This window comes from Podarcis liolepis (genome assembly GCF_965112155.1).
Source record: "Podarcis liolepis genome assembly, chromosome: 7".
Classification (NCBI taxonomy): Eukaryota; Metazoa; Chordata; class Lepidosauria; order Squamata; family Lacertidae; genus Podarcis; species Podarcis liolepis.
Window position 1 is genome coordinate 41,552,377 of NC_139561.1, and position 70,335 is coordinate 41,622,711.

General features: G+C 45.6%; 4 protein-coding genes across 9 annotated transcripts in view; 1 reads left to right on the plus strand and 3 right to left on the minus strand.

Moving 5' to 3' along the window:
- Positions 1 to 1,466: 1,466 nt before the first annotated feature.
- FOXL1 (forkhead box L1) lies at positions 1,467 to 33,371 on the minus strand. The gene is made up of 2 exons (XM_083513778.1): positions 33,289 to 33,371; positions 1,467 to 3,225 (listed from the first exon to the last, which is right to left on the minus strand). Exon 2 carries the CDS (start codon positions 3,067 to 3,069, stop codon positions 1,897 to 1,899), a length of 1,173 nt encoding a protein of 390 aa, XP_083369904.1. The 5' UTR covers positions 3,070 to 3,225; positions 33,289 to 33,371; the 3' UTR covers positions 1,467 to 1,896.
- On the minus strand, positions 25,122 to 30,625 carry FOXC2 (forkhead box C2). Its single transcript, XM_083513693.1, has 2 exons — positions 28,363 to 30,625; positions 25,122 to 25,275 (listed from the first exon to the last, which is right to left on the minus strand). The coding sequence occupies exons 1-2, from the start codon at positions 29,839 to 29,841 to the stop codon at positions 25,171 to 25,173; spliced, it is 1,584 nt and encodes a 527-aa protein (XP_083369819.1). The 5' UTR covers positions 29,842 to 30,625; the 3' UTR covers positions 25,122 to 25,170.
- A 1,118-nt stretch (positions 33,372 to 34,489) lies between the features above and the next one.
- On the plus strand, positions 34,490 to 49,977 carry MTHFSD (methenyltetrahydrofolate synthetase domain containing). 6 transcript variants are annotated; one of them, XM_083513763.1, is made up of 8 exons: positions 34,490 to 34,588; positions 36,348 to 36,451; positions 37,754 to 37,867; positions 38,099 to 38,212; positions 40,051 to 40,141; positions 42,846 to 42,958; positions 43,713 to 43,838; positions 48,304 to 49,977. In XM_083513763.1, the coding sequence occupies exons 1-8, from the start codon at positions 34,558 to 34,560 to the stop codon at positions 48,799 to 48,801; spliced, it is 1,191 nt and encodes a 396-aa protein (XP_083369889.1). In that variant the 5' UTR covers positions 34,490 to 34,557; the 3' UTR covers positions 48,802 to 49,977. The 6 variants fall into 6 exon arrangements, with proteins under 6 accessions (XP_083369889.1, XP_083369891.1, XP_083369892.1 ...); XM_083513766.1 differs by lacking the exon at positions 37,754 to 37,867 and adding an exon at positions 37,906 to 38,019 and having other exon boundaries at positions 34,496 to 34,588; XM_083513762.1 differs by having other exon boundaries at positions 34,521 to 34,695.
- An 11,587-nt stretch (positions 49,978 to 61,564) lies between these two features.
- Positions 61,565 to 70,335, minus strand: part of FOXF1 (forkhead box F1) — a 9,428-nt gene continuing 657 nt past the window's right edge. Inside the window, exons 1-2 of the mRNA XM_083513892.1 lie at positions 69,723 to 70,335; positions 61,565 to 62,763 (exon numbers count right to left, since the gene is read on the minus strand). The exon at positions 69,723 to 70,335 is cut by the window's right edge and continues 657 nt beyond it. Of these exons, the coding sequence (XP_083370018.1) occupies positions 62,606 to 62,763; positions 69,723 to 70,335 (771 nt within the window). The 3' untranslated portion in view covers positions 61,565 to 62,605. The remainder of the gene's footprint in view (positions 62,764 to 69,722) is intronic.

Consider the following 70,335-nt stretch of genomic DNA (forward strand, 5'->3'; position numbering starts at 1 on the left):
CCTCTCAATTGGCAGCAGTGAAAAGCAATGGAGTAGAAGTCCCCACCCCCTCCGTCGCTCTGTTACAGGTGAGCAATCCCCCCCAAAAAAAAAGCTCAACAATTCTGGGTCTCCCCCAAGAAAGGTCAACAGCTAAACTAAATTTGGGGGCGCATAAAACCTGTTGTTTGTGGTGGGCAGGATTCCCCACTTGGGTAGCATTGGGCAGTCTAGCTCAGTATTGTCTACACTGACTGCCAGAAGCTCTCAAAGTTTCAGGCAGGATACACTCTTAGCCCCACTTGGAGATGCCAGGGATTGAACCTGGGACCTTCTGCATGCAAAGCAGATGCTCTGCCACTGAGCTATGGTCCTCCCCAAAGCCTCTGCACATTTATTGGGGAATGAATCCTACTGAAAACAATGTGATACATTTACTTGTCAGCTGCCATGCATAGGTTCTTGGCCTTCTGAGCATGTTGTCATCATCAAATACACACACATCCCACCCTGCATAGGAAGTAATGGTCAAAAACGACAAAATGAATAATTAAGCCTTGTTTTGACAAAATATTTTATTGAATATAGGTTTTTGTTTCATAATGAAAATTCAAAAAATAGGCTTTTTATGACAAAAAAAATCATAAAGATATTTTATGACTAATATACAAAAGAGAGCCTTGTTTATTTATAGCAAGAATAAAAGATTGTCTATGATGTAACTTTAGATTTTTTTAAAAAATAATATTATTATTAAAAGCTAGGAGAAAGTGTTAATTCATATTTCTGGAGGGTTTCCCTAGCTTTCCTTTAAGCAGGGCTTCAGGTGGGGGTTCTTTAGAGTGATCAGTTGTTTTGTTTGTGACTCTAACGAGGTCCAGTTTGAGATGCAGACAGCTCACCCCCCGCCCCCCAAAAAGCACCATGTGCTATGTTTTCTGTCTAAACAAAGACACGCTATTGAAAAGCAAACCGTCTGAAATGACCCCCACCTAGAGCTGCGCGCCTGTGTGCGTGTGTGTGTGTGTGTAGGGGGGAAAGCCAATTCAGCATGGATTATTATTGTTATTATTATTATTATTTAGAAAACAGCTGTATTCGTATTCATTCAGAATTCTACGGCACTTTATTTCCCATTTCAGAAAACGTCGACGGTCACTTTGAACGAAACGATTAGGTGCCATTTCTTCGGAGGCCAGAGACTATCAAATCAGACATGCAAAAACGACTGGAATAAAAGAATGAGAGAGGCACAGAACCGGGGAGGGAAAGAGATGAAGAGAAAACTGAAATTCCGCTGCCCAGAACGTGATTTGCATGTTCTGTTTACTCAGAAGTAAATCCCACGCAGCGTTTTCGTGAGATGGACTGCTGAGCCCGGTTTGCTTAAGGTCTCAGCCTCGCAACGCAATCCTAGGCACGCTTTAATCGAAAGGAAAGTTTCCCCAGGAAAGTGGGCACCGGGTCGTACCACCTAGCAAGTTCATACATTATCTATCAAACAAGCAAGTGGGTGGGTGGGTGCGTGGGGGACGCCCCAAGTCCAGGAATGAACTCATTCCCTTTGGAGGTGCGATCCGCAAAGCAGTTAAGCAAGCCGCGGCGCTTCCCGAAGATCGTCTTCGAGCTCGAAAGTGAAAATGACTCGAAGTGAAAGCAATCAGCTGAGCCGACTTCGAAGTAAAGGAGTAGCGTAACAGGCGTTTACATTCCAGAGATCAAGACAGACGATTTCCGCTGTTTTTTGGAGGGTGGGGAGGAAGACTTGAGAGGGCTGACCCGGGTTAGACACTGCATGTGAGAATCCCATCCCAGTCTCCCTCGGCAGGCATACCGAGCCACCCACCTGTCCGACGTCTCCTTGGTTTGCAGCGTCTTCGGAACCGACTCAGAAGCGAGCGGCCGTCGAGGGCGGGTTTACTGGAAGTGAAACACCGTCTCAGGGAAGCGGAGAGGCACGTAAGACAGGAAAGGGATTCCCAGCTGGTAAAATCTCCCTTGAATCTGGGAATCTAGCACCAGCGAAGCGTTGAAAGCCGTGCGCGTCTCGACGCCGGCGAGGAGGCAATCGCCGGCGAGGCCGTCCAGTTTGGAGATGCCTTTGGCCGGCCTGTGGAGGGCTTTCTTGGAGAGGATGCTGTCTATGCTGAAACTCTGAGGCTTAGCGGAACTCCTCGGGGCGTCGGGGTCCGCCGGGTTGGCTGCGGGTGCCCCTGAAGGTGCCGATTCCTGGGGGAACCTCGCCCCAGCATCCCCCAAGGCGCCCTCTCCCTCGACGAGCGCGTGATCCTTCAGGGAAGACTCGGGGCGCGCCGAGTGGCTCCTAATAGTCGCGCATCCGGACGGGGTCACCTGGAGGTGATGGCGGAGTCCGCTTGGGCCTGATCCAGGGCCGTTCCCTCCTCCTTTCTCCCCTCCCTTCGTGAGGTCCAGCCTGACCCTGGAGTCTTCATCCTTGCCCAAAGTTGGCGCCAGGTCTTCCTCGACGGCGGAGCTAGTGGTGAGGAGATGGTGGTGGTGATGGTAATGGCGGTGGCTCTCCCGAGACTTCTTGCCTTGCTCCTCAGGCGCCTCTGCACCACCACCAGAAGAGGCTTCTCCGTCCCTCTCCATCCCCTCGGCATCCTCTCCACCGACGGCGCTCCCCGCTGCTTTGGGCTTCCTCTTCCTCCGCCGGTAGTTCCCGTGCTCGAACATGTCGAGGCACCGGGGGTCCAGCGTCCAGTAGCTCCCTTTGCCCGGCCGCCCCTTCTCCCGGGGGACTTTGACGAAGCAGTCGTTGAGCGAGAGGTTGTGCCGGATGGAGTTCTGCCAGCCCTGCTTGTTGTCGTGGTAGAACGGGAATCTCTCCATGATGAACTGGTAGATCCCGTTGAGCGTCACCTTCTGCTCCGGCGCTTCCTTGATCGCCATGGCGATCAGCGCGATGTAGCTGTACGGAGGCTTCTGCGGAGGCTCCTGCCGCGACAGCACCCCCGTCGAGGCGAAGCCCAGAGCCCCGGGGAGCCCTCCCCGCTCTGTCCCGTACAGGTATACCATGGGGGAGCTGCCCAGGGCAGCGGGGAGGGAGCCTCTGTACAGCTGGCTCATGGCAGATCCGAAGTGACTCGGGCTTGCCAGGGCTAAGGGAAAGTGGGGCTCCCTCTAGGACTCCCCCAGATCTGCCTGCGCTGCGAGGATCGTGGTGGCGCCCGTCCCTGCTCGCCTCGCTTTGGGCTCTTCCCCTCCTGTCGCTGCTTCATAGCGCTTTTTTTCCCCCAAGGGGGGTGGATGGGGGAGAGAGAGAAAGGAGAAGAAGAAGGGGGGGCGGGAGGAAATGTGAAATAATTGTTGTAAGTTTGCGATTATATGTTGACTTAGCGCTGGAAAATAAATTGTCTCCGATAAACAGCCGTTTGTGCGCCCTCGGCCCACCCACATTAATTAGAACTCTGCGCGGCGACTGCAGCCGTTCCACGTGGCTCGGCCGTACCAGCCAATGGGTCTCCCCCGCGCTCCCTTCATTTGTTTATAGCATTAGTCTGTTGATAAGTCTGCCCACCCAAGACGAATCAAGCTGTGTTTATTTGGAAAAATTTCCGGGCACCCAATATATAAACGCACTGATCTGATGTTTGAAATCTCACGTCCACCCACCCCCACCCCACCCCGCTCCTTCCTCCCACCCACCCCAACCCCTGGAAGCACACACAAAAGCAAGAGATCTTATTCGCTGCTGCAGCTTAGAAGGGAAAAGACGGGGAGCCAGCGGGGAGCTCGTTATCCTGGCTTTCTGGCTCTCTTTCCATTCCGGGGATGGGGAAGGGCCGTGGCTCAGTGGCAGAGCATGTGCTCTGCATGCAGAAGGTCCCAGGCCCAATCTGCGGCGTCCCCAGGTAGGGCTGGGATTTCCCCTGCCAGAATTGCAGGAGAACTGCTGCCAGTCAGTGTAGACAATACTGGGCTAGATGGACCAACAATTTGACTCTGTATAAGGTAGCTTCCTGTACCTTCTTGCTATATTTCAGTGAGAGAGCATCTGGTCTGCATGCAGAAGGTCCCAGGTTCAGGCCCCAGCATCTTCAGGGAGCTCAGTGTAGACAATACTGGACTTGGTGGACCAATGGACTGACTCAGTAGAAGGTCGCTTTCTCTATCCCTATACTAAACTCCTATCTGTGGCCCTTCAAATGTTGTTGGAACTCCAACTCCCATCAGCCCCAGCCAGCATGGCCAACAGTTAGAGATAATGGGAATTGTAATCAGCAGCATCTGGAGGGCCACAGATTCTCCATCCCTACCCTACTACAAGGACAGGGCTATGTGTGCTGTGGCCCTCCAGATGTTGGGAGATTTCAGGAAAGAAATAGTTGTGGAATTGGGGACTCCAAGATAATGGTGGGAAGCTCCAGGGCACTTTAAAAGAGAGACAAATGCATGGGAGAAGCAATCAATGGCTACTAGTCATGTTGCATCTTGTGTACTTCTGAGCATCAGGTTCTGCAGATCAGGAGCAGAAGAAACCCATTGTGCTTGTCTACCACATCTGGGCTTTCCAGAGACATCTGCTGTCACTGTTGGAGCAGCTTGCTGGACTGGATGGGCCTGGCAACTGATTCAACAGGGCTCTTATTATCTTCTTATCTCTCTGGACTCCAGTGCCTTTCATTTTCAGCCAGCATGGTCAAAGATTGTGGGAACTGGCATCCATCAATATCTGGAAAACCACTGGTTGCCCACCCCAGCCCATCTGGATCAGCCCATCTGGATCAGGCCAGAACAGCTTTCTGTTTCAGCAGTGGGTTGCCAGATGCGTTTTTGAGAAGAAACCCACAAGCAGGGTACAAAAGCAACCCCCTCCCCCCGCGCCAATTTATTATGAGTCCTTGGTATATGGATTTCTTCCAATCCAATAACTGGTCTAATGAGATGTCCCTTTGGAGAATCTATTCTGGTAGCCAGCAGCAGCACATCTTCTGAATGAATTCCATAGCTTAATTCTGCCTGGTTTGTGAAGATGGACTTTCTTTTGTCCTGTAGTCAGTGCCACTGAACAATCCCAGCTCTGGAGTTACTCTTTTTGTAAACTGCTTTTATGCTTTACTACAATCAAGCAGTATATAAATCTTGTGAAATAAGAAAGGGAGAAAAACGATTCTACGGCCCTCTTTCCACACACCATGTAATTCTTTAAATGTTGTTTCATGTGCCTCCCTCCCACTAAAACCCAGCCCTACGCGTATTTATTGGGGGGGGATTCCACTGAATTCAGAGCAGCTTACTCCCCAATAACTGTGCATTGTATTGCAGCCTCGGGGCTCATTTATGCTTGCCCTGTATATCAATCAGATTGTATACCAATTAATTCTCCCAGGTCTGAGAGTGCTTGGAAAAACTTCCCAAAATTTATTAGAGAAGAAGGGAATGAGTATGTGCACGAAGGACCAAAGCCTCTACCATGACATATTCTTTCCCCTGCTATAAGTGACCCCAAGAAAGATGCTTGACAATGGAGGCTGGTTCATTAGGGCACATGGGGCACTGCTCCACCAATCTTGGTCTGCCCTTAGCTACACCCTCACTTCCTGCTTCTTTACAACCAGTCTAGGCTGTCAGCTTCCTACTTACTCTCTGTGTTGTCCCTTATAGAGAGCAGCAGCGATGATGGCAAAACTAAAATTAGTTGGCTGCACCTGTGATTGGCTCTGGCTCCACCTTCTGCTGGTCTCTTTGCCTTCTGCCCCACCAGTTCCAACAGACACCAGCCATCTCTGATGCCTAAGCCCCTCTCCCACAACTTATCCTATGTGCAACTGCAGTTAATACAAGAGATGACATGTGATGGTGTTGAACGTTTTGGTGCCTGTGGCAGAAACCCAACATGGGGACTGGAGAAAGTAAAGAACTTGACCATTTGCTGTCCTTTCATGATTCCACCCCCCCAGACCAGCTGCCTCTTGGCAGGTCCATCCACCCCTGGAGAGAACTCAGCAGAACAATCTCATGTGTGTGTTGCATCTCAGCCAATAGGTTACATTGACATCCGGAGCTGATTTAAAACTAAGCCAATTGAAGCCTTGTAGAAAAGAAAAAAAGAAAAACCAGGCTGCCTCTTGTGTCTGCTTTTCCTTAAATCAGCCTGTCAGTACCAATGTAAAACCTGTGTGGTATATGGCGCTTGTGAGTGTGCAATTTCTCTCCCACGCTCAACCTTGCACTGGCAGCATTCACACGTGTTGCAAAGAACACAAGAGAGTAAAGGCACCACAACACTTCTCCCTTTTTTTCTAGGGTTTCTTCTTCTTCTTTTACTTCCTAGTGTGAAAACAGGCTGGCATTTGGATTGTGTCAGCTGTAAACATTGCAAATGTAGGAAATAAAAGCATGAAAATAAACTTGTTTTAAACAAAATGTTCATTCTGGTAGCTCACAGATGGGGAACCTGCGGCCCTCCAGATGTTGCTGGACTCCTATCCTCCATGGCTCCCATCATAAAATATTGGGGGGTAAGCCCCCCCTTAATGGATCACATGACACAATGCACACACACCATTTGAATGGGAATGTGCATCGACTTTGTGGGGGCCTGCCCTCTTGAATATTTTATTGTGGGGGCCAAAGCCCCCACGACCCCTAGGAGTTGGCTCCTATGGCTCCTATCCTCCATTTGCCTTGCTGTCTGAGGCTGATGGGAGTTGAAGTCCAACAACATCTGGAAGGCCACAGTTCTGTGTGTTGGTTCTGCAACACGCCCTGTTGTCCATGTGGTCTGGTGACCAACCACAACAAACTGACAATAGAGAAACAAAACAAAAAAAATCCTTCCAGTAGTACCTTAGAGACCAAGTAAGTTTGTTATTGGTATGAGCTTTCATGTGCATGCACACTTCTTCAGATAGTCTCTCCTGATTTGTCTTGAGAAGTGAGCCTGCAATGCATTTGAAACCTCACATGAAGCAGCATGGGAAGGTGGCTCAAAGATCACGAGAAGAACAGGATTTTATGCATGTGGCAGGGCTGGCGTGGGTAAGCATTGACAGCCTGCTGATGAAACCCCCACTCCAACAGAGTGGGGAGGGCACTGCCAACTCCCAGAGCTGTCTACTGTTTGCTGTTGTTGACCTATCCTTTCCTGATGTGTGAGTAGTGACAGCAGCATGGAACAGCAGCCTTCAGCAGCCTTGCCCTCTCCCTCTGAGGTAGTGATGTGCATTAGACCCAGAGACAGAGGCAGTGGAGAATGGACTATTACAGTCAATGGTACACTGCTCCACCAACTTCCACCAGGTGTCACCTGTCTGCCTTCAAGCAACCAGCACTGGCTGTCAGCTTCTTCCTCAGTCCCTGCATTGCCCATGCAGAACTCAGCAGAGAGAAGAAGGTGGTGGGGGGACTAGAAAGAATTAGCTTCCCCTCTCATTGGCTCTGACTCTGCCTACTATGGACCTCCCCACCCTCTGCCCTATCAGTCCCAACGTCCAGCACCAACCACCACTGGACAGTGGGCAAGCAAGTTCAAACCAAAGTGATTAGGAGGAGTTGGGGCCATTTGGGGTGGAACCCTTGCCATGTCCAAGTCCCTGCCACACCCCACCACCACAAAAGCAAACCTAGAAAGAACCAGTACCATTTTGTTTGTGGGCAAAGAACATCAGTGCTGGAGCAAATCCATAAACATGGGTTTCTGTTTGAATGCACAATTATAAATCTTTCAGCGCAACTTGTTAAAAACACACATCGTCTCAAAAGTATCTTTTCAATATCCTTTATTTGCTTTGAAGAAGGAAAGCAGGCCAATTTACATGGGTGCTCTGGAAAAGAACAATATAACCAATCAGAACATGTACAAGCTCAGGAACACAGCCTTTCAATGTGCTGGTGTGCTTCAGGTTCTATAAAGAAAAGGATGTGTTAGGAAGCCATACTCCAGAGGTGACTAGCCCCCAATTTGAGGGCCTGATCTCCCACCACCATCACCAATCAATTTTGTATTTCCCTACCCCCAAGACCCCACTGGGTTTGGCTTAGGTTATTATATTATGGTTATGATTTTATGACCTCTGTTTTGAGGTCACACTGAAATGGCAATCCCCAAAACGTCACGAAGAGGGGAATACTTGGCAAAGTCCCAGGGGAGCCTGAGTCTCCGTGTGCTCAGGCCTGTTGCTTTATATTATGTACTTTCCTGTTTATAACAAAGAAAGGGATTTATAACAACTTTAGAAGTGCACACAGCTGCTTGGTGCTTACATTAGGCATTTGGGATGCTTGGGTTTTGTGTAAACGTTCAGTGGGCTTGATATTTATCTCTATTTTTATTTACTGGCGTCATGGGTTGCATCAAAGGTGGTTGCAATTCAGAAAAAAAGGTATGTGTGGGGGCAGAGTAAGTATGGCAAAATAGAGGATCCCGCACACTCACGCACATGCACACAAACTTTGCTTCCTTATGCCCTCCCCTTTTCTGTCCCACAAGCTCCACCCCCCTTTCCTGCAACTCAGATAAGGGGGTAAATTTATCACCCTGTGAACCATCTGTTTCCGTTTTCCAAAAAAAATCAAGTTACTAGTTCCTATCACTTTGGAAATTGGCTTGATTGAGAGTGCACGGGCAAAATCACACAGCTAAATCACACAATCTGAGATGGGGGAAAGGAGACTGGTTGAAGATATTTTCAGAGAAGAGGGGCAGCACTTCAGTGTTGGGCAGAGGTCTTCACTCTTTGCCTTGAATCAAGACATGTTCATATGTCCTTATACATAAATCACTACAAGTGGGGTTAAGCAAATCTAGGTGGTTTGCGGGGGGGGGGGGCGGGTATGATTGACTTAGCCATGATATCAAAATGGAACCTCCATATATAAGAGCAGCATGTAGCAACTATGAAAAGGCAAGTACTATGCTAGGGATTTATTACTGAAAATAATATTGTACTGCATTTTATATCAGGGTGGATGTGGGGGGTATTTTTCAGTCTGAGTTCTGTGTGGGGTGGGGTGGGGTGAGGGTGGGAAGCTATAGCTGAGGTGAATAGTGTGGAGAAAATGAATGTGGAAAGATTTTGTTTTTCCTTCTCAGTGCTAGAAATCATGGATGTCTACCTCCAGTGTGGGAGGCAGTGTGCTTCTGAATACCAGTTGCTAGGAATCCCAAGTGCAGAGAATGCTCTTGCTCTCAGATCCTGTTTGTGGGCATCCTATAAACATTTGCTTGGCCACTGTAAGAACAGGATGCTGGACTAGATGGGCCACTTGCCTGCTCCAGCAAGCTTGGACTTCTTATGAGTTGGAGGGTTCCTTGTAGACTTAGTCTACTGGTCCAACAAAATTCTGGTTGCTCCACAATGTGTGGATGGTCACTACTTTAGATAGCTTTCAATTGGAAGTGGATAAATTTGGAGAAGAGAGCTCTATCAATGACTGCTAGCTATGATATAGATGGAGTGTTGGTCTAGGCCGGACCAGGGTTCAAATCCACACTCAGCCGAGGAGCTCACAGGGTGACATAACATTGATCCATCACTGTGCCTCTCAACAGCGTTGTTTTGGGGACTGGTTGAGAAGGGGAAGGACCATGTATGCCACCTTGAGATCCTTGGAGGAAAAGGTGTGATATAAATGCAATAAGTAAATTCAATGTGTGTGTGTAAAAAAATAACAAAGTGCAGAACTTTATACGCCCAAATGGCACCATCCATATAAAGGAAGTATCAGAAAGCTTGGAAGAACTCCAGCATTTGCAGAAATATTTATGGGGCAAACCAAAAAGGGAAGGGCAAAGGTAGAGGAAAGAAAAGGTCACAGATGAGAGCTGGCAGGGCCTGTCGTTTTCTTTGGAGGCCAGGATTAAGAGCTAGCTTTGGATAGGGAGGAGATTCTGTATCAGTTCACAGTTTTTGCATTTTAGATACTTTGCTGCTGATTTTCCCCTCTTTTATTTTTTATGCTGCTGCTGCTGCTGCTGTTACAAGAATCTGCATTTTATTATGCATTCCCCATTATTATAATTGTATCTACATAACTGTTTTGATTTTTATCTTGTCTAGATGTTATTGTTATGTTATGTTATGTTTTGCTGTGTTGTGTTATGTTATGTTTTATGTTACATAATGTATATAAATGTATTTAGTTTTCCTATCATTTGAGAAACAGAAAGTGTGTGTTCATGAGATACACAAACACACACGCTTGAGACTGTGTGTGCAGGTACTTAATTATATGTTTATCAGCCCTGTCCTATGCACATTTACTTAGAAGAAAACTCATTAATTTCAATGGGTCTTACTCCCCATCTGATGTGCTATCAATGGGATTTACTCCCAAAGATCTGTGCATAGAATTGCAACTTGTATGTATGTGTTTACACACACAGAGAGAGAGAGAGCAGCAGCACATTTAATATTTGAGTATTCATTATGATTTATGTATGATGCAAGCTCTTATATTTGCGAATCCATTTACTTGCATCATTACTGAAATAGTTTTAAGCTTGAGAGGGGTGCTTTGAAAGCCGGGCCAAAGCTGTGAACATCAAAAGCTGATTGAAAGTCAAAACCCCTTGTGCTTTATTAAATATTTGAAGGATAAATAAAAACAGAATGACTACTAGATGGGTATGAAATAAATAATACCTATTAAGAACACAGGTAAACATACATCCATAATGTAACATGCCCGTTGCAGAGCTTGAACGTGAAGAGGGGAAACACGTGGTTTTAAGATCCAAATTCATGGAAGAAAAAAGGGAGAAGAAAAACATTCCACCCGCAGTGCCAAGCACACTTACCCGGAAATAAATTCTGTTAAAATAAATGGGGTTACTTTTTGAGGAAAGAATGCCAAAATTAAAAACCAGGAGAGAAAGAGTGGATCGAATGGGTGCGGTTGCCTCCTCTTCAGTCTTCCTGAAGCCACCAGATCCCGACTCCTGAACATATTAAGCAATTAAGTCCACTCAATGATTTCGGTGGGGTTTCCATGACTGAGGACCGGAGAGCATCTGCTGTGTAAGGACAATGGGCAGCCGGGGCGTGGGGCGAGGTTGATGAAAATAGAATCTTGACTCAGGAGCCAGTCGTTCGAAGTATCCCCGCCCGCTCCCCCCTGAACATCAATTCGGATCATAAAAGTGAGTGCGGATCAAAGTTCCGGGTGGTTCTGGCTCATCAGCTGGCTCCGGAGCTCAAATCGCGGGGAAACCGAAGTGAAGTCCCCAAGGAAGTTACCATCTCTCTCTCTTTTTTTCCTCTGCCTAACCCTTTCGTGGGAAAGACGGCTGGAATATCGGCGCGCTCTCCGCGACAAAAGGGTAGTGGGAGGATTTAAAAAGGGCCATAATAAATAATACTCCTTTAGAGCGCAGGGTAGTCGGATTTAGGAGCAGGTTTGCACGCGACTCCAGAAAGAACTGACGCTGGCCACGTTTGTAAGGGTGGGGTGGATGGGACACTTAAAAAGGAAAAAAAAATGCGGCAGTTTCCTAGAATGAGGAGAAATACGGTAACACACTAGAGACGCTCAGGCCACCAATCAAAGGCCCCCGAGCTTGTGATTGGCTAATTTAATGTCTCTTCTCCATTGCCGAAAATGAATGAAATTGACTAGAACGCCTCGTGGCTGGAGAGAGAGGGAATTTACATTTATTTAAAAAAACACAATAAGAAGAAAGGCGTGGGTAAATGGTTTCTGAGCATATGCAAAGAGCTTTCCCTTTGAGCATCAGTAGCAGCCACCGCACTTAGGAGCAAAAAGAGTTTCCAAAGCTTCCACTGAAGCCGGCTTCATTCCTTGGAAATGATCAGAGGGCAGAGAAATAGGAAAAGGTCGTCGCTCGACGGTCAGTCACTTGCTTTGCACGCAAAAGTTCCCAGGTTAAATCCCTGATATATCCAGTTAAGAAAGGATCAGGTAGACGCATGGGCGTAGCCAGCCAAAGTTGTGAGCTTTTCTTGGGAAATCAGGGGTAATACCCCATAAATGGGGGGGGAGGCTTCTGCTGGGGGGGGGACAGAACCTTAGATAATTGAGTACTTTGAATGCTTTACAATAATATTTGTGGATCTAGGGGGGCGGCTGCCCCCCCCCTTGGCTACGCCCACGGGTAGACGACGATATGGGAAATAGCTACGGGGGTGAAGCTAGCCGGTTTTTTGCTGCGGGCCTCCAGGGGCGTCCCAATGCGTGTCACTTAGGCTCCCAGTCTGTGTTGGTATGCCCGCAGATGTGAGTGGAGGGATGCCAAGCTGAATCTTTGACCCGGGTGAAATAAAGCCTAGTTTTGCCCCTGCCCTCTGGCTGATACCTGGGAGGAGGGTTGTGAGTTGGATGGAGTTGGACATTAAAGTTTTACTGAGTCAAAGCACTGGTCCATCTAGCTCACTGGCCTATACAGAGAGCCGCACTATTAGGATTCAAGCAGCGGGAGATTGAACCCCAAAACTTCTGCATGCAAAGCAGATGCTCTACCACTGAACTACTGCCCTTCCACTTCACTTAATGAATGGAAATGTTTTGGAGAGCCCCATAGCAGCCAAGTCACTGAGGGGTCTTCGCCCCCCCCAAAAAAAAAATATTTGAGAAAATCAGTCACCCCCTAAGTTCATGGGCATTGCCATTCAAATTGTGTTTGTACCATGTCATGTGATCTATTATGTGGGGCGGGGCTTACCTGGGCCCCCCAATAGTTTATTCAAGTTGCCACCCCTGGAGAGCCCAAAGAAACTTCCCCTAGACCAGCCTGCTGTCCTCTGCCAGGAGTACAGCCTTACCACTTTCCATTCAGTTTCTCCCAGAGAGGAGGATAATTCTATAGTGGGGGTGCACAGATAGGTAGTCTTAATTACAAAGAAGTGTATAATGAATTTCATTGCTCCAATACCTTTTATTTCCAGCTAGCAAGAGTTCGAGAAACACTGTGCTTCTCATTAACTGTATTAATTGAATTATTACTTTTATTTAATATATTTTTGATTGATTTTCCAATATCATTCCAATAGCAGCCTCATTATGACAATACCAATTGTGCCCAATTAATACAATTATTAATGCCAGTTATTCAAATGTCAAATGATACGATTTAATTAAACTGGCCCCCTCACATGCTAGAGGGGGCTAGTTTAATCTAACTGAATTAATATTAGTACTAGTTTGGCACCATCCACACTTTGGAACTCCCTGCCTATTGATATCATGCAGATGCCTTTACTGCACTCTTTTCGGTGCCTGCTAAAAACATCTCCATTTAGGCAAGCCTGCCCAGATATGTAGAAAGTTTATGTATATTTTCATCTGTTCTAAACTTGTAATTGATTTTAATTTTTAAAAATGTTTTAAATAGTTGTTTTCAACTGTTTTTCCTGTTAATTAAAAAAAAGCAGATTGCTTTGAGAGGTTTTTTTACTAAAAAATCAAGTGGTATAGGATTGTTATGAAATCAGTTAAAATCAATTAATATATTACTATCATATCATAATCAGCAATAATTCAAGATTGTAGTGCTCCTGTACAAAGCCCTAAATGGCACAGGGACCAAGTACTTGCAGGTTCACCTCCCCCAATTCCTGCCTGCCAGTGCTTTGAGATCTGCAGCAAAGTCCTCTTCAGCACAGCCAGTGAGTATGGCTTGGGACAGGTCCTTCTCCATGGTGGCACCGTTTCTGGAACTGCCTCCTGGGGAAGCGCACCTGCTTCCTACATTGTACACATTTATTTGTGAGCTAAAGACATGTTTTTCTTGCGGGCTTTTGAAACACAAATGTTTGTAGCATGAGTTGCTAACCTTTTGCCCTCCATATGTTTTCCTGAACTACAAGTCCCATCATCCCTCACTACTGGCCATAGGAGTCAATTTATAGGGAATGAAGGCCTCGCCCCCCCTAAAATATTTGAGGGGGCCATGCCCCCCAAAGTTGCTGGGCATTGCCACTCAAATGGTGTGAGTGCACTGCATCATGTGATGGATTGTGTGGGGTGGGGAGAAGAAGAAGAAGAGGAGGAGGAGGAGGAGTTTGGATTTAATATCCCACTTTATCACTACCCTAAGGAGTCTCAAAGCAGCTAACAATCTCCGTTCCCTTCCTCCCCCACAACAAACACTCTGTGAGGTGAGTGAGGCTGAGAGACTTCAGAGAAGTGTGACTAGCCCAAGGTCACCCAGCAGCTGCATGTGGAAGAGTGGGGAATCGAACCCAGTTCACCAGATTACGAGTCCACCGCTCTTAAGTTCGCACCTCTGATACTGCCGGGGCCTGATAGCAATTGGAATCCAGCAAAATCTGGAGGACTACTAGCCCCCCCCCCAGCTCACCCCCAGTATATTGCAGTCTTGACATTACAGTCGTACCTTGGTTCTCAAACAGAATCCATTCCAGAAGTCCGTTTGACTTCTGAAAACTTTCGGAAACCAAGGCGCTGCTTCGGATTGGCTGCAGGAGCTTCCTGCACTCAATCAGAAGCTACAGAAGCCACGTTGGACATTTGGCTGCCCAAAAAAGTTCGCACACCAGAACACTTCTGGGTTTGCGGCGTTCGCGAGCCAAAATTTTTGAGTCACAAGGCGCTTAAGAACCAAGGTACGACTGGACTTGGATTTAGTGTTGAATAATGTGTTTTCAGAAATGATGTATAGATTGTGTTTTGATGTCATTTCATCACTCTGAACTCCCATGAGAGAAAGTGGGGGGTATAAAAATGAAACAAATAAATAGCAAGAACCTGGAGTGTACGAGCAGAATAAAATAGTATGGCATTTTGAGCCTTCAAAAAATGCTCGAATTGCCCATCATCTTTTTAATGTGGCTTCTAATCATCATAAAATTAACATGAAATTAGTACATATGTATTTGGCACCTTTCCCTTCAAGGAACTCGAGGCAGCTGGCATTTTTCTCCTCACACCAACCCTGTGAGGTAGGTGAAAGAAAAAGAGGGAGGGAGAGAGAAGAGGAAGTAACTGGTCCAATGTTGCCCAGTGGCTTTCATGGCTAAGTGTGGAGCTCAGCTGAACCTCCCTCAATGGGCATCCTTAACTGCTACACCACACTGGTGGTGTGAGAGAGCTGATATAGCTCGGTGGCTCAGAAACCTGAGCTATAAATTCCCTGGTTTAAAGGCTGCCTTAGCCACAAAATAGGCAAACCACCTTCTCACAGCCTCAGTCCTCTCCCACATCTTCAATATAGGGGTGAATAGTAACATAGGACTTGCCGATCAGAAGGTTGGTGGTTCGAATCCCCGTGATGGGGTGAGCTCCTGTTGCTCAATGCCTGCTCCTGCCAACCTAGCAGTTCGAAAGCACACCAAAATGTGCAAGTAGATGAATAGGTACCGCTCCAGCGGGAAGGTAAATGGCATTTCCGTGAGCTGCTCTGGTTGCATCAGAAGCGGCTTAGTCATGCTGGCCACACGACCCAGAAGCTGTACGCCGGCTCCCTCGGCCAATAAAGTTAGATGAGCGCCGCAACCCCAGAGTCGGTCATGACTGGACCTAAATGGTCAGGGGTCCCTTTACCTTTACCTTTACCTTTACATGCATGTGAAGAACTTTAGAGCAGGGGGTGGGCAGACATCAAGTTTATCTTATATGCTTTGGGGCTGCTTTGTTACTAAAAATCCAATATCTGCACACGGGAACCATGTGCAAAAGACATATATTTAGATTTGGTTTTTTTAAGAGAGGGTCCTTCTGAGCACATTCTGAACCCCAGGAATTTGTTTATCAGGACTGAGTTGAGTGCATGGCCTTTCACACCCAAAATTGCTGCTTTCTTCATTTCAGCAACCTTATTTAGGTAGGAAACATCCTCTCAGTACTGCTATCCCTAGACAATTAAGAAACGGAAATGCTTGGTGATCTATTGCAAATCATTGGAATCGACCAGAAAATCCTTTCTGCTCAGCCTTGCTTTGAAATATTCTGAACTACTCTATAATTGTTTCTGTGGTTGTAGCAACTGAAGAAGCTGCCATTAAATAATTGTTGCAGCTGTGGTAACAAGCACTGGATTTGCAGGACCTGGGTGCAAATCTCATAAACTGAGGCAAGGCATATGCCCCCAACCTCGGTTTTCTACAGTTTGTAAAAATGCAAGCACTAGTGAAGCTTCTCACATGGTGGTTGTGAAGGAAAACTGTCAAAAGGCATTTTTTTCTGGCTACAATGCTGTGTAAATAGTCATGTTTATTATCAGTAGTAATAACAACAGTAATTGTGTTAATAGATTGCTGAATAAAGCACTGAATAAGAATAGCACCAACTACCCTAACTGGAACTACTACCTGGTTAAAGCAATGTTAAATCTTATGATTTTTAGTCCATTTGGTTGGTGCTGACCTTTAAAGCCCTAAACGGCCTCGGTCCAGTATACCTGAAGGAGAGTCTCCACCTCCATCGTTCTACCCGGACACTGAGGTCCAGCACCGAGGGCCTTCTGGCGGTTCCCTCACTGCGAGAAGCCAAGTTACAGGGAACCAGGCAGAGGGCCTTCTCGGTAGTGGCGCCCTCCCTGTGGAACGCCCTCCCACCAGATGTCAAAGAGAACAACAACTACCAGACTTTTAGAAGACATCTGAAGGCAGCCCTGTTTAGGGAAGCTTTTAATATTTGATGTATCATAGTATTTTAATATTCTTTTGGAAGCCGCCCAGAATGGCTGGGAAAACCCAGCCAGATGGGCGGGGTATAAATAATAAATTATTATTATTATTATTATTATTATTATTATTATTATTATTATTATTTATCTATTGATTAAATGTGCATTCAGTCTGAACCCATCCAAGGAGCTTCCTTGCCAGAAAGAAGATTCTCCTCCAAATGTCACTTGCAAAAGCAAGGAAGAGACAACACTGTGGTTGCATCCATCAGCCAAAGGACCACTGATTGCTATTCAGGAAGAACACCAGCAAGGAAAGATCAGCCTGGCCTGAACTGCTTTAAAGCCTTAAAGAACTTGGGATCTGGTTACCTAAGAGACTGCACTCCACTGCATATACACTGCATGTACCAGAGGTGCACTTGGTTTGTACTAGAAACTGGGCTTTGGGTGTTACAGCTCCAGCCCTCTGGAATAAGGTCCCAGCTGAAATTAGACAAGTGTCCAGAGTCTTGTTATTTAGGCAGCTACTGAAGATGCTTTTCAGAAGTTAGTTACCAGACAGGATGTATGTTTCTTTTGTTGTCTCTTTACGGTGGGTGTTTTGTTTAGCAATGTCAGCACTGGATCTAAGGGAACTTCACGTTTCCATGTTTTTGTTATTCTTCTAATTATAATCTTCCAGTACTTTTGTGCATAACGACATGGTAATATGCTTCATTCTGCATTTTGTACTCCCAGCATATTTTCAAATAATTATAATTGATCCTTTTTAACCAGAGATGCTGGGAACTGAAGCTGGGACCTTCTGCACCACAAGCAAGTTTTCTGTCTCTGAGCTCCAGTCCGCCATAGGCTCGGCTTTTCAGCCAGGCAATTATGCTGAGGGGCAAGGTTTGACCAGAGTTCAAAAGTTCCCTGGTTCAATTCCCAGCATCTCAATATACAACTGAGAGAGATTCACTGTCTGAAACCCTGGAGAGCTGCTACCAGTCTGTGTAGGCAGTACTGATCAGGCTACAGTGCAAGAATCTGACTCTAAGACAGCTTCTTGTGCTCTTAAACTGGCTTGCAAAAAGGACCCAGCAATGCCCTGTAGCAGGTGACCCGTATGTTTCCAAAAGTGAGCAATCAAGGAACCCCCATTGGCTGTATCCCTTCCTTTAATCCACAGCAGGTGAATTTCTAAAAGAATCAGTTAAAACTCTCTTCTGTCATGTTACAGGGAGGAAGCGCTGTTGTTTGTTGCTTTGGCTGACAGCACTGGAAAGAGACACATGATACAAAAAAGCTCCCATTGTTTGTCAGGACATACTTTGCCAGATTAAATTGGGATGGGGTGGCGGGGGGGAGGGATAGACACTTCTTACGCCCCCTGCTCCTCGTGTCTAAAGTTCTAAGTGAGTTTGGCATTTGGATTTCTCGATATTCCCTTGCACAGGCTCCGCGAGGCCAAAATAAACTCAAAGTCCATGCAGGAGGCAGAGAGGCAGAGTCTTATAGAGTAACAAACAAGCCATTGTTCTTCAAGGAAGGCTTCATCTCCCTACAGCCATTCCACCAGTGTAAGGAGGGCAGGACCCACATCCTGTCATCTTAAGTAGGCAGACCCTGGTCAGGTTTGGGGGGGGGGGACTGCTTGGTCTGCAGAGATGTCGGGTAGCATCATAGGAGAATCAGAAGAGCCCTGTTGGATCAGCTCAAAGGTCCATTCAGCCCAGCATTCTGCTCTCACAGTGGCCAACCTGGTGCTTATTGGAAGCTCTTGAGGAGGACCTGGGCAAGTGCAACAGCACTTTCCCCACTTGCAATTCCCAGTGGTATATGCCTCTGACACTGGAGACAGAACATAACCATCAGGTACAGCCTTCTCCTCCACGAATCTGTCTAACCTCTTTTTAAAACCATCCAGCCCTGCATCTTGCTATAGCAAATTCCATACTTAACTATGTTCTGTATGCAGAAACACCACCTTTTGCCTGTCCTGAATATTCAGATTTACTGCATGGCCCCACGTTCTAGTATTATATTGGGGGGAGAGAGAGTAGGGGAAGATCTCTTAATACAAACCATGCATACTTTTATTCATCACTAGCAGGTCTCCTTACTGCCCTTTTGTCTAAACAAAAAAAGCTCCAGATGTTGTAAACTTTCCTTTGTTAGCAGTCAGAGCCTAACTGGAAGCAGGAGCTTGACCATCTGTGAAATGGACACAGCCATAGTAAGCTTTGTAGAAGAAACAGCTCCATCCTATTATTGTACTCCCCCTACCCCCTGGTGACAGGCTACTTCCTGCACACTCACAATTCCAGCTATTTATCTAGAGCAGTGTTTCCCAACCACTGTTCCGCGGCACACTAGTGTGCCGCGAGATGTTGCCTGGTGTGCCGCGGGAAAAATTAAAAAATTCGAAAGATAGCTTCATATCCGGAGAGGCGGCCTTCAGGCGAGTTTTAATTTTAATTTTCCTTCTCCCACTTAATGCCCCACGCTCGCCCGAGCAGCTTGCAGTCCTCGGTAACCACGGCGACCCGAGGGAGGGGAGGGAACAGGGAAGTTGAGGGCGGCAGCGAGCCGCGATGACGTCAGTGGGCTGCGCCGCCTCGCCCTGGCACGGTGTGAGAGCCCCGACTAGTGGCGCGAGCTTCGGAATAAGTGGGATCCGCGTGCGCGAGACCGAGATCGCGGGTAAGGAGCTCAGCCCTGGGCAGGAGGAAGCGGGGCCGCGCGTGCGGGCCACATCCCCACAGAGAGCGAGCCTCCCCCGGCCCACCACTCCGGGCAGGTCCACTCGCATGAGGGGGCGGCGATGGCGACGGCCGGCAGCTTGCCTGCAATGCCATCCCTCGAGCAGGCGAGGAGCCCGGAGGCTACCAGATGCGAGTCCTCTTTCCCACCCTGCTCGGGAGTCCAGAGCACTTGGTCGCATTCAGGATCTAGAGTGGGGAAGCGGGGCTTGTGTCTGGGCTGGACACATTGGGCTGCCTGTGCTGCTCGACCTACGGGGAGAAATCAGGGTGGAAGTCATGACTGTGAGGCAGGGCTGCCAAGTGTGGCAGAAGAGGACACGGCCGTCGCACCTGTCCTTAGGTAGGAGCTTCTTCCGTGTCGACCTGCTGCCCTAAAGTCTTGGCTTTTTTCTTGGCTTTTTGGCGGTTGGCACAGAAGGAAGGCAAGGGGGAGGGGGAAAATTGAAACTTACACTTTCGTGCGTCCCTCCCGGCATGACGCTGCGCGCTGACGTCACGGGGCTGTAATGGTGGTGTGCCTCGAGATTTTTTTCATGAAACAAGTGTGCCTTTGCCCAAAAAAGGTTGGGAAACACTGATCTAGAGGATGACTATGGGGTAGGTTGAGTGGAGTGGAAGGGCCTGTTCTTTTACGATCTGAATTCTGCTGGATCTAACCCCATGTCCCATCTTGTTAAAGCAGAAGTCTTCAGCTTTTTCACACTGTTGCTTAATTCTTTCCTATATATTTCTATGGTGGTTATATTGCTGTTGCGACCCATCTTACATCAGGCCACAACCTGGCAGTGGGTCTGGACTCCCAACCCGTCCATTGAAGGCTAAGGAGTTAATGCAATTTGTTTCCACCAGCAGCCAGTTCAACATCCCACTGATTGTGCACAGAATCTGATATTCAAATGTATGTTTCTTCTGAAAGCGGAGGTTTCATTTAGCTATCATAGTAGCAACTGTGCCTCTTCTTTAATTTTTTTTTAAATGTAGGAAGGGTGGTTATTGGTTTGTTTTTGTTTTATGTATTTTGTGTTCTTATGTTGTATTTTTATGTTGTGAGCCGCCCTGTGATCTTAGGATGAAAGGCAGTATACAAATTTAAACAACAATAATGAATCCCATCATTAATAACTACTGAACTACGGTAGCTATGATATATGCATACTGTTGATAGAGCAGTTTGGGTGGTTTTATTGTCTTTGCCTGCTCACCCCCAAGTTTCCCAGGATTTATTTTCTTCCTTTCTGAAACAAAATACAACCCAAATGCAGCTACAGCAATCCGTCTTGGTCCAATAATACTACAGCCAGTGACTCACTTTTAAGCAGAAATTAAGGTTGACACGGAACATATCCAACATTTCCTCAGGCATGGGGGCCGTGTTTCCTTTTAAAACCTGGTTTTAGATTTTAAAACTTGTTCCCTTTTAAAACTTGGGGTTTACATTTAAAATTATTATTTGGCTTTCCTGTCACTGAAATCTAAATTTAGTTGTCTCCTTCAAGGAGAAAAAAATAATAATAACTGGAAGTAAATGGTGAAAGCTTTTGTCACTCGGAGGCAGAGAGAGAAGAACTGGAGGACTGTTTTAAAAAAAGAAGGAAGGAAAAAGACTTCAGCAGTTTAGGCTTATATGGATGAAATCTCTTGTAGGCAGGGATAAAAGGAGCCTGTAATCTTAAGCATCCATCATGGGAAGCATATTGCATTGAAATCACTAGGATTTACCTCCAAGCAATAGAGTAATTAAGACTGAACCGAAACACCAAACCATTGCATTTTTAGTTGAATTGATTCTAGTTAAAACTTAAATCTAGGTATCAGCAACAGTAAAACAAAAGTAGGCCTTCTTTCATTAGAAATGAATTTGAATGTCCACTGGGAGTGTGTCCCCCCCCCAAAAAAAAATTAATATCCTGAACTTTTTATACTTTTAGAAACCTGGTGCGGGAACACTGCCTCAAATAAGATGTCAGCAATAACAGTTCTGCATTTTTCAAAGAAACAAAGATGGTGTTGGGAAGAGGATAAAAGTATGTTTAAGGGGAAAGAAAGGTAATTTGAAAAGGTATATAAGGTGGTAAAATATATTACAGTCGTCAGCACAAAAAGCCAGCCATTACCAGCATCAAATTGCATATAATTGAGCCAGCGTCACCAATCACATATAACAGATCAAACGTTCATGTCACCTCCAATCTCACCTTTCTGGACAGAGTCTGTTCACACATGCAAATGTGAATCACCAAGGATTGAAAAATCAAGTGATTTTGACGCAGTTGCATGTGCAACATAGTATGTCCCATGATTACCCGAAGTGTTGTACTGCAGAATGCCCCATTTGTGAGAAAGCTATAAAATCCTCCTTTGCTAGGAGTAGAAAAAAAATCCAGTCAAGTCCAGGGATCACCAGGTCACCCCTTGGATGCTCTATTGTAAAATCAACCATTATCAGGTCCTTCCTTTGGTAGGGGAAAATCAGCCCTAATGGATTCAACAATTCCTCTAGAAAGAATTGTCTGACTTCAAGCAATATTCCAGGGCTATTTATTTCCCTTCTTATTGACTCACACTGTAATTTTCACATCTCATTGGCATTCAACTCCCACCTGACAATTCTATCCTTTATATACCTACCAACTAAGATTTCACTTCATGCATCTGACAAAGAGGGTTTGTGTACACAAACACTTATTTTAAATTTCAGTCTTCAAGGTACAAGACTTTGGGGAGTGATGGATTGTAGAGCTTGCCTTGAATACATGGATTTGCCTCAGAGAATTTCCTCTGAATAACAGCTATCTAATACTTGAGGGAAGCAGTCTGCACATGCTTAGAAGTACCATCGGCTTTATTTCACCTCCTGCAGAGCGGGGGCTGCAAGCAGCATAACAGACAAGGATGGGGGGGATGGGCTGGGACTGTCCTACCATACACCAAGAATGGGGAATCTGTGGTCCTTCCTGTTTCTTGACTGCAGTTCCCCCATCCCTAACCATTGAGTATGCTATCTGGGGCTGATGGGAGTTGTAGTCCATCAACATCTGGAGTGCCACAGGTTTCCCCATCCCTGACTGAAGCTAGGTCTGCTCAGTGGTTAATAATAATCGTAACTAATCATCTCACTTTTTAAATTTAAATTGAAGGGTGGGCCTCCTTCCTCCACCACCATTGCCACTGGCCCACATCAAGCGTGGGAAATCAGCCAAAGTTTCCAGCTGAACAACAAGAGCAAAATTCTTAGGCTAATGTTGGCTTTAAACCCAGAACCTCCATAACCCAATGTTTAAAACATGAAATTGAGCAGGGCAGAAGTAAACACATAGAAGAGGGTAGGATGAAAGCAAGAAGTTGAGTCCCATTGCTGCTGCAATCAGTGAGACTTTGCAATCCAGGAACTATTCATTCTTTAATTGTAGCAGTTATTTGAGGCAGGGATGGTTGTATAACAGCATTTTTAAAAATAAAAAAAGTTCTGCTTTTTCAGGAGTTCCTGAAAAGAAGACTGAGAGGGGGACCCTCCAGAGAGAAAGCTGTGAGCAGACTATTGAAATTATTACAATTCTTTATAATTTGGGGATGTGACTTGCACCCAAAGTCCTGGTATCAGGAATATCAGTAGGTAGCCGATAGAGTATTCTCTCTTTTGATATGATCCTAAAGGGCTCCATGAGAAATAAATGTGCTAATTATCCCCAAAATAGGAGCTACAACTAAATTGCTATATGACTAGATAGTAAACATTTTGGATCCTATAATAAAGTAGGGAATGCCGACCAGATGCAGAATTTTAATTGACTGGTTCCAAGTTCTTCAATTTAAACAAATGGGCATATACACAAAACCTCTCTAAAATATTTTGAAAATAAGACAACAATTTAATAAACTGAAACATTCATGTTTATTAAAAGAAAATGCCATGTTTGATTTTTAACAATTCTCTAATTACAGTACCTGGGCCAAAATAAATACCCTGAAAATATTTACAAGTGTGTCCTAAATGTACATCTTTGATTATTGTAAATTCCCTCCTCCCTAACAAACTGAGCTCCTCTCTGAACCAATTTAAGTTTACTGTCACAATAAAATTGTGAGACCCACTATTCTGTGGCCATTTACTTGAGAGAAATTCTCCTTCAGCAAAAGTATATCTGGGTATACACGCTTAGGCAGGTAGTAACTCTGTCTTACTGGTGGATAGATAGGCAAATGGAAAGACTAGATGCAGGGATTTTAATAACTTGGCAATTGGTATATAGCACTTTCCCTTAAATGCTCCCCATATATCAGGGACAGTCTACATTTAATCTTGAGGGGTCTGGATTTGTTGTTTAAAAGAAACTCTATGATCCACTACTGTGTGTTGTATTTTCAAAGTAAGAGTGACTATTTAGTACTCTCTTTGCTTGAGCTGGATGTGTCACAGAACTGGGGAAAGCACAGAAGACGGCAACCAAATGGGATTCGGGCTTTCCCTAGAAGGAAAGGCAAAATGGTTTGGGGTTTGAGAAGAGTGACAACTAAACGAGGACATGGAACATGGTTATAAACATGGCAGAAGTAAACAGGGCACAGTTTTTATCTCTTATAATGCACAAATCTGGGGTCATCTAATTATGTCAATGTGGGATGCATAAAAGAAAATGCTCTTTAACAAACTGTGCTATGGAATTCACTGCCACAAGATGTGGTGGCAGCTTTAAAAGCAGCATTGGCCAACTTCATGGAAGAGGAGAGGGTCTGCCAATAGCTTTCCATCATGATAGCGAAATGGAGCCTTCACATATAAAGGAAGTATCCCTTTGTATAATACCAGTTGCAAACCACAGGGGAGGTCTGTTCCTTTCAGGTCCTGCTTGTGGGCTTTCTAGAGGCATCTGGGCAGCCACTGTGAAAACCAGGCACTAGATCAGGAGTGTTGGACTGTGGCTCCCATCAGCCCTAGCTAGTGTGGCCAATGGTCAGGGATGATAGGAGTTGCAGTCCATAAATAACTGAGTCACTAAAGGCTCCTCAACACCTCACCTATGAAGCTCCTTTTATGCTTGAAACTCTAAAAAGGCACAACTAATCTGTACTCTTGTGATCCTAAACATACACTCTTGGTTAAGAGTATAACAGATGCCTAGCTTGGCTGAGACAAGATTCTTCGCAAGAATCCTCGCAATCTGCAGGCACTGGGCTGCCCATCAAAAATCAGCTAGTGACTTCCCCTACGCCTAGTTCTGCCATGCATTTCTTTCAGCCGTCCTCAACACAGCCCTGCAGGGTAGATCAGTAGATTGTCCCCATTATTACAGGCAGAAGCAGAGAGGTTGCCATATCCCACCAAAAGAGGCTTTATAACTAGAGATGGAGAAACTGGCACTTCAGAAGGTGTTGGTTGGTTGGTTGGTTTTTACTATAGTTCCCATCTTCCCTTTTTAGTCCGCTGGCTGGGGCTGATGGGAGTTGGAGTTCAACAACATCTAGAGGGTCACACATTCCTAATCCTGGGGTACACCCTGCCCCTCCCTCCCATACAGTACTTTTATTCTTTAGATGTATTTTTTGCTACAGCTCTTCCCCACCTGCCCCAAACTGTCCACCTTTATTCTCTTCCACAGAAGGTTTGAAATGAATATAAATTCATCCAAATATTGGATTTTGAGTGGAAAGGGGGGGGTTACCAATAACTAGGGGAAACATTTTTTAGAAAACAGATTTTTTTATTTAAAAAAAAAAGGAAAGAGAAGAGAAAACAAGAGATCCCAGTATCTAGCACCCCACCCTAAACATCTTTTTAACCCAACCCCCCCCCCATTTGAAATGTGGCCATAGCTATGGGCTGTAATAGATTCTTAATCCTGAAGGTTAAGAAATAACAATTTACGGTACCTTCTAAGCGGAGACCCACCGCGACTCAAATGTATATTGCCTTTCTTCACTACCAGCCTGTCCTTCACAAACACAGACACTTCGCCGTTGTTGCAAAATGCTTACAGGCTAGCGGGAAAGAGTAGCGCTTTATCCATGCTCAGAAACACATTACCTACTTATGTATTATCATCATGGGCGTAGCCAAGGAGGGGCACGGAGGGGCAGCTGTCCCCTCCCCCCCATCAATGAAAATCAATAAAAATACATAGCTGAGGTTCTGCCCCCCCTAACAAGAGGCCTGCCCCGCCCGACACAAAAGGCTTGCCCCCCCAAACAAAAATCCAGGCTACGCCTATTATTATTATTATTATTATTATTATTATTATTATTATTATTATTATTATTAAACAGCAGTGGTGCTGAAGGCGGTATAAGGGAATGGGGAATCCAGGGCGAAGCTTACCAATCTAACCTCCTGTAAGAAGTTCCTATTGCGCTGACAGAGATTTTGGTTAAGGACGCAATTCCTTGGACATCCTATGGAACTTCGTGGGATTCTCCCTTCGAGGCGGAAGCTACGGAGCTGCAGAGGGATTCGCTTGCACGACTGCAGTCCTTGATCCCATTTTGGGGGAGCAGATCCCAGTTTGTTTAGTGAGACTTGCTTCCCAGTAAGCGGTCTAGGGGATCCTATTCGATCAGCCTTTCCTTTGAAATCAGACTCAGGTATTAAATCGGTAGAGCTGCTTGCCAGCAGATAAATCGCATCGCAATTTGGACACTACTTCGAATCTATTAATTCGAATCGGGATGTTAATTTGAAAAGTGTTGTAGGGCAGCTTTTTGGGGGGAGGGGGGATCTGGAGAACAAAACCCAGGTGACCTCCCTTGGGCATTCTCCTGTGTGTGACACATTTAAAAAACAAGCAATGACAATGTTCGTTTATCTAAGCGCCGAGATATAAAAGCAATTATTATTATTATTATTATTATTATTATTATTATTATTATTATTATTATTATTATTTATAGACATCAAGATTTCGGAACCAACTTAGGAAACCAGCCTCTTTTCTTCTTCTTTTGTCTTCCAGCCCAAGCCGGAATAAAGGCGGGGGGGGGCGGGTAAATGAATAGAAAATAATCTACCCGAAAATAAAGTGGGGAGGGGGGGACAAAAAGAATGAAAAATGGTGTAGGAGAGCATAATTAAACTGCTTCATTTAAAAAATAAGCGTTACATTGCCTGCTTTAATTTTTTTTTAATCTATATTATTTTGTCTGCAAGCCGGTGGATTTAAGAATCGGGGTAGTGAATGTTCCCATTCCTCTCGTTGGGGAATGGGTTTCACCCCGATTTACTACATCTGTGGCAGGAACTCCCCCCGCCCCCCGTGATTGCTAGGAGATTTTTATTCTATTATTATTATTATTATTATTATTATTATTATTACAGTATTATTATTATTCCTCCTCATTAGGAGCTACACTAAAGCTCTCCAACGGCGCGATCTTAACTACTCAAAAGGAAGTCCCATAAAATTTATTGGGGCTTACTCCCAGGTAAAGAGCGTTAGGATTGCTCCTAAGCGCGACAGCGATTTTCGTTCCGACAGCTTCGCACTTATCCGCAAGTGACCCTAGAGCAACTCTGGAGGGCGATTTTACTCGGAAGCGAGAGTCAAGGCATCCGTTGGGGATACTTTCCATGAAACATATTTAGAATTGCAGCTTTAAACCGGGTTTTGAACTTCGAAGGCTAACCCTACATTGCCTGGGGCCGTTCTTGTCCTGATCCCGTGTCAAGACCATTCACAAGTGACGCGCCTCTCAGAGACCTCCCTGGTCTCGATTTTTTTCCCCATCTCCTCAGCTGCCTTGCAGGCCTGCACTTCGTTTTTCTTATCATATTTTCGAAGGGTGAAGAGTGAAAGGGGAGGAGGGCTGTAAGCAGGAAAACTGCAGAAATTCACACAAACATGCGGCAGACTTTTTGAGGAGAAATAAACAGCACGGATTTATTTATTTTTTTCCAAGAATGAGTACAACAATTAAGACCACATAAGACAAAACAAACGTGACAGAGAATTCAAAGAGAATGTGTTTTTTCCCTAAATGCATTTTGTCGGTTTTTAAAGGATCAGTTCAGAGTGGGAAATCTATTTTACAATTTTTTTAAAAAAATCACACACTTCTTGTTTTCTATCTCTCTGTTTTTCTACTGAAAGTATCAGATACTTTACTCTTTAAAAAAATGTGTGTGTTTTCCAATACTTCCCATCCACAACAGTTCATCAAGGGGAAACAACAATAAATTATTCATTTTTTTGTAATTCACTTTTAAAAGGGAAAAGGGACTTTTGATGCGTATTTGTTCACAAAACCCGAAGAAAACAGGAGGACGTGTACTGATCATTAATTTGACAGATGGAAAAAGATGGGCAACATGGGAAATTTTTAAAGGAATAATCCAGTGAACTCAACTTTAAATATTATATTAATAATGGCTCTCCACTTAAGCCTGATTTCCACACATATTTACAACGCAATAAACAGAAACTCCCCTCCAAAAAAAAAAAAAATCCCCCCCAAAACCCCCAACACCAAAACGTATACTTTTATATAGCTGTATCTATAATTATTTCTTTCCCTTTCAAAAAAAAATCCTATAAATGGTCGTTGTGGAAATGGTGATTCTCTATAAGTTAACATTGTCCGAGATCACCGTCCTTTTTCTTTTCACAAAATAAGTTTTGCCACTGTCCTTTACTAATATATTTAACTTTCGTTAAAAAGATGCCTCCTCAACTCCCCCAAGTATAATTAACTTGAATTGAAAGAAGGCACTGAAGAACACCCCCCCCCCCCCGCACGCACGCACGCACGCGCGCGCACCCCAAACAGGGATTTTAGGGTTCGTAAAGTTCTATTTTGTGAGGCGGGTCACTTTTTCGCCCCAGTCTTTCGTTTGAATAAGAGGTCGTTTAAAAACAAAGCACAGCGCTAATTTCCTTCTATGCAATCTGAAGGGTTGGCTTAAACCCCCTCCCTTGTTTGTTTGTTTGTTTGTTTGTTTGTTTGTTTGTTTGTTTGTGTTTCCCAGGAGTCGCTCAATCAATACTTAGTGCAGTCATAGGAATAAGGGGTGGTGGTGTGGCGGTATATGGAGGGCGCAGCTCTATAGGGGATCTGACAGGTGGAGTTGGTGCTCACCTGTTGCTCGCTCAGCGCTGTCGAGGTCTCTAGCCCCAGCCGGTGAGTGTTGAACATTTCCCGCACGTTGGAGAAGTTCTGCTGTTGCGCCCCGAAGGCGTGGCTGGGCAGGTGGTGGTTGATCTCCGACGTGTGGTTCAGGTACCAGGAGGCGGCGGCGGCCGTGGCTTGGCCGCCGGCTTGGTGGTGAGGGAGAGCGTGGTGGTGATGATGGTGGTGATGGTGGTGGTGGCTGGGGGTGAGGGTCCCCTCCTGCTGCTGCCCCCCGCCCGAGGCCAGATTCATGGAGGTGAGGGGCGAAGAGGCGCCGTTGCTTTGCTGCTGCTCCGAGATGGAGGCGGCGGCTTCCTCCAAGGTCGTGGGCACACACAGGTGAGCGTTCCTCTCGCCCGTGTAGAGGCTCATGGCGCGCATGCTGCATTGGTAGCTGCCCCCGGATTCCCCCAAGCCCCCCTGGCTACAGGCCTGGCTGTAGATGGACGGGGCTTGCGCCTGGGCGTACCCGAGGGGCAAGGAGGACACCATCCCGGCCGTCCTGCTGACGGGGCTGAGCTCGCCCGGCGGCGAAGTCCGTAGAGTCATGATGTTCTCCACGCTGAACCCCGACAGCCCGTTGGTGCCGGCGCCCGGGTGGTGGGGATCACCCGGCAGCGAGCTCTCGGTGGACACCGACGGCGTGGACGCCACGCTCCGCGGGCTGTCCTGCAGGGCGCTGCCGCTCTCTGGGCTGAGGGTCTCTACCTTGGTGATGATGGGCAGGTCCGGAGAGGAAGCCTCGCTCTTGATGACGATCTTCTTCTCAGACGGGGCGGCCGAGGAAGAAGGCGGCGGCGGGGCAGAGGCGGACAAGGAGGCGTTGCCGCCGGCGTTGTTGGACTGCGGCGTGTCCTTGGAGACGTCGGCGGCCTTCAGGGGCTCCTTGAGGTGCCTTTCCCGGAGCGTGTCGTCCTTCTCCTTGGAGACGTCTTTCTTCTTGAAGCGCCGGCGGCGTCGGAGGAAGCTGCCGTTCTCGAACATATTGTAAGAATCCGGATCGAGGGTCCAGTAGCTCCCTTTGCCCGGCTTCTTGTCGTCGCGAGGCACCTTCACGAAGCACTCGTTGAGCGAGAGGTTGTGGCGAATGGAGTTTTGCCAGCCCTGCTTGTTTTCCCGGTAGAAAGGGAAGCGGTCCATGATGAACTGGTAGATGCCGTTCAAGGTGATCTTCTTATCCGGCGCGTTCTGGATCGCCATGGTGATCAGGGCGATGTAGCTGTAGGGCGGCTTCACCAAGTCTTTGGGCGCCGTGGGCTGGTGAGGGTGGTAAGGCCCGTACGAGCGCCCCATACCGCCCGCGTACTGGTCGGGGTGCCCCGGGTAGACCCCCATGGAGCCCGCCATGCTGCCGTAAGTCCCAGCCGTCCGGTAATAGTTCTGCTCGCTCAGATAAGGGACCACTCCCAGGGCGTTGGGGTCCGAGACGGAGTAGCGGGCCTGCATGGCGTCGGTTTTTTCAAAAAAAATCCCCTCCCTCCAAAAACGACAACAAAGTCAGATCTGGTAGAGGGAGGGCGAAGAAGGAAGGGGGAAATGTGCCCCCCTATGGCCTAGTCGCGTTGTTCTCGGGAGGCCAAATCGCTGCCCCCCGCCCGCCCCCTCCAATCTCCTCCGCTGAGCGAGGCCTCCTCCTCCTCCTCCTCAGAGCCAAAACATTCTCCGAAGCTGCTTTGCAAAATGGTCGAAACTCTCAAGCTCTTGCGCGGCGATCTGTCGCTGGGATCTCCTCCCGCATGGTTGAAAAGTGACGACGATGCTCTTGGAAAGAGGAGCAGCGCAATCAGTGCACCGGCGTACCAAGTTTGTTTGTTTGTTTTTTTCTTTCTTTCTGAAAAGCAAAAGCAAAAACAAAAAAGCGCGACGACAGGCCAACTGGACGGATGGAGAGGCAGATTTTCGCAAAGGAGGGAGGGGAATGACAGCAATAATCTTGCAAGAAGAAAGGGATGAAGCCCTATCGCTCAGGGCTCTCGCTTGCTCCGCTGTCTCTGCCCGCAAAGGCTCGCGACCCGCCGGCTCCGTTTGTCCCGGGTGAAAGCGGAGCGCGTGTAAACAAAAACAAGCCGTCGGAATCCAAATAAACGGTTCCTGTGCCGGCGACGCGCGCGCCACTCTGGAGCACAGCGCGAGGGGAGCCTCCGGGAAGCCCCGCGCCAGGCGAACTCCCCATCGAGGGCTGGAGAAAAGTTTCCAAAACTTCCCTTGCGGAAGGCCCGTTTTTACTCCTCACTGGCCACGCCTCCGCCCTGCGGTCTCATCCAATGGCGGCCCGGCTCGGGCTCGGGAGAGCCAATGGGAGAGTCGGAGGAGAGCGCCGTAAGGACGCGGCGGGGCTCCGGGAAGCGCGGCGAAGTTCGGGGTGGCTTCTGGCGTCCGCCTTCGCGGGTGGAACAGGGGCGATTCTGGAGTGCGAGGAGCAGGGTGGGTGCCGGGTGGGAGAGGTGCGATCGGTGGGATCCGAGGTCTGATTCGGTTTAAAGCCGAATCAGAAGCCGTTACGCAAAGGCATCCGCGTTCTCAATTTAATTCCATCTATTTTAAAGATTGGAGCCACCATCTCCGAAAAGGCTACTGTTCTAAAATATTTCCCCGCACTGGCAAATCTCCTATATGAAGCGAATATTCCTTTTCAGGGTCGTTCGACTTTTTTAAAAAATGAAATCTCTCCTCATCCGACACCAGCGATAACAATGCTTGAGCGCCAGTCTAGGCTCTTTTCTTAAATTTTAAAGGGCGCTTAAGACAGCGCAGGGGATTTGTTCGCTCCCCTGTACCCGATGCGCCAAATCGATTTGCACTGCAAAGGAAAAAGCAAAGTTGTTTTTTAAAAAATAGAATTACTTGACACCTCCGTCCTAACCTCATTTAACACCTCGGTCCTAAATACCTGAGATTAAGTTCCAAGGAACTCTCTTTTTTTTCTTTTTTCTTTTTACCACCGAGGCTCTTGCTTCGAATGAAATTGTGTAGATTTCAGTTGAGATTTCTTGAGCGTCGAGAGTGCCTAACGACTTCACAGCTAATGTGCTTCAATTTAGACATTCAGTTTCTTTAAAAAGATGGCTTGAAAGGGATTTTGTTAGACTGACGACGCCCCCTCGCCGCCGCCCAATTCGACCCTCTAATTATTCCATTAGAGGCAATTAGGTTTGGTTAATTAGGGACGCGAGCCCGCAACCTAGGTGTGATCTCTCTCCCCCCCCCCCCAATAATTTCCCGGGTCGGGACGCTCCGCTGTGCAAAACAACTGCAAGCGGGGTGGAGAGGAGAGGAAAACAATTATATTTTATTCCTTCACTTCCAATTCCATTATTATTATTAAAAATCTGACAGTCAATTTCGATGTTTAAACCATATCCAAACTCATTTAGGCTTGCTTCCTTCCTCCCCACCCCGGTTTAAATGTGCTTTCCCCACAAAATTTCTGCTGCGATTTTTTAAATGAATGATATGGCTCCGGGGACGGGTGAAGTGCTCACCGGAATGGTTTACGGTGCAATTCCTAGGCGGGTATGTTTTTTAATCCCACTACGATGGAGGGGGGCTTTATTCCTAGGTAAGTGTGAGGCTAGAAAGTGAGGCAGAACATTTCCAAACTGATAACAGACCTATAAGTGTCGACGGCTCCTTTTGCCGCCCCAAGCTTCTATTTGACTTGATGTGACTGATTTCAATCCATTGATTTTCAGTGCTTCTAAAATAATGATGATGGCAAGCCTCTAGGATCTTGGGAGAAAGATTCCAAGGTATTGATAGCTAGTACAGGATCTTTTGCAAACTAGAAAGATCTGAGGCAGAGGAGCATTTCACTGTTAGGAGGCCCATTTGGGAATTTATTTATTTGAAAAGGAGAGAGCCTCAAAATACCGACCATATTAAACAAAAAAATACAAGAAAAAAATATCCATATCCTTTGAAGTATTTCTAGAGATTCTGAATCTGTATTCTTTTTTTAGAGGGAGGGGGATATAAATACTCTTTCTTTTGGAACACATTGGTCTTGTAGCCAGCTGTTTTGTGAAAGGATGGATAAATGACTTGAGGTGGGGGGAATAGTACCATATATCAGAATTTGTTTGTTGTCGTGAGATTTCATGGTCCTGAGATTTCATGGAAGCCCTTCAAATAAGAACACCCAAAATACGCCTTGTAAGAAGAAAAGAAATAAAATTGCTAAGGAAATTTGAAATTAAGACATGATGAGGTTGCAAATATTCTTGAAATGCCCTCTTCCAAACTTTGTTCTGTTTAATCCATCACGCTGTTACAATTAAATCCAGTTTCCCAATTTCCCTCGGAATGTAACTGAATATGTGAAAAGCATGTCACGGATTTGACAGGCAATGCAGACAAACTGGATACACAGTAACGGGAAATCTCAACCTTCTTATTTCTGAAAAACAGACTCGCTAGCCAGTATTTTATAAGAAATTGAAATGAAAAGAGACGGGGAGATTTCCCATCTATTTTTGGAATGATTGCTCCTGATTTCCGTTCTTCTACCCTGTTTCTGAAGTTCCAAGACTATTTAACTGAGTTACCAAAGAAAAAAAGAAAAAAGAAAATTATTCATAGATTCCCACAAAAACAAGCAAGCAAGCAAAAAGAGGGAAAGGGAAATAAATAAATCCCACGCACCTTTAAATAAACTATCCAAACAATGTTTTGTACCTCAGATTAACTCCTTCCGAAATTAAAATAATCGCCTTATCGTAAAATAGGAGTGATTGGAACGGGAGGGATAAGCTATATCGCTCCGATGCGTCTTTAAAATCCTCGAAGCAAGCTTCCCAGATACACAGAACGCTTCTTCGGACTTACTATTATTTATCTAATTTAAATAAATTTAAATAAATTCAGCGGATGTTGCATGGGTAGAGTGGCATTTACCTTTACATAGATCGCTTCCTTCATCCCCTTTTAAACTTTCCCATTGCTGCAGTCTTCGGGGATATGTTTGTCGGAAAAGACAACAGTTATAACGCCTGTTGCTTTGGAGCATCATCTAAAGGCGTTCGCGCCAAGCTCACGAGCTGGAGTTTGCTGCCCTCCACAGCTTAAAAGAGTGAATTGAACGATGCCCTGGAAAAACCTCCCGCTTGTGGAATGGAGACAGCGACACCTTGTGGGTAAATAACAGCAGCGCACACATTGTAGAACGTATCTGCCCGTACAGTAACACCCATTGGACGGTGTAGGACTTACTCATAAGAACCAACTCCTAGGGGCCGAGGTCACTTCGCCCCCTCAAAAAATAAAATAAAAAAATTGAGGAGGCCATCCCCCCACCCCAATTGATGAGCATTCCCGTTCAAATGGTGTGTGTGCGCCCCCAATATTTTATTCAAGTTAGCACCCCTGGACCTACTTCTGAGTAAGCATATGATTGCGCTATGCATCTTTCCTTTCACCTATCACTCGCTCTCTGTTCCTAGAAAATGTAACTTGAAAAAAGCGGCATTGCACATACTTTTGTAAAACGAAATCTAGAAAGAAAGAAAGAAAGAAAGAAAGAAAGAAAGAAAGAAAGAAAGAAAGAAAGAAAACAATAGAGAGCAACATCTGAACTTTAAAGGCTGGAAGCGAGCATCATTCATCCTTGACAAATGTATTTCCAAGTAAACGTGCGTGAACCGGATCAAGCTATAAATTCAAAGTAAACAAAAAATTATCCTAAAGTGCCCAGTTTATTGAAAATTCTATAGGGGTAACCGTATTTAGTCTGCTGGAAAGAACATTAGTGAGTAACAGAGGAAGGGGGGGTTGGTTGGTTGGTTGGTTGGTTGCTTCAGGAGCACTGTTTTCACCTTTATGCAATTTTTAATCAAATATTTAACTGCAAACTTCTCATCCTTTATTGACTGCAGTACTTAGATGCCATTGCTGGACCTTTTAACGTTTCTTTCATTTTCTCCCGGCGGTAGTGAATGAAACATCCAGACTCTGCCGCTTGCAACGCACCCTTTGCGCTTGCCGAACTGCGCGCAGGTAAGCATGCAGCGGTCGCCGGAGGAGCTGCGGACTCCGGTACCTTCTTCCGCGCTCAGTGCTGTCCCTTCTGGGTTGCCGTAGTCCTTGTCAGCACGTGGAGCGAACGGCAGCTGGAGGAGGAGCGACAATGTAACTGGCTGGGCTGACTCGGCCAGCTCCGGGGCAGGCATGGAGCTGGCGCAGCAAACGGGCAGCCCCGGTAATGAAGGGGACGCTGGTCTTTACGAAGTGGGGCAAGGACCTTCCTGGCAAAGCGCATGCTTTGCACGCAGAATGCCAATCCTTGGCACCTCCGATGTGCAAAAGGTGGCCGATTTGGGCATCAGCTGCTGAGGCAGCCCCGAAACAGAATCCAAGTCGTGCCGGTTAAGGAGCATTCGGATCCCTTGTTCCTATGTGGCAAGTGGGGTGCATGGGGCAGAACTGGAGCTCTGGTAGTTGGTTCTGCCAGGACCGGCCCACCTATGAGGCCAAGGGAGCATAGCTGTCAACCCCCCCTTTTTTTAAGGGAAATTCCCTTATTCCGAATAGGATTCCTCGCAAGAAAAGGGAAAAGTTGACAGCTATTCAAGGGAGGCAACTGCCTCAGGCGGCAGGATCCACAGGGGTGGCAAATACCAATGCCGATCTTTCTCTCCCCCCTGCCCCCCATTCTTGATAATAGCTCTTCACTCACTCCTTCTTCCCTGGCGGGGGGGGGGGCGGGCACCAGTTTGCCGTCCGCCTTGGGTGCCAAAATGTCTTGGGCCAGTCCTGAGTTCTACTATGAAGGGAGGTGAGCCAGGAAACTAGGCCCTGCGGTTCAGGGATGCATTCAGTCCCTCCACCTCAATATCTGGCTGTCCAACATGCTGCCTTATTCTGTAAACACCTGGCTCACTAGCCAACTAGCTCCCGCTTTGTTTGCCTCCTACTTGGGAAACTAAGCCAGGAAGAAGGCTTGCTCTTACCTCTGCTTTAGCTGCAGGTGGTCTACTCGTGCTAAACTGGGGGTTGGGGCACTTGTGTGCCTTTTCAATTGCAAATAAATCAACCACAGAGGTGCTGAGGGAAGGGAGGAAGCTGTGTGCAGGTTTCTGTGCAATCTGCATAGGAACATATCAAACTGCCTTATACCGGATCAGACCATTGGTCCATCTAGCTCTGTGCTGTCTACACTGACTGGCAGCAGCTCTCCAGGGAACATTCCCAACCCTGCCAGGAGATTGAACCTGGGGCCTTCTGCATGCAAAGCAGATGCTCTTCCCACTGAGCTATAGCCTATTCCCCACCATCTAGACTGATCTAGATTCTGAAGGGGCACTGGAAACGGTTAAAAAATAGAATGCTTCTAATTTATTAAATATATAAAGAATAAATAAATACTTGATTAAGGCTGCAGTCCAAACCCCACTTTCTTCGTAACTGAGCCCCAGGGAATTCAAGAGGACTTGCTTCTAAGTAGAAATGGTTGTGCTTGCACTATAAGGTATACCTAGAGTAAAGGTAAAGGTAAAGGGACCCCTGACCATTAGGTCCAGTCATGACTGACTCTGGGGTTGCGGTGCTCATCTCGCTTTATTGGCCGAGGGAGCCGGGTACAGCTTCCGGGTCATGTGGCCAGCATGACTAAGCCGCTTCTGGCGAACCAGAGCAGTGCACGGAAACGCAGTTTAATACCTATTTATCTACTTGCACTTTGACGTGCTTTCGAACTGCTAGGTTGGCAGGAGCAGGGACCGAGCAATGGGAGCTCACCCCGTCATGGGGATTTGAACCACCGACCTTCTGATCGGCAACTCCTAGGCTCTGTGGTTTAACCCACAGCGCCACCCAATTCCCTCAGTAGACCTGTTGAAATCAGTGTACTTCTCAAGGGTCTGCTCTGAATATGTCTAGCATTGGATTTTGTCCAGCCTTATGTGGAAAATGCCAGTGTGAATCCATCCTGACTCTTACGTTCTCTTCTTTATTGCAAGGAGTTTCCAAGTGGGACATCCGCCATAAAATTTGGGACTACATGGAAGCAAATAACTTGGCTGATTTCCCAAGACCTGTCCATCACCGGATTCCCAATTTCAAGGTATGACAACATGGCCTCCAGGTGAAAATTAAAACACACAACATCTATTGGAACACATTCCTGCTTATTCCTACAGAGGAAGGCTGTCAATGGTTGGGACAGGTTTTGACGAAATACTGACAGTGAGTTTATTGAGTAACATGGCATCCGGTATCACCTGCAAATTTCATTCGGCTTCTGCATGCGGCCCTTGAGGCCTTTTGGGGCGGCCCTTGGCAACATTTGATGCCCTTCCCACAGCCCTTGTGATGCCTTCCCAAAGACAGGTAAGTGAGGCAGTAGGCTTTGGGAAGGAGGCATGAGGGCTCTGACAGGGTCCTAGAGTCCTTCCTTCTCCCCACCAAAGTCTATTTAGTGCTTTTTCCAGCTTTGGGAAGACTCTGGAAAGTCTCCAGGACCCTGCCAGAGCCATGCATCTCCTTCCCAAAGCCTAGACCAGGGGTCAGCAACCTTTTTCAGCCGTGGGCTGGTCCACCGTCCCTCAGACCTTGTGGTGGGCCGGATTATATTTTGGAAAAAAGTATGAACGAATTCCTATGCCCCCCTGCATTTTTATTTAAAATGCAGAGGTGCATTTTAAATAAAAGCACACATTCTACTCATGTAAAAACACCAGGCAGGCCCCACAAATAACCGAGAGATGCATTTTAAATAAAAGGACACATTCCACTCATTTAAAGCAAGCTGGTTCCCGGACCATCCATGGGCTGGATTTAGAAGGCGATTGGGCCGCATCTGGCTCCCGGGCCTTAAGTTGCCTACCCCTGGCCTAGAGCCTTTCTTATTCAGCTTTGGAAAGGCAGCGTGAGGATTGTGGGGTCATCAAATTTTGGCTTTGCTCCCCTTCCACACTGTGTGACAAGGCAGTGTGCGGCCCGTGGGTTCTGTGTCAAAGTAATCTCGTGGTCCACTTGGTATGAGAAGTTGGACCGCCCTGTTCTAAGGGCTATAGCTCAGTGATCAGAACATCTACTTTGCATGCAGAAAGTCTCAGGTTCAATCCCCAGCATGCAGGGCTGGCAAAGAGCCCTGCCTGAAAACCTGGAGAGCCACTGTAGACCAGTCTTTTTCAACCTTGAGTCCACAGGTGTTGCACTACAACTCCCATCATCCCTGACCACTGGTCCAGCTAGCTAGGGATGATGGGAGTTGTAGTCCGACAACATCTGGGGACCCAAGATTGCGAAAGGCTCCTGTTGACAATACGGATGGACTGACTTGGTAGAAAGCAGCTTCTCATGATCCTAAGGGCTAAGCCTCTTCCACATGTCGCTTCTTACGAGAGATATCTCACCAAGACAGGATGCACCACGTGCTTCCGCAAGGCTTCCTGATTTGCAGGAGTTCCAAAGTGCCAGGACTGTTAAAGTCAACCCTGATGCCCCCCAGAAGAATGCCCGCTTTTTAGCTCTGGAAGTGAGTATGCTGCTTTCCCCACTTTCTCCCTGGCGCAGGGATCTTTCGAGATGAGCGGCTCCGCCCAAGCATGGGATGTCTTTGATAAAGCCAGGGAGGTCAAGGTGGATCCTGACAAACCTCTGGAGGGAATCCGGCTGGCTGCGCTGCAGGTAACCAGACCTTGGCTCCGAGGGGCAATTTTGTAGGCTCACTTTTGTGTGAACACCCTCCTGTCTCCTCTTCTCCCAGGCCAGGAAAGCTCTCTTGGTGCCAACCCCACGCCTGCGGACGGGGCTGTTCAACAGGATCATCCCTCCCCCTGGAGCAACCAAAGAGATGCTAAGAAAATGTGCCACCTCTCAAGTAAGAACGGCAGGGAGGAGGAAGCAAGAACAGTTTTTTTTGTTAATTGATTTCTACTGTGCTTCAAAAAGACTGCTGAGCATCAATGGGACTAGCTAGAAGGCGATTGGAAAGTGATTTGCTAGATGTTTCTGTTTCCTTGCTTTCTTGATTTTTTCGTATTGGTATGTGCAGACTGCAAAGCATTTCTACCATTCCAGGCCAAATCAACAGCATCCCCTATAAGGAATGGCTTGTTGCTGTCTTGTAGGTCGTAAAGTGGGGTTTTGGCGCCCTCCAGTGTTGGAATGCCAAAAGCAGGCCGGCGTTATGGGATATATTTTCCAGAGGAGTGCCCGTGTTAATCTGTTGCAGAAAAACAAACAAGCACAGGATCTTGTTGCAATGCCTTTTAAAGAGCCACAGATTTATCCCATGGCATAAGCTTTCGTGGGCTAAAATCCACTTTGTCAGGTGCATGTAGTGTGTTTAACCTCACAGGACTAGGACCTGGGAGACCAGGATTCAGTTCCCCAACCGGCCATGAAGCTCACTGGGTGGCTTTGAGGCAGTCACTGTCTCTCAGCCTTAGCTACCTTACAGGGTTGTTGTGAGGATAAGATAGGGAGGGACAGAACCATGTACACCACCTTGTGCTCCTTGGAGTAAACGGTGGGATATAAATATAGTCAAAATATTATTAATAACTAAAACGTTACTTAGTTAAAGGTAAAGGGACCCCTGACCATTAGATCCAGTCGTGGCCGACTCTGGGGTTGCAGCGCTCATCTTGCTTTATTGGCCAAGGGACATGTGGCCAGCATGACTAAGCTGCTTCTGGCGAACCAGAGCAGTGCACAGAAAAGCCGTTTACCTTCACACCAGAGTGGTACCTATTTATCTACTTGCACTTGACGTGCTTTCGAACTGCCAGGTTGGCAGGAGCAGGGACCAAGCAACAGGAGCTCACCCCGTCGTGGGGATTCGAACCGCCGACCTTCTGATCAGCAAGTCCTAGGCTCTGTGGTTTAACCCACAGCGCCACCTGTGTTACTTAGCTAGTAGTTAGTTAATAGGTTCACATACGTGTACATATATACATACATATATTGGTGTATATTCATATAGGCAGTGCTGTCAAATGGAACTAAATGTAAAAAATGCAGTCTCTGATTATGGTCACATTCACACCATACATTTTAACAGTCTTGGAGAATCCTGGGAACGGTAGCTTGTTGAGGGTGTGGGAACTATAGCTCTGTGAGGTCAGCACCCTGTGAGGCCAGCACAAACGATAGTTCCCAAGGTTCCCCATGACTGTTAAAGTGGCAGGATAGTGCTTTAAACATACAATGTGGATGTGAACAATTCCACTGTAAGTTTAAATGTAAGCAAGATGACCATCCACTGTGGCAGAAACTGATAGTAACATAACTCCAGTGGAGCAGCAATCCATGATCGCAATAGAAGCTGCAGGTGACAGAACTGAACTGCCTGATTAAGTTGTCCTTCTGCAGCTTGTGCTGGAGACCCCCTTTGAAGCTCCTTTGTTCGAGAATGAGCACGTTCAGGTCAGGGGCAGAACGGAAAACCTGGCATTTCTGAAATTGGGTTGAGGATGGGATTTCCTCCAAGCTGACGTTCCCAATTGCTTGAGAATCCCAGAAGAACAACTTGGCTGGCTTCCAAGAAGAGAGCAGGACCGGCTGTGCTGGATAGAGGAGGCTTCTGTTCTCTCTCAATAGACTGTTGTTTCATGCGGTGGGGGGAGGTTCGCAAGGGGGAGGGAGAAGACAGCAATTCAGGCTGACGGTGAGCATCCACTCTTCTCTTCCCCCTCTCTTTCTTTTCTTTTTCAGGGTGTTCGGGATTACAGCGTACCTGTTGGGCTGGACGCAAAGGTCCACGTGGACCTGGTTGTGGTAGGATCTGTGGCTGTTTCTGAGAAAGGTACTTGGCAGAAAACCATGTGGCTGGGAACTTCAGCCAGAGGGAAGCTGCTGAAACAAATTCCAGATAGCTAAGCCTGGGCAGATTATCTAAATGGAATAGAACCTCCATGTTTAGTGGTAGTATACACTCCACTGAGTATCAGTTGACGGGTGAAAAGATAGTGAGGGAGGGCTGTTGCCTTCCTCCCCTGCTTATGAGCTTCCTGGAAGTGTCCAATTGGGAAGATGGACAAGGTGGGCCACACCATTGATATGATCCAGCAAGGCTCTTCGTATGTTCATATTAGTCATTATACTTGAGATCAGAGCCCCCATATACCAAGGCAGTATACCCCCAAGTTGGATAGCAACATAGGAAGCAGCTTCATATCAAGGCAGGCTATTGGTCCATCTAGCTCAGTCTTGTCTACACGGACTGGCAGCAGCTCTGCAGGGTTACAGACAGAGGACATTCCCAGACCTTCCTGGTGATGCCGGGGATTGAACATGTGGAGTCTTTCGCATGCAAAGGTGGGTCACGGGTCTGAAAAGACCACAGTGTAAGATCATGGTCTTTGAGCAGTTGTGACTGGTGCCCATTGGGAGCTGTAGAACCGAAGGCAGGGAGGTTGACAGTAGGTGGTGCCAGAGCCCATAGCAGGAAGAGCCCACTAATTCTAGTTTTGTCCCATCCTCCTCCTGCCTGCTGGGTTCTACAAGGGCAATACTGAGACTTAACAAACGGGGAACCTGACAGGCTGCAGCACACCCAGAAAGGTTGTAAGAAGGCAGGCAGGTAGGGACTGGCTGAGGGCAGGCCAAGGTTGTTAGAACAGTGCCCCATTCACCCTAACAAGACCAGCCTGCACTGTCTTTGAGTCGTGGCTTGCAACAAGGAATGTCTACCAATCACAAAAGGAGGAGTGAGATATGAGGTGGTCATATTTGGGAGCCAGTGGAGCATCAGTATCTTGGCTAGATGCAAGGCTTCGTCAAAGTTTTAATTCTGAATGAAAGTCAGCAGCTGAATTTTTACTATAATGTAAGGGCACTAGAAGAGCTACCTGGATCAGGGCAGTGGCCCATCTAATCCATCTTCCTGCTTCTCACAATGGCCAAGTAGGTGCCTCAGTTGGAAAGCCTGCAAGCAGGCCCAAGCACAAGAGCACTCTGCCTTCCTGCAGTTTCCAGCAACTGGTGTTTAGAAGAAGCATTGCTGCCTCTCGCTATGGAGGGCAGAGCGTAACCATCATGGCTAGCAGCCATTGATCACGTATCCTGCATGAATTTGTTCAGCCCTCTTTTGTAGCCATCCAAGCTGGCTCCTGTGAGAGTTAGCTGAGCTATACAGACCTCATTATAAATAAATAAAGGCAATTAGTTTTCCAGGTTGGGTCCACACTGTGCAGTGGTTCTGTTCAGGCTATTCTACTCCAATTCCCTCACCCTTCCTCTCAATATTCCATTCCCCCTGCAGTAGTCCATGCCCACTGAATATGCTCAGTTCTCACTGGGCTCCAATGGCCGAATTTTTGCCCTCTCAGGGTCTCCCCCAACACACACTAGCTATTTCCTTGCACTTTTCCAAACCTTGGAGTTATCTCTAGCCTGCTGAGGCCTTCCTCCTGAGGGTGAGTCATGCTGTTTGGGTTAGATAAGCTGCAGTGGAGGCTGGTCAAATGGGATACTGCCCAGCCAACCTCAGTCTCCCCTCAGTCAGCCCCCAGTCCAGGGGGTGGCTTCCTCCTCAGTCTCAGTGTTGCCCTTGTAGAACTCAGAAGGGAGGAGGATGGGGACAAAACTGGAAGTAGTTGAGTCCGCCTCTCATTGGCTCTGGGCCTGCCTATTATTGGTTCTGGCTCCACCTACAATTGCTCTCCTTGCCTTATGCCCTACCAATCCTGGTGGCATCAGTCACCACATTTGTACAGCTAAGTTTATGAATAGAGAAGAGAGAGTGTATGTAATGATTTTCCAGGACTGTAGGTGGCAGACTTCCTCTTAGAAAAAGGTACTTATCTCTCTGATTCCAGCAAAGAGAAATCCTGCAGAGGTGGTTTTAGAGGCGGCCACACTGGGTTTTGTGCTGCAGGGGGTAGAACGGTGTTGTAGAACGGTGCACAAGAGTCGAGCAGTGCTGAATTTTAGCATCGCATGGGACACCGCTGAAATTTGAGAGCCCAAGGTCTGCCACGGAATCCCTCTTCTAGCACTGGCTGCATCATCTAGAAACAAAGAAAGTGTGTTGGCTTTTCTTCAGAAGAATCCTTGTAGATTTAGCTGAAGGATGGATGAAATAATAAACAAAAGCTTCTATGATGAGCCAACCTAACAGATTTTGTTAGTCCGGTAACTATGGAACTCTCTGCCACAGGAGGCAGTGATGGCCACCAACTTGGACAGATTTAAAAGAGGATTGGATAAATTCACAGAGGAGAAGGCTACCAATAGCTACTAGCCACAATGGCTATGTTCTGCCTCCTTGGTCATAAGCAGTAATGCTTCTGGAAACCAGTTTCTGGAAACCACAGGAGGGGAGAGTTCTCATGCCCTTCTTGTAGGCTTCCCAATAGAGGCATCTGCTAAGTCTCTGTGAAAACAGAGTACTGGCCTGGATGGGGCCTTGGCCTAATTCAGCAGGCAATTCCTGCTTATGTACAGGTATATAAGCAATGAATCCGTGTGGTTGTTTCTTCTTCTGGTCTCTCACTTTCTCACTGCAGGCTTCCGAATCGGGAAAGGGGAAGGCTTTGCAGACCTGGAGTATGCAATGATGGTCTCCATGGGAGCTGTAAGAGAGGACACAGTAGTTGTCACAGCCGTTCATGACTGCCAGGTAACAACAGCTGCATGGAACTGGGGCGACTCGCTACCTGGCAGGGTGAGGCTTCCTGGGCACTGGGCAAGATCTGAGCTAGGAAACAAATTTGGTGATTTCTGTGTGATATTCAAAGTAAGCACTTTGCAGAATTAAACTCTGCCCCTTCAGATCGTGGTCAGGGGAAACGAGACAAGCGAAGCACCAAATATTGCACTCCCCAGAAGCCTACTGGTTCCCCAAATTCAATAATCTCTTTGTAAAGGAAAAATATTTGGATGCAAGATCAACCGTGGAAGCAAAAACTAGAGGAGATCATGAGCCTCTGTGATGAAGCAGGCAATGGATTTAAATTTCAGCTGAGCTATTTGCTCTGACTGTAGTATTTCTTCTATTCTCTGAATGGAACTCACTCCTGCAGGAGGCGATGATGATCACCAACTAGAATGGCTTTAAAAGAGGATTAGACAAATTCATGGTGGATAAGTGGTTAATGGCTGCTAGAGCTGTGATGAGTATGCTTTGCCTCCACAGTCAGAGGCTTCTGAATACCAGTTGCTGGAAAATGGCAGGAGGGGGAAATGCTCTTGTGCTAGTCCTGATTGAGAGTTTCCTGTAGGCATCTGGTTGGCCACTGTGAGAACAGGATGCTGACCTAGGTGGGCCATTGGCCTGATCCAGCAGGCTCTCCTTGCCTTCTTATGGTGCTAAAGGGCTCTGCATTTGAAAGCCACCTATGAACTGATGATATTTTTCCTCCTCCTTAATATAGGTGGTTGACATACCAGAAGATCTGCTGGGCGACCATGACCTAACTGTGGATTACATCCTTACCCCAACGAGAATAATCAAGACAGGGTGCAACCACCCCAAGCCACAAGGGATCCTCTGGCACAAGGTAGGTGGCCTGTTCTGCAATCAGCAGTTTGCTGGGGTGCTACAGAGGCATTTCAAGTGTCTTGCAGAATGTGCATTAGATGTGCTATAAATGAATAGGTTGTTGGTGACAACAACTAACTATTAGCATCAAAGTCTGAGGCATAGGGCTAGTGGGTTAGATGCAATGTTAGTCCTATGCAGATTAGACCCATTCAAATGAATGGGCCTAAATTAGTCACGTCTTCTGATTTCAGTGGTTCTGCTCTGAAAAGGAAAAACACTGGGTACAGTCTATTATTTAATTCAATTTGGTAGCAGAAGGCTGGACTAGAGGAAGCAAAGATAGCCCTATGTGTGGGGGTGGGCAGGGGGGGAGTGTGACTTTCCATTTTTAAGGGGAGCTGTTATTTTTACCACCCACCGAGAATAAAGCTAGTATGTGGACAGACGTATGGGCCTGTTGTTGTTTTATAAAGTATATCAATGTGTGGGTTTTTAAAATTGATTTGATGTTTGCATTCATACAAAATTTGAGACAAAAAATAAATAGGAGGAAGAAGCACGATATTAGAAGACAAATAACAGAATGACAAATAATTCAACCAGAGGCAGTGAGCAGTTTATCGATTCATACAATCATACAAATATACAAAAAAATGCATCAGAATAATAATTATTATCCTGATATAAATATAATACTTATAAATACGTTAATGTAGGTGAGGAAGTTTGCCGGAGTAATTCTGCTAAAATTTTAAGTTATTGCCATTTATTTATACTAGTTGTTTATAATTTGAAGTTTGGGAAGAATCATTATCATACCATCTCATAACCGAAAAAGCGTTACAGCTAATCCTCCATCCCACCCCCACCCTGTTTGCCATTCCAAAGTTTTTTAAACATTGTACATTCTTGTCTGAATCTGTTTGTTTTCATTGTTAAATACTGCCAGGATGTCTAGGAATTAGCAGCTCAGGAATATTGGAAGCAGAGTGGGGTGGGGACAAGAAACATCTCAATTTGAATCTTCAGGCTGATTGGCTCAGGTGTGTTGCTGTGGTGCCCATTGGCTCTGGTGGGGCGGAAGGCAGGGGAACCAACAGTAGGTGGAGCCAATGAGCCAATGACGAGCACCACTGCCCCCTGATTGGTTGTAAGTAAGAAGGCAGGCTTGAAGCTGGTAGGTCAGAGCCCCATTCAGCCTAATGAAGTAATGTTGTGTTCATTACTTCATAACAAAAGCATGAGGGATGGAGAGGGGAGCCTGCAGATTTCTTTTTATTTCGTTATTTATTTAAAAGTATCTCCACCTGCCTTTACTGCTGCATAGCCCTGCAAGTGGTTTGTTGCAGAACCAAATATGGTTGCAGCAAAAGTAGCACGTCAGAAAGCAATCAGAGCAAAGATCTAGCCCAGCATCCTATTCTCACGGTAGTCAGCCAGATGCCTGTGAGAAACCCACAAGCAGGATTCAAGCACCAGAGCTCTCTCCCCAGTTTTGTACCCCAGGACCTGGTATTCAGCAGTACAGGGCCTCTGACAGTGGACACACAGCATAGCCATTGTGACTAGCAGCCATTGATAGCCTTCTGCTGCACAAAGTTGTCCAATCCTCTTTGAAAGTCATCCAGATTGGTGGCCATCGCTGCTTCCTGTGGGAGTGAGTTCCATAGTTTAACTATGCACTACATGAAGAAGTATTTAATTTTATTTCCCTTGAATCTTCCAACGTTCGGCCGAATCGTCCAATCCAAGTGCAAGAGCAGCCTCCCCTCCTGAGGTTTCCATCAACTGCACCCAGAAATTTCTTGAGAGAGGGATGAAAACTTCTCTCTTAGCCCCATTCTCCACAAAATGTAAATTTTATTTCTCTTTTTGTTTGTGGTGGGGATTTTTGTGGGGTGGGTGGGGAATATCTATTCGTTCTCCTTATGTCTTTGCTCTCCTGTGGCGGCTGTTGTGATGGTCTCCCCCCCCCCACACACACACAACAACTCCAAATTTAGTTGGCCAGAAATGCAGCAGTTGCTGAGCTAAAGAGGAAGATTACAACCCAAATCTGCCTTTGCGAACAGATGGCAGGACGAAAGGAAGCACAACCTTTGTCCCAAGGTAGATCACAGGCTTTAATCTCTCTCTCCCCCCCCTAGATAGCAGAGTTTTTGATATACAGTCTTCCCTGCAGACCAATCCTGTCTGCTGGAGTGTGAAAAGCAACACAAGAGATGAAAGAGTTCCTGGGTGGTGGGAGGGAGGGCGGCCTTTGCCAGAGCTAGGCAGATCTTGCTTGCGATTAGAAGTGGGGGAGCCAGAGATGGCTGAGGAAGTTATTTATGGAGGTTGCATCCTGACACTAGATATGGCAGCCATCAAAGCAATGGGGAGAACTCCTAACACTAGAACTCGTGGACATCAAATGAAGCCAGTCGCTAGAAGATTCAGGACAGATAAAAGGACTTCTTATTTTTAATCTTTGTTGGAAGCCGCCCAGAGTGGTTGGGGAAACCCAGCCAGATGGGCGGGGTACAAATAATAAATTATTATTATTATTATTATTATTATTATTATTATTATTACTGCAATGTATAGCTGAACTTTGGAACTTTGGAAGCAGTGGTGGCCACCAACCTGGCTGGCTTTAAAAGAGGACTGGACAAATTCATGGAGGATCGGGCTAGTGTTGGCGACTAGCCATGATGTCAATACTCTGCTTCCAGTCAGAGGCAGCAGTGCCTCTGAATACCAGTTGCTGGAAAGCACAGAAGGGGAGCGTGCTATTGGGCTCGGGTCCTGCTTGCCGGTTTCCCACAGACATCTGGTTGGCCGCTGTGAGAACAGGATGCTGGACTAGGTAGGCCATTGGCTTGATCCAAAAGACTCTTCTTATGAAAATTAGAATTATTCTGCTCTCTTTGTATCTATTTTGCTTGGTTTTTCATCATTGCTTCTGCTAATCCTGGGAATGGTTGAAGGTATGGCTGCTTGGACCGGACATAATGCCTGAAGTTAGGAGTTGTCTTCAAGAGAGAGCAGGGAGGCAAATCATTCCCATGTCTTGAACAAGGATCCCACCCTCCTCTTTTGCTGTTATGACTTAGCTAAATAAAGACTCCAAATACATAGAGAGAGGAGTTGGATTTGACTCAAGAGGCATTTATTTGCATTGGGTCCAGGAGTGATCAGTGATGTGAAAGTGGGTCTGGAGGGAGAACAACTCTCTTTGGACCATTTAGCAGAGTGTTTGTGCATTCCGCAAGGAAATTTGACGAAAACCAACAGGAGGTTCTAAATCGGGGCTCCAGGAGAAACAGAGCAAATAAAAAACACTGTTCCAAGCCAGTTTGGTGTGCTTTGCATATGACGTCACCAAATACTCTCCAAAGGGCAGTTTGCACAGCTGAAAATGCTTTCTCTGGAATCAGCAGAGATGCTGTTCAAGCGCTGACATTGTCCAGCAATTGGCTGGAAGCTCCTTTTTTTCATGCCACTAATAATTTGCCTGGGAGCGCTGCTTTTATTATTCAAAAGCCAGTGTTGCATTGTGGTTAGAGCAGGGGAAGCCAACATGGTACTCCCCCAAAGTTGCTGGACTCAAACCACCCATCAGCTCCCAGGCAGCAGATCCAACAGTGAGGGGATGATGGGAGCTGTAGTTCAACAACGTCTGGAGGGCCACAGGTTTGGGAAGGTGGCGTGTCGGGCTAGAAGTGAAAAGCCCTGGGTTCAAGTTCCCACTCAGCCATGAAATTCACTGGGTGACCTTGGGGCAGTTGCTGCTTCTCAAGCTAACCCTACCTCATAGGATTGTTGTGAGGATTTTTTTAAGGGTGTTGCATATCCACCACCTTGAGTTTCTTTGGAGAAAAGGCCAGGTATAATTAAATGAATGGTGTTTTTGTACTGTTTACGTTTTAAACTGCACATTTATCTCTTGCTGTTTTAACCAGAGTTTCTCAAGCAAAAGGGAGCGGGGGAGATGGGTTCTTCTCTCTGAAAGAGCTTACAATCTAAATCATAACTAAGGTGAAGGGTGAAGAGAAACTGTATAATTTTTTGCAAGTAATGGAGTTGTAAGTGCTATTGTCCAGACTAGATCAGAGCCAGAATGAAAGGTCTCTGAGCATACCAAAGGAAAAACAGGTTATAAATGTTATTAACATGAACAGTGCTCACCCCCCATCACAGCTCTACCAACCTAGAATGGGGGAGCCAATGGGGAAAGTTGTGGAGGAAGGATCCAGCACAGCACTGGATCATGCCTGGCAAGTCTGTCAGGACAATGTGCTGTAATATGAATAGCCAACATTGGTGAAATGGGTAGTATTTCTCAGCAGCAGCTTAGTCTTCACAGATGCTAGGTGTGCTTTGTGTATCTCGTACGTCATCCGATGCTACTGGCAGAACTGTGTGATTGCCTGGTCTTGCGTTTTGAAGTTTGGGTTCAATTTAAGGAGCAGGGGAACTAACTCTTCTCCATGCTTTAGATCAATCACGAAATGCTGGGGAAGATCCCAGTCCTCAAGAACCTCCGCCACAGAGAGAAACAAGAAGGCAAGGATGTTGCCCTCAAGGACGAACAGCAAGATGTTCCAGCTGCTGACAAGCCAGTGAGAGTTGCCAAGAAGAGCAGACCTGAAAGAAGCAGTTTCCAGGATCAGGCCAGCCTGTCCCAAGCAAGTCCAGAAGGTGGGGCATCACCAGACAGCTCTCCCCTCCCCGATGCACCTGTCGCTGTGTATGTGGGCGGCATTCCTCAAGGGACCAGAGTGGGCGAGTTAAAGGATGCCCTGAGACAGCGCCACACAATCCCTGCAAGACTGACATGGCAAGGAGCACAACACCGGGCGTTTCTCAATTACAGTGATAAAGCCACAGCTGATGCTGCTGTTGTGGCTCTACAGGGCTTAAGCCTCCATGGTAGTCCACTGAGAGTAGAACTCGCCAGGAGCCAGCTGAGCAAAACAGGAAGCAGGCCCAGGTGAAGCTGAATGGACAAGCAGGTGCAGATCTGGGTACACCAATGGAGTACAGCGTGCTTGAAGGGTTTTCAGGGTTGGGTGATCTTATCGATCTTGGAGGCTACTTCTTTGGACAGGGACCCTGAGTCTTCACAAAAATAACTGGTATTTTAATGAATGACGAGGCTTTACAACAGATTTTTTTTTTTAGCTACTCTAGATGTTGGACTCCAACTCCCATCAGTCCCAGTTAGCATAGCCAGCACTCAAGGATGATAGGAGCTGTAGTCTAGCAAATCTGGAGGGCCATGGATTCCCCCCAAGCTAATCAAAGCTACATTACCCAGAATCCTGAGCAGGGGGCAATGTCAGGGCTTGGTCTACATGGCAGAGTCTGCCATCTCTGCATATTCCCTTAAGTAGAGAACTAGCACGTCAAGAATAGTTCTAACCCAGCCCATTCCCTGTTTGCTAGCTTTATGCTGACAGGGAGGTGTTTTCTTTCAATTCACCACAGTCTTTCTTTCTTTCATCACCACAGTCAGAGATGGAGAAGTCCCTTCTAGCATATCACTGCTCTTGACACCTTGTACTTCTGCTGGTATAAATCAGTTTAAACCACCTTGAATTAACCATGTAAATATACATTCTTTGGAGAAACAATTTAGACCACTTTGTGCAAATTCTATTTGGCCATGGTATTGCTTGATGAATCAAAATTATGTGCACCTGACCACCTCTCTGCTGCTGCTCCCTTTATTTACTATTTCGCTGCATTCAGATATGAATTATAATACTTGATATTTGAGTACAACTAGGGGTGGCTTGCTACTGCATTAGAGCTCCCATCATCCCTGACTATTAGGCCATGCTGGCTGGGGCTGATGGAAGTGAGAGTCCCACAATATTTGGAGGGCCGCAGGTTCCCCATTCCCTTATGAAAGAGGGGAATGCCTCTTCCAAGCAGCAGAGAATGCTGCTTTCGAAATGAGGATAGGGGACCTTGTGTTGCTGGACTACAAGTCCCATCATCCCTGACCATCAGCCATGCTAGCTGGAGCTGATGGGAAACCTAGTCAAACAACCTCTGGAGAGCACCAGGTTAAGAAAGGATGTGGGGAAGAGTTGATGTGAAGAGTACATTTAGAATGCATGTGAACAAATGCCTTTTACAGAATAAAACTAATCTCTTGGATTTCCCCTCCCTCTCTAATTGTATGTTTCTTTGTTTCCTAAAAAACTGGTGGGATTGTGGCTGAACCTTTTTTTCTAAACAGAAGCTCTTTTGCAGCCGATCTCAGGCAAAAAGTCAAAATAAGCATTGCGATGTTCTCTTTCTTTGAAAAAGAAAATACAAGAGTTGGAAATATTTTTCATAGCTCCAGGATGTACTCTTAAGTATATTTTAAGCCCATTATGATGCCCCAAGAGAGGCAGACCTTTCAGAAAGCATTAAAGAAAACCTTTTCAAGGTTGTAGAGTTGCTCTCTGGGCAAAATCCCACAGCCTGTTCTGCCTTCTCTTTTTTGCAACTCCCCTTTTTTGCCTTAGGAAAACAAAAGCTAAAAGCAATTATATTGATGCCCTGCAACAGTTTGAAAGAAACCAACACAATGGGAAAATGCCTCTTCCCTTCCCTTCTTTTTTCCCCAAGAGCTTGAGCACTAGGAATGTAGGAAGCTGCCTTATACAGAGTCAGACCATTGGTCCTTCTACCTCAATGTTCTCAACACTGACTGGCAGCAGCTCTCTGGGATTTCAGGAAGTTCCTTTTCCAGTCCTGCTTAGAGGTGCCTAGACTCAAACCTGGGTCCTTCTGAGTGTAAAGCAGTTGCTGTGTCTCTGAGCCACTGCTGTTCGCCATATTATACTACTGGAGCTTATGGCTTGCATCCGGGGTTCTCATCCTATACAGAGGAGACCCATTCAAAATAACGAGTGTAGCTAACTCTTAAGTTGTAATTAAACTAAGTTGTATTCAGAGTTAGCCGCCTACTCCTAGGACAGGGAACATGTGACCCTCCAGATGTTGTTGGGTCTCCAATTCCCATCAGCCCCAACCTGGATAGCTAATGGGCAGGGATGGTCAAACAAAGAACTGTCCTGTGTGAGCTCCATCCATCAAAAGGGGCTATAATACGTGAGAGGAGTATAGATATTGTTAAAAAGAGATTGCAGCTAAGTTAACCAGATGGCAGGAGGAGGGGGGTTGTTCATTTTCTGGGACACTGGCAGAGCTTACATTATGAAATCAAACCAGACAGAAGTAAAATTGTCTTTCTTATTTTGTCCCCAGCACATCCACATCTGTTTGTCAGTCTTTTTAAGAGAGCTGCTTCCCACATGAATTTGTACCAGTTAGTTATCATGTGGTGCTTAAAGCTTGCCACTGTCCCTGCCTTATAAACAGCATGTAGAAAGGTATTCCAGAGGGTGGGTGCAATTTTGACAATTGCCCATGTTGACTGGGGCAGATGAGAGCTCACCAATAACTGGAGTGCCACAGTCTTGCAAAAGAGAAGATAAAAATACCTTCCTCTTGTTTTGGTAAGAATTTTAACAGTTGCTATATTAAGAGCTGGTTGCCTTCGTAGATGATTTCTATGACTTTGGACTGTTTCATTTACAGAAAGCAAAGTTTTCATCTCCGAAAGGAAACAATCACTCAAGTTGTTGATATATGGGAGTCATTCTTTGCTGCTGCGTGTAAACAGGCGCAGCAATTCCTATTGTACATAAACTCCTGGTTCCTTGCAAATCCCCAGGGAAGCATTATTATATCCTGCTTCTTCCAGGTGTGGCTTTGCTTGCTGACCATTAGATTTGGAGAGCTTTTCACAGAAAGGAGTATATCCCAATACCTTGGGGCTATTTCTGGCATTTCAAGATTAATTTCCATTCCAAACAGCAAGAGGATTCAAAATCTGATGTACCAGGAAATGGAGGGAAAACTCCAGAAATACTTTTAAAAAAAAGAAAAAAAGAAACCTAAATGAATTGTCGTAGTATGATTTAGGAGCATATGTCTGCCTGGCTAGAATTCACCAACATGTCCCCCTTTTGAGCAACATCCTTGTAAATGCATTTACAAAAGTGTCAGCATCATAAAGGTATGCAGGTCCTTACCTTTAAAAAAATAATTCTTTTTTTAACACTTTATGGCTAGAACTCTATGCAGGTTTGCTCACTTTCAAATAAACTTGCATAGGATCAGCTGGTAAGTTACAGCGTTTTCCAAAGTCACTCGCTTCTTAGCAGTCATAAATTCCATGAGTGGCCAGCAGGCAGCGCAATTGGCGCATCAAACATCCATTGAAATCTTAGGCCATGCATCTCCGCATGGTTTTTAAGCATCTATCTTTCCCTCTCCTACATTCCCCAGTTTGTTTGGTTTTATGTTTACGGTTTTTATATTTTATGGTCTGTTTTACTGGTAACCACCGTCAGTACTCTTTGGGGTGGAAAGGTAAGTTAGATGTTATTTAAGTAACCAAATAAAACTGATCATAAAAAGTCATACTAATTGAGAGGTTTGGTATGTGGGCATGGGGGGGGTGGAGAGCAGGGAACAGGGAGTTATGGTCTAAGTAATGTTCCAAGGAAACATCGGAAAGGGGGGGTCCAAAAATGTGATACAGTACTGAAATTGTGCCAGATTTTGAATTCGGTAAGAATTAAATATCTGCACCTCTTGATTAGTGTGTCTCACTGCTGACATAACCATTTCTCCTTGATTCCTCCCTCTGAATTTTAGCAAGGACTGATGCAGGCTGTGGTGTATACCTTGTAGAGCTGTGGTATTCTGAGTCAACACATCAGGGCCTCATCCAGGCCCTGCCCCAAGCTATATTTACCTTTTACCTTGAATGTTTATCTTGCGAACCACCGTGAGATCTTATGATGGTGATACGTGTCTAATAAATAAAATAAATAAATAAAATGTTTGGGTTTTAATCTTTATTAATTACATTTACCCCCTGATTTTTCTCCAAGGAATTCCAGGTGGCATATGGTGTTCTCTTAATTTTTTTTAATCCTTATAACACCCCTGTGAGGTGGGTTACACTGAGTGAAAGTGACTGCCCCTAGGTCTCCCAATGTGCTTCATGACTGAGTTGTGGGTCTATACCTGGGGTCTCCCCAGTCCTAGCCCAACACTGTTAATGCATTGGCCCAAAAAATCATTGCAAGCATAGAGGTTTATATACAACTAAATTACATTCAATGGGGTTGCATCCACGCTAGTTGTTTAATGTTATCTTTAAACAATCACAGCTGCTCCTCAAGAATCCTGGAGAATAGTTTGTTAAGAGGGCTGTTAACCTTCAGGTTCGCAGAACCTAGAACAAGCCACAATTCCCAGGATTCTTTGGGGGAAGAATCTGCCTGTGGAGGTGGAATGGGCCAGGACTGAAAAAGTGCTATATAGTGTGACCTGGATCTCCTCTGAGTAGAATTTAGAGTGCTCCAAAGGAACTCTTCCATGTTACGATGCCTTCCATCTTCACTTTGGTGTGATGGGGACTAAATCCAAGTGCGCAGGAGGAGTCTATGAAAAGCTGCCCTCCTCCAGGGAAATGAATGGAGGCTCCCTCATGAACGCTAGAGAACATCCAGTGCTTCGTGGTGTGGTATGTCATGGCAGCTACCAGGCCCCCTGAAATGCATTCACAAGCCAGTAAAAATGTTCATGACTGTCAGACAGCTTGGGGTGGAGGGAATCCAGTTGGCAAATCCTTGTGCGAAATAAATATTCCCCCTCCCCTATTACCCCTGCCGTGGTCTTTGCAAAAGAACAGGGTGACTGCTGTCATGTGTGGCTTAAACGGACCATAACCAGACACACTTGGTGTCTGATTCCCAGCAGAGATGTGGATTCTTGCTGCGATAAGAATAGACCTGGTGGGACAAGACTGCATTGGAGTCTGTAAAGTTTTTGGAAGCTGGCTGGGTGGCCCATTCCTTTGTCGTCAACATTGGTCTTCATGACAGCTTCATGGGTGCCCTTGGATTCAATGCAATGGTGTATAAAACACCATTGGTGGCTGCACAGCAACAGCTGAGAGCCGATGATGATGATGATGTATTTTTTTGTACCCTGCCCATCTGACTGGGTTGCCCCAGATACTCTGGGCAGCTTTCAACACAATATAAAAGAACACAACAAAACATTAAGCACTGAAAGCTTCCTCAAACATGGCTGCATTCAGAAAGTGATATAATTGTTTATCTATTTGATATCTGATGGGAGGGTGTTTCACAGGCGGGCGCCACTACCGAGAAGGCCCTCTGCCTGGTACCCTGCAACTTCACTTCTCGCAGTGAGGGAACCACCAGAAGGTCCTCAGAACTGGACCTCAGTGTCCAGGCTCAATGATGGGGATGGGGATGCTCCTTCAAGTATACAGGGCTGAGGCCGTTTAGGGCTTTAAATGTTCCATGTTCAGGGGCAGCCTACCACTGGAAGCCAGTTACTGGGGACAGGTTCAAAAGCGGAGAGGGCTGTTGCCTACTTGGGGTCTACCTGTAGCAGTGTCTGTTCAATACACATGGAAGCCCAGATCAAAAAGCATGGGGAAGGCTCTGTCTTTGCAGGGGCAGAGGCCTGGTGGGGTGAACTCATCCACTCTAGAAACCTTGGGGCCTTATCTTCACTTCCCTGTCAAAAGGTGCATTGCATGAAAAGGGGACCTGCCTGTTTAGTCTGAGCTCAATGGCCTGTGGAATAGTTGGCATCCAAGGCATCTTCTGGTTTGGCTGGTTCACTCAACACTGAGCCATCTGTAACTGTGCAAAATCTCACCTGGAGCCTGCAGACCAAGCCCCTTGGCAGGCATGCCCACAATTCAAGATGTGTCATCTTTCCTCCTTCCTTGTACAGGTACAGGAGATCAGGCTTGACACTTTATTGTCTGACATAAGTAAAGGCCAAACCTAAATGCTTCTTCATCGTAATCATGACCCTTTTTCTAAGTGGCCTACATACATTAAAAGATAAGACAGTCCCTGCCTGCCAGCTTACAAGGATACATAAGGGAAAAGGGATGGGGAGGAGAGAAGAACAAAAGTGCTGGAGCACCTGCTCTTTCTCTGGCCAACAGAAGGGAGCAAGCTGGCCTGCCCTTTGCTGATGTTCATCCTGGGAAGCTAGTGGCAGAGGCCAGCATTTGCCTCGCTTTGCTTTTCCCTCCCAGTTAACTGGTCTTTGGAGCAGAGTGTTCTTTCAGGGAGGGAAGAGAGGAAGCAAGTTTCTGGGACCAACAGATCTAGATGATAATCAGGAGAATAAACCTGCAGTTCTCATTGGGGGATTTGAACTCCACCACTCTGCAAACATGTACACTTCCTAGAAGGGATGGTTGCTTCAATGTCAGGTTTCTCTGGAATCTGATTGAGAGGTATTATTTAGGAAGGGGGGGGGGAGGTGAACAAACATATTGCTTCTCAAAAAAATTCTCCAGTATGCATTGACATTTCCTCCTCCCCGCTCCCCCCGGACTTCTTGCTATTACTATTTCAGTTAGGGCTTGTGATGGGGTATTTTTCTTTCCTTCTCTTTCCACTTGATGAATGTTGCTTTACTAAAAAAAGAAAAACCCACACACAATCCCAAGCTGCAGAAATGGCCAGCTACATGCCAAGCTTGATCCACACAGCGAGGCATTTGTGCCATTAATTGCCTCTGCCGAAGTTATTGATAATTTCATTGTAAGCTGAGCCGAGAGAAATCCCCCTTGGGCTCAGAATAATCAGGTCTGAGAAGAAACAGCTTCGAGAAAGGTAGATCTCCAGAGAGGCCGGGAACTGTGGTGGGTCCAGAGAGGAGAAGAGGGAGGTGTGTTCAGGGGGAAGGGAGAGGGAGTCTTTAACTAGGATTTCATGCTAGTTAATTTCAGCCTGGAGAGAGCTAAAATTGAAAGGCAAAATGATAACAGCCAGAATCCATTGAGAAGTTTCCCAGTAAGGATCCCATTGAAAGAAATAGAGGGGGGGCACAGAAGATTGGGGATGTGTTGACCACTAGATCCAGAGATTCTACTGCTGGAATATTATTATTGTCAGCAGCATCAACATTGAATTTATTACCCACCACCAGCAGGTCCCAAGGTGGGTTATAACAACATTAAAAACAGTTAAAGCAAATTACATGCACAGGAATAGGGTGGGTCTTGGATAGAAAAATTATGTAGTAATAGTAGTAGCAATTAATAATTTTAACCTGCCCTTTGCCCTAAGGTCCCTGGACAGGTAACAGCATTAAAACACAATATTAAAAACAGTTTAGAACAACTATGAAAAGAAAGCTTTCTTCTTGTTTTTGTAGGCCATTGGCAGTTGATGGTTGTTTTTGTTTTTAATTGTACCATTTTTAAATCATCTGCAAGTAATTTCAAATTGCAACTTTTGGGAAGTATCTCCAGTATATCAATAATTATTGTTAATCATAATAATACTCCAGGATATAATAATCTGTGAAGTAAGGTTTAGGGTCAGGGAAGGAGCAAACACGATGGGTGAAATTGGAAGATTAGAGGACTGGAATCTTGTACCCACATACCTGGTGATGAGACATGCTAAACTCAGTGGGCTTATTTCTGAGTAGGCTGGCAAGGAGTCAGCACTGTTAATCTTACAGAAAATTATGAAAAGTTTTTTTAAAAAATCAGTATCCACTATGTAAGTACATGGTGAGAACACTCCAGTTTAAGAATTGGATGCTTGAGGATTTTGTTCAGCTAGCATTTTAAAGTGGAACAGTTTGCACTTCCCAGACAAATATGTGAATTGGAATACAGTTATCCTTTGGCTTTTGCACTTATCCAGACTTTTGGGATACATTTCCCACCTCAAAGCATACCAGAATGCATTGTAGGTGTATTTTTGCAAAATTACTGTGCATTTTAAATGAAAGAGTCACAAATGGGATCGGATGGGATTGGACAAATTTATGAATAAAGACATGCAAAAGTGAATCATCTATCCCTACCTCTGTGTTCACACACAGGTCCCATTTATGAAATGAAGTTTGTGTTGGCGATCTTCCCAGTGGATGCCCCTTTTAAAAAAGGCTACCTTTCCCTTATTATTTTCCACAGGGCTGTTATATATTCATTTAAATTGAATTGCCATTGAAATTGCTGAAAAGGAGTGCATCTCTGGCATTATAAAATCCTGAATCTTGGAGGAAGACGGGAATAATTGTCCAAAATGCTGAATTAGTATGAACTTTGTGCAGATTAAATCCCTTTTGAAACTACTTCTTTAAAACAGAGAGACAGAGAGGGAGGGACGTATCTATCATAATCATATTCGTTTTTACATGTATCGCTTCAAGTTATTTACCGTATTTTTTGCTCTATAAGACTCACTTTTTCTCTCCTAAAAAGTAAGGGGAAATGTGTGTGTGTCTTATGGAGCGAATGCAGGCTGCACAGCTATCACAGAAGCCAGAACAGCAAGAGGGATTGCTGCTTTCACTGCGCAGTGATCCCTCTTGCTGTTCTGGCTTCTGAGATTCAGAATATTTTTTTTCTTGTTTTCCTCCTCCAAAAACTAAGCATGTTTTGTGGTCTGGTGCGTCTTATAGAGCGAAAAATACGGTAATCAATTTGAACACGTTTTGTAGATAAAAAAAACCAGAAAGAGTAGAATTTTGACTGGATTTGGACTGTTTCACAGATGGAGGGGGAAATGTTGGCATTTGGAGTTAAAATGCCCATCAGAAGTTGAACTTAATGCACTTCCATATTTTCCATCTTCAAAGTATCACTGTGTATACATCCAGGGTAAAGTGTCCTCCAGCAAGCAGGGTATTTAGTGCACACTTCACGGTTCTGCTGATGCATTATAGTTCCTGCCCTGAGCAGCAGACTGGACTAAATGTTCCCTTTCTTCTCTGCCATTTTATGTGGAGCTCTTTGGAATAAGACCAATTGCTCAGCACCCTGCTTCTAGCAGTAGCCAGCTGGATAGTGGCATTAGCACTTGACACTGAATCTCTGTTGGAGGAGCAAACTTTACCCTGAATATAATCACACTGAGGCTCTGAATTTAAGAAAACAAGAAAGCTACACTTATTATAGGAAATGCATGCATGATAGGAAAGAGCCCTCATTCTATCCAAAGTAGGTAGATGTACCTTGAGCCATGCTTGCTGTTGCATCTCAGCAGGAGAGAAACAAACTGTTTCTCCTCTCCCCAGGTGAGAAGCAGGAAACAGGAAATGAGCCAAGCACCTGAGGGAAGGTCAGAACAAGTCAGAGAGGACAGTCTAGGACAGGCTTCCTCAACCTTGGCCCTGCAGATGTTTTGAGACTACAATTCCCATCATCCCTGACCACTGGTCCTGCTAGCTAGGGATCATGGGAGTTGTAGGCCAAAAACATCTGGTGGGCTGAGGTTGAGGAAGCCTGGTCTAGGAAACATGGAGGTTCCTCTCTCTAGCTACTCCTTCTAGTGCAGACGCATCAGCCCCTGGTGCAAGCTAAGTTGCATCCCAACCCTTCCAACAAAAAAGCAACCGCTTTTGCATAGATATTTGGAAGTGGGAAGTTAGGCTTATTTTTTGCGTTGTAGATTTAGGATAATTTGTCTGTAGAATGGAGACGAGGCGGCACAGGTAGCACTGTGGTCTAAACCACTGAGCCTCTCGGGCTTGCTGATTGTAAGGTTGGCAGTTCGAATCCGCGTGACAGGGTGAGTTCCTTTTGCTTTGTCCCAGCTCCTGCCAACCTAGCAGTTTGAAAGCACACCAGTGCAAGTAGATAAATAGGTACCACTGTGGTGGGAAGGTAAATGACATTTCTGTGCACTCTGGCTCCCATCACGGTGTCCCATTGTGCCAGAAGTGGTTCAGTCATGCTGGCCACATGACCCGGAAAAACTGTCTGCAGACACATGCCGGCTCCTTCAGCCTGAAAGCGGAGGTGAGTGCTGCACCTCAAAGTCGACTGGACTTAACCGTCCAGGGGTCCTTTACCTACTCAGAGCAGACCCACTGAAGTTAATAATTGACTAACTTGGGTTCATTCATTTAAGGTTTAACTGGTGGCAATGATTTTGTAGTGGCCTAGGTTCTTGTACTGAAAATATTCCAAAACAAGTGTTGGGAGTTTACAGTGAAGCAGTACTAGGCTGCCAGTGCAGACCTTCAAGTGACAAGAACAAGTGATTCAATCATCCAGGGCACAAATGAGTGGCTAGACTTTTCTAACTTACTTCTGCTTCTCTGCTGCTCTAGACAGGGAAGGGTATAACAGAGCTGCCCAACATTCATTCAACAGTAATACAAATAGCAGAGGGCTTACCCTGGAAACCTGGAAGCAAATATAACATGACAAGAAGCAAACCAGTTTGATTTGTAAGTTAGCACAGGAATAGATTCAGCATTAACAAGGTTGAAGCATCGTGGCACCATATTCCAAGGAGCAAATCTGTTTTCTCAGATAGAACTACAAAGAATGAGTAAAAGTATGGTCTTAATGAGTGATTCCCAGCAACTGGTAGTCAGAAGCCCACTGCCTTTGGTCGTGGAGGTAGAACTAAGCCATCATAGATAGTAGCCTTTTTAAAAGCCTTCCAAATTGGTGGCCATTACTTTCACATGTGGGAGCAAGTTTCATAGTTTAACTACATACCGCATAAAGGAGTATTTCATTTGGTCTATCCTGAATTTTCCAACATTCAGTTTCATTGGATGTCCATGAGTTCTGGTGTTAGGAGAGGGAGAAAAACTTTCCTCCATCCACTATCTCCATGATATGCGTGGTTTCATAAACTTCTTACCTACCTCGGGTGTGTGTTCTCAAATATTATAAAGAACGTAAGCAGCAGCAGACTTTGGGCGTTCACATTTCAGCGGCACCCTGTATGATGGCAAAAATTGGTCTTCGTCCCCGTCCCCCCACCTCTCTCCTTCCATTCGAAGTCATTGTTACAGCACCCTCTCAGCTTGGTGTGTCTATTGCACTTAATACTGCAATCCTATACACACATACCTGGGAGTAGGTCTCAGTAAACACAGCGGAGCTTGCTTCTAAGCAAACACGCCTAGGTCTGCATTGTCAGTAAAGTTGAAAACAATGAGTCAAATCAGTCATGCCTTAAGTCCCATCAAGTTCAACAGGAACTAAGTTCAGATCACTTGGTCTGCATCCAACCCAATTTTTTTAAAAATCAATTATTTGTTTGTTTGTTTTTTAATTAAAGATTTTCTTGATTTACAAAAGTGTGTGGAATGTCTCTCTCTCATATTTTTTCCCCATGTAACATTTTTACAAATCAGTTTCATTCGTTGAAACATTAGGAAGAAAAGGGGGAAATTATTTGTAAAGTGTATTGTTTGAACTTTAGAGGATTATTTTTTAAAAGATTATTGTTTAAAGGATACTTCTCAAGCATCATGAGGCCTGTGAAAACCTTGAACAGAACACTGGAAAGAAGAGCCATGCTTAACACCTCTAACTGCACAGCTGGGTAAAATATTATTTGCATGTTTTTTTCTTCCTTTCTAGCTCCAATAAACACCTAAGGTTGCATCTGACTAAGTCATACGCAGAGGAGACCCACTGAAAGTGATTGCGTTAAGTCCATTGGGTTAAATGTATTTGTCTGACTGTAAATAACTTGGATGCAGCCCTTAGAGACTGACTTTTCAAAAGCAGAAACTTCAAGAAAGGACCTGAAACTTCTGTAAGAAGTGCAGGAACCCTCACCTGAAGTGATTGGCTCTTTTATTCCCATGGTACACAGAGGGAAAGAAGACATGCTATAAAGGTAACACTTAATAGCTGAATGAGGATTTAAACCCATGTCTCCCTAGTCCTAGTCTGACACTCTAACCACTACACCAAACTTCATTTTAAATCTCTGTAACCCACCGTGAGATCTTGTGGTGAAGCGTGTGTAAGAAATCAAAATAAATAATAAAAATATATTTTTTATTGCCCTTACTGTTTAGAATCGCATCCCCCCCCCCCCCTCACTGAGTGGCTTATATCTAACTATTAATAAATTGGCTAGGTGCAGGGATCTTTTTAAATACCTCAAAATCTGTCACGCTCTGCACGTGCTTTCTTGATCTGAAACAATCCAGGCCAGAATTCTCCTACTTGTATCTACCCTGAAAGCAAACTCTGCAAGCTGGAGCCTGGCACAATCATTCTGAGAATAGAAAGGTAAAAGGGTATTTTTTTCTCGCTGTCCTCCCTACACACAGAGATCCAAATGTACAGGTGAGACAATTTGGTGCCCTTCAACGACAAGAAACACCCTAAGTTGGGGACCTAATCTTCTCTGAGTTTTATTCTCAGTATGCCACTACACAGATGTCTATGCCACACGATGATTTATTTACGGGTTATACAATTTGTGAAGGCTGTGTATGAATACCATACATTTTTTTTATTTGCATTCCATTTTTTTTAAAAGGACAAACGTACACAAAAGCAGGGGGTCTAAAACCCCTTCCACTGTCATTACACTTTTATACAGTGCAGAATGAAACTTAAAATAGGTGTGCCACCGAACTGTACAGTCAGGCAAAAGGGGGGAGGGGGAGGAAATGACAAAAGCGTCCTTCATATTTATATTTTTATATATATAATATATAATTATATATAAAACATAGAGAAAATTGCTTTGCCATGCTGCTGCTTTTGACATTAACGATGGTTATTTCACACAGTCCCTACGGCAAATATTGCCAACACATTAACCACTTTAATACTGATTGACCAAGGCTGCTGTTGGGTTTTATTAAAATGTTGAATAAATAAAAGCGTGAGCCTTGTTAATCGTTTCCATTTTTAACCTTTATTTCTCAAAGTGCTTTTTCTTTGTAATTTGGTACTTTACTATTTAAAATAGGCTTGGGTACGGTCAAAAAGAAGTGGGGTGATTTCTACAGGATCGTGTGATTGAGCACCCAGCCCAACGTCCTCAGTTCTACTGTTGCATTTTCTGTGTGTTTGTGTGTTTGTGTGTATCTGATCCTGCTTTTCAAATCCCCACCAACACCTGAAGGTAGAGAAGGCTTTGGAAACTCAACACACAATTACGATCTAGGAAAGAAGATATGGGAAGAGCACCATCTCAGCACTCACTCAGATGTCTGGAGAGTCTGCCATTGCCCTGAATCAGAGGTCAAATAAACAATGAGCCAAATGTATATTTCATGCTCAGTCCCTAAAATATAAGAAGAGAGGTTACAACTGGAAGCCAATTCTGGTTGCTGAATGAAGGACCCAGTGATGGACACCACATGAAAATGACTGTTGTTCACCATCGCTGTCTGCATTATTTGTGCTGCTTTACTTTGTACAACAGATCCCTGACCCTCAAATTTTAGAATCCATTTTCATTAATGATCATTTAAAATTGTAGAGAATTTGGGGGTAGGATATATTTTTAAAAAGCAGAGTTCATTTGAATCCTATTCCTTTTTTAAAGCGGGAGTGAGGAGGAAACCACAAAGTGGTTTTTGGAATTTTTACCAGATCACTGTTCTGAATGTACTGAGACCCAAGATGAAAGGACAATTGAGTACTTAGTGTTTTGGCATTGTGCTTCACCTTCCCCTACAAAAAAAAAAGCACACACAACGCATCTTTGCTCCTCTTCAAGGCTTCCTTGAGAACAGCATGTTCCTCTCTGTAGATGTTTTGAATATTCATATACCTCATGAGCAACTAACAGTCTAGCTTCTGGGGAGGTTCTTTGGCTCCTAAAGGGGCTTGTAGAAGGAAGTTCCACAGTTCTATACAGTTTTCACTTGGATCTTTGGGGGTTGGCTGCCCCTCCAAGAAAGCTCAGCTCCCCAGCCCTACTGTCACATCACGCAAGGTTTGATGTCTTGGTATGTAACTTGCTGATGGTAGTAAGAGCCGCTACCTCCTGAATGCATGGAAGATGACGCCATGGCGTTGATGGAGAACACAAATTCTTTCCGGTCACACATGCTTGGAGATTGAGAATGGTACCGGATTCCTGAAAGAAAAGCAGAGAGCAGATTTAAGTGACTGGGAAGAAGACAAGAGACAGAGAGGAGGGGGTAAAATATGTCACCCTGGAGATATGAAACTGCAGAATTAGAACCTTGATTATACTTTGCTTCAGCATGAATAGAAACTGTGGCCTGTCATCAGCTAAGTTCTACTCAGAGGAAACCCACTGGAATTCATTAACAGGATAGGAATAACTTAGGTCCATTAATGTCAAAGGTTCTACTCTGAGTAGAACTTAGTTGGTGACATCCCGGTGGTCTTACGTTCCACTACAGGTGTCAATCAACAAAGGTTGAGTGACTATTTTGCTAACAAGTTCATTCCTTTAGGGTTATTCTGCATGCATGTTAAGCTTTAACATTGGTCGATTACAGCATTGGCTTTTACAGTAGGAACAGGAGTTACCCAAGCCATTTTACTGCCTGTGGCAAAGGACAAGACCATGGGTAGGCAAACTAAGGCCCAGGGGCCAGATCCGGCCCAATCGCCTTCTAAATCCGGCCCGCGGATGGTCCAGGAATCAGCATGTTTTTACATAATGTGTCCTTTTATTTAAAATGCATCTCTGGGTTATTTGTGGGGCCTGCCTGGTGTTTTTACATGAGTAGAATGTGTGCTTTTATTTAAAATGCATCTCTGGGTTATTTGTAGGGCATAGGAATTTCATTCATCCCCCCTCCCCCCGCAAAAAAATATTCTGGCCCCCCACAAGGTCTGAGGGACAGCCCCCTGCTGAAAAAGTTTGCTGACCCCTGGACAAGACTGTGCATTCACCACGCTGTGCACAAAATCTGACTAGGCTGGTAATGGAATCCTACCTCAGCACTGGCAATGGAGTAGAGTCCTCTGCACCCTAGTGCCATATGTTAGCTTAGGGGCTCCAGGGCAGACCATATCCTAGCCACTTTCTGCCCCTCAGAATTTGCTGCCTGAGACTTTCTCTTTTTAGTCAAGAGATCAGAGGCAGCTGCTTCATTCTGCCTCATAGAAGGAATACATAAGGAACACAGGAAGCTTTCTTCTACTGAGTCAGACCATTGGTTCATCTTGCTCAGTACTGTCAACACTATCTGGCAGTGGCAGTGGTTTTGGGCAGCAGTCTCTCAGCCCTACCTGGAAATGCTGGGCACTGAAGCTGGGAGCATCTGTGAGGCCAATGATCCATCACTGAGAGGTGTGTGGCCCTTTCCCTGATGTAAGATGCCCAAAGAAGTCCAGCTCTGAGGCAGAGTAGCTGCCTCACATAGATCATGTCTGAGGTTCAGTTTTTTACATTTCCAACACAAAAGGGACATCATGTAAGAAAAATGAAATAGAATTCTCTTTTCTTTCTTTCTTTCTTTCTTTCTTTCTTTCTTTCTTTCTTTCTTTCCTCTTTTTCTTTCTTTTTTTGCTTTCCTCCCTTTTTCCTTTTCCCCCTTCTTACCTCCTCTTTTTCTTTTCAGAACAGATTTTAGAAGCATTTCTTTCACTCCAGTGTACTATAAAAGTATTGTATTGGGTATGAACTTTTGTATACCTTTGGGCAAGGATCAATAAATACCTATATTAACAGAAGACTGGAAAGCTACTGCCAGGTATGGTCAAGGATAATAAATGGGTAACAGAACCTGTGCAGCTTGCTATCCTCCACATACTGGGACTTACCAGGTACTTCACAGCCTCTATGTTGTGTTTTAGTTGCAAGCAGGGAACAAAACCTGAAGATTTACTGAGCTTTCATTAGGCTGAAATTAGCTTGGGGGGGAGAGAGGCAGAGTGGGGAGAGGATGACGACTTCAGTAGGCCTGAGCTACGTAAGCCAGTGGTCTGACTCAGTAGAAGGGCAGATTCCAATGTGGCTGAGTTCCACTTCTGGCATGCGCGGGTGGAATTTTTGAACACATCTCCCCTTCATCCCTTGAACCTCAAGCCATATCACAAACTGCTTCTGAAACTCTGTAGTAGTAGTTACAGCAACCTGCCATACAGAAGCCTAGGGTGCTTCCCTTGGAGAAACACAATTCCACGGACTTGTTGCTTGTCTACAACTGGTTTCACAATTCAAGTCTGGAGCCACCTCAGTTTATGGTGACAATAGGCACCAGTCCACAAGATCTCCCCCTGGGAGGGGCTTCATCAACCCCTTGGAATCTGTTAAACCCAGCTAGGTGATGTTATGGACTCTGAACTCTGCCGTTCTTAATCAGAGGAAATTCCCACTTGATTGGAATGGGAATTTTGCCCATTCGCAAATAGCAGGATGGGATGGGACTGTCTGTTTCCTGGCTGGCCAAGGAAGGAGGACTGAGGGTTGGGCTTTTTTTTTTTTTCTTTTTGGTTCTTGTGTGTATAGATTTGGCTTTCTTGATAAATCTGGAGGACTTGCTTTCATTCAAGCCAGAGGAAAAACAAGCCCTGGCTTTTAATTATTTCTAAGGTTAAATTACTACTGTACTCCAATGAAGACTTGCAATGAACATAAACAAAACCTATCAGGTTTTGGACCACAATCAGACATTTCATTAAAAGCAGATATTAACTTTGCTCCTTCTTCTGAAAAGGAACATACCTTTCTTCTACCCACCCATCCCTTTGCATGGCTGATGCTACAGGATCAGGGCAGGCCTTTGCAGTAACTTGTGGAAAAAATTATCTATGGATCCACATCTGCTGATAGTATTTATATATACTTATTTCATTGTAAAATCTAATCAGTCTGGAACATTGGTTCCTAATTAACAAATTTCATAGAACACTTCCTCACACAGTAACTGGATTACTCATATTTAGTGGTTAACAACTTGCAATGGATAGAATTAGCATTCCTCTCCCTTTCAGAATTGTAAACCCTTTCCATTTTTAAAATAACAGCCCTATCTCTACCCATCTATAGAGCAGTTAACAACACCATATACGGACTGCACAATGGACTTATTTAAGTGATTTTTTAAAAAAAACACTTTTGTGCCTATATGACAATAGAATAATTTCTTAATTAATTGGTTGTCATTTTCATGGTGATTTAACCAAGTAAAGAACTGACAAAAATTATTATTAGTAGTAGTCATTGCCTTTTTAAAATGTTGTTTTTTGCATGTCTTCTGTGGCTATCCCCTCCCCCGCCCCCCCATTTAAAAATGGATTATTTGGTTTCCATACTCATGTAGCAGAAGTCAGAATGATATCCAGGATTTATAACTCCCTCATTTGTCCAGAATGTATTTTTTAAAAAATAAAATGCTCCTCGTCCCCTTTATGTTGCTAAAAAAACCCAGCAGGTTAAAGAAACAGTAGGAGACGTGAGTCTTTATATTTTGAAAGTGAGGTGGTTCCTAATGTAAACCCCCACCCCTGGGCTGTAAAAAAAATAAGCTTGAATTTCCTCCCAACTTTCCATAATTTTTCTCTGTTCGTCTCCATTATTTTCCACGCGCCTTTTTGCTCCCCTCTATTGCTGCTAGTTGTCCTTAACTCTGCCTGATGCCCCGGACCATACAGAGGTGAGAAGACCTGTCGGGTCAGTAGCCCGCTCCATTTGGAGCAAGGAGGAGCGGCTGGAGTCGGAGTCAGAACCAGGGAGACGGTGGCCCGCCGTGAAAACGCCTCCCTGATTGCCCGGCTGCTAAAACTAGAGGGGAGCTGTTAAAATACAAAGGATCCTACCCCCAACCGTAAAGAAAAAATCCTCTCTTCTAACAGAAGCAACACCACAGGACCCCACCCGCAAAAAGGCCACAGGGAGGAGGAATTCTTTAAAAGTCTTTGGACTCTGCGCTTTGGCTAGCCGCGGCCTTTCGGCGCATCAGGCCAACTCTTTTTCCGAGCACAACCCTTCCACGTTTGTTTCGGCTATTTTATTTTTTAGGTCTCTGAATGCTTGCACGCTTTTCTTTACTCCCCCCCCCCCACCCAAAAAAAAAATCTTTTGTCTGCTTAAAAGACATTTTCCCTCTTCTTCCCCTACGAATTGGAAAAAGAAAATCAAACTAACGCTTGTCTTCTCGCCTCTTAACACCTCTTATCTTTCCCCTCCAGTGACAGACAGAGACCTTGTCAATTTCCCCTTGCTGGGCTGGTCAGTTTCAAACCATTATTCCCTCCTCTTAGTAGAATCTCTCATCATCCCCATGCTATTACGACTTACTGGGTGAGTGGGGGGTGGGTCTCCCCACTCCAATCACCACCGAAAGGGAGTACGTAGTGCATTTTCATGTTTTTCGCAAAATCGAAACTAATCGCGCAGGTCCCTTTTTCTTTTACGGCCTCCGCTGCAAAGATGTCTCGCCCTCCTGGAACGCGAAAGAATCCGGCCAAGGTAAGCAATGTCGAGAATGCAGAGGGGCTGTTCAGAGCGGGGAGGGGGGTGTAATTTGGAGAGCAGACAGCGGGGTGGGGGAATAAAATAATAATAAACAAAACCTCCCTAACAAAGCTGGTTGAGGCAAAGAAAGATGTTTTGTCTACAAAGGAGAGTTCAAAAGGGCAACTGAAATTAGGCAGTCCGTAAAGTACTGACACAGGATTGACTCCTTTGCAGAGATCAGCTCTGGGAAAGGTTTGGGGAGCAATTTTAAGTAGAAGATTGTATAAAGAGAATCAAGAGGTGGAATATATTGGATGGTGGATGGTGATGGTGGTGGTTGTTATTATTATTATTATTATTATTATTATTATCATCATCATCATCATCATTTTTGAAAATCTGTTTCGTTTCATTGGGAGAAATTGACAGCGCAGTCCTATGTGCATTACCTTCCAGGTAAGTACGTGTAGGAATGCAGCTTTAAGTTCACACTTTGATCACTGGGAAATTTTTAAGGGCTTGGTTTTGGCTTGAGCTAAACTAAACTTACTCCTTGTCACCACTGCTGTCGTTAATTGCTGCAGTGGCACTCTGCTCGGTTTTGAATTGATGAGACCGGTCAGTATTAGAAGTGCTAATTAAATAGGATTACTATTAATAATTACTAAAGTCGTTGTTGCCTCAAAAGGAGGTGGTGCTAAACCGGGTTAATCAATTGTTGGGGAGAAAAAACAAAACAAGTAGTAACAAGAGTTCAGATACCTGCCACAATAAATGGTAATATTTCAGGTGCCACAGGATTCAGTATCGTTCCTGGTGTTGACTTTAATAATAATAATAATAATAATAATAATAATAATAGGGACAAGGAAATTAATTATACCATCATTTTTCTGACTTCAGAACAATATTTTCCTATATACGTTTAAGGCAATTGGCATTAAGATATATTGGCACAACTTACTTAATGATGTTAATGCAACTATGAACAGGTTTTCTTTCTGCCACGTTTGAGGTAGGACTATACTGGGATTAATTCTCTGACCCCCCAGAAAATAAAACCGAACTTCAACCTTATTTCACAAATCACGCTGTTTCTTGTTTTGAAATATGCTCCTTTCTATGATGTAAAACCGGGTCATGTTTATTAGGGAACCGCAGCGAGGAAATAAAAGTGACGCAATGACAAATCTGTGACGCCCCGTACAATTCCAGGGTTTGCGCACATATATTAACCGAAGCGTAGGTAGGTATTGCTGCAACTGTATTTAGACTACACTCCTATTAAAATCAATGGGAATTTCCCTATTTATTCCGTAACTGGATCCCTAAAACGCGTTACATCTGTATGGCACTATATAAGAGCATTTTTTAACTCAATCTGCAATGTGTCTTTAATGGATTTCACTGGCATCAAACCATCAGTATATAATAGAGTTTCTAGACTTCTACGCATACAATCATTGAAAAGCCCCATGGAATATTATCCGTAATGTTATTCGGAATAGTATCAATAGGGCCGAAGCAGATTTAATTATTCCTAACGCACCTACTTAATGGGTAGCGTTAAATTTCTCTTAGAGAACGGGGCGCGCGCGAAGGTGGAGTGGGTAGGAGGGAATCGTCATCAATCCCACAAACTTCAAGTCAACTACTCTGGTAAACGAAGCAAAAAATATAAAAAGGCTCGCACAGTATTTATGTACACTGCTTCAAAATGCATCACCTTCTCGCATTCTTGAGAACACTGTATTTCTGGGTGCGATTTTCAGAGGGCTAAAAAACTTTTGGAGCTGCCTCGCGCCTTCTCCACAACTGAATTTATTCCTTTTCTTTGTGAGCAAAACAACTGGGGGAGGATTTGCAGCTGAAACTGGGTGGTGGTGGGGAATATCCCCCGTTTTCTGCCCACGATCCCTATTTTTCTAGCTATACATCCACAATCCTGCTTGCTCCCCATATCCAGCCCTTTGACCCCTGTTAATCGGCCCTCCCTCCCAGTACCCTCTGATCTCACATAAATCTCACGCGCACCCTTACTTCACTTTGGAACAGCCTCTACCTCGCTCCTAAAGCGTAGCTTTCCCCTCACAGCAGAGGGACTGACTTCTGATGTCCCTGATCCGCTTGGGTTCATCACGTCACCTGGGTAACTTATCACCTAACCATACAATCAGGATTTCCCCACATTTTCAAAGCGTACCAGCATTCGTTTAATAGGAAATGGGGTCGAATTGTTTCCAGGCTTATTCCGGAGGGGGGGTTATTTTTGGTCAGGTGTCACATATTTTAGCCTACATATCCGGCGCTAAAAGTGAACACGGAACTTGTTTGTTACGGATCCTTAAGAAACCTGCTGTTCCGTTGCTTGTAACTGGGTGCTCAGAGGTCTGTTCACCGGCACCCATTATGCATTTGAGATTTCCTCTGGCCGCCTGCTCTTCTCCCTTTAGCTTTACAGCTCCAGGCTTCGGCTGTTCCAATAATCCCGAACAAAACCTTTAGCCTTTCCTTCTGCGCTAAGCGCTCCCCAAATTCTGGGCATGTTACCTTCCCTGTTCCAGTTTACGTGCGGCCTGATCGCCGCTCTCTCTCGAGATCTCCAGCCCCCCCCCCGGCGCGCAGGGGCGCCCATCCCCACACTAGCCCGTCCTTACCTTGTAGTTCTGCCGTGTTGTGACTGTTTTGATGCAAGTAAGGTTGCTCCAGGGAGTGCGTGGACAAGCCCGACGAGAGCGGGTTCCCTGCCGGATTGCAAGGCGACAGAGGCTGCTGTTTGATGTAGGAAGCTCCGCTGTTCAAACCCGGCGCTGCGGAGGGCGCCCAAGCGGACGGCGCCGTGCTGGAATAGACGGAGTGGGGCTCCATCACGCCACCTCCGGGGAGCAGGGGCGAGGCGGGCACCGAGCCATCGTGGTGACCGTAGTCCCCTCCGGCGGAGCCTCCTCCACCTCCACCTCCACAGCTCCCCATATAGGAATGGTGCGCTCCGTTGGAGGACAAGTGAGGTACGGAGTGGCCGGCCAGTCCCATGCCGTCGACGTTCATCATGCCCAGGGCGCCGCCGTCTAGGGGGAGGCTGTTGGGCGGACAAGAAGGCCCCTGGAAGCCGTAGCTGTCCGGGAGGTGGTTGAAATTCAAGTTCATCATGCTGTACATGGGTTTGAGGGCCTGGCATTTCCGCCTGAAGCCGCGGGGCCTCCGTCGGAAGGAGCCTTCTTCGAACATGAACTCGCTGGCCGGGTCGATGGTCCAGTAGTGGCCCTTGCC

Coding starts and splice junctions, on each gene's coding strand:
- FOXL1 (XM_083513778.1), bottom strand. CDS start 3,069: ATGAGCCAGCTGTACAGAGGCTCCCTCCCCGCTGCCCTGGGCAGCTCC.
- FOXC2 (XM_083513693.1), bottom strand. CDS start 29,841: ATGCAGGCCCGCTACTCCGTCTCGGACCCCAACGCCCTGGGAGTGGTC. Junction 25,276..28,362: donor CAGCGCTGAGCGAGCAACAG/GTGAGCACCAAC, acceptor CTTTCCCGCTAG/CCTGTAAGCATTTTGCAACA.
- MTHFSD (XM_083513762.1), top strand. CDS start 34,647: ATGCTTTGCACGCAGAATGCCAATCCTTGGCACCTCCGATGTGCAAAA. Junction 37,868..38,098: donor CCCGCTTTTTAGCTCTGGAA/GTGAGTATGCTG, acceptor CTCTTCTCCCAG/GCCAGGAAAGCTCTCTTGGT. Junction 42,959..43,712: donor CAGCCGTTCATGACTGCCAG/GTAACAACAGCT, acceptor TCCTTAATATAG/GTGGTTGACATACCAGAAGA.